At 42.3% G+C, this 72,089-nt stretch overlaps 2 protein-coding genes and 1 pseudogene across 14 annotated transcripts; 1 reads left to right on the top strand and 2 right to left on the bottom strand.

Annotated features, from left to right (window-relative positions):
- Positions 1-16,136: 16,136 nt before the first annotated feature.
- On the top strand, positions 16,137-55,244 carry ULP1D (UB-like protease 1D). Of its 13 annotated transcripts, none has more exons than XM_088986445.1 (16): positions 16,201-16,605; positions 16,838-16,896; positions 18,640-18,691; positions 32,871-32,965; positions 33,071-33,342; positions 33,517-33,603; positions 35,559-35,607; positions 43,424-43,506; positions 43,603-43,635; positions 43,756-43,851; positions 44,324-44,426; positions 44,913-45,010; positions 49,818-49,988; positions 51,625-51,739; positions 54,464-54,571; positions 54,662-55,244. In XM_088986445.1, the coding sequence occupies exons 3-16, from the start codon at positions 18,658-18,660 to the stop codon at positions 54,824-54,826; spliced, it is 1,509 nt and encodes a 502-aa protein (XP_088842571.1). In that variant the 5' UTR covers positions 16,201-16,605; positions 16,838-16,896; positions 18,640-18,657; the 3' UTR covers positions 54,827-55,244. The 13 variants fall into 13 exon arrangements, 11 of the variants coding, with proteins under 11 accessions (XP_088842566.1, XP_088842568.1, XP_088842564.1 ...); XM_088986444.1 differs by lacking the exon at positions 16,201-16,605 and adding an exon at positions 16,697-16,718; XM_088986438.1 differs by lacking the exon at positions 16,838-16,896 and having other exon boundaries at positions 16,185-16,605; positions 49,866-49,988.
- A 1,949-nt stretch (positions 55,245-57,193) lies between these two features.
- On the bottom strand, positions 57,194-57,744 carry LOC148853936 (putative enoyl-CoA hydratase 2, mitochondrial; annotated as a pseudogene).
- Positions 57,745-60,179: 2,435 nt separating this feature from the next.
- On the bottom strand, positions 60,180-67,278 carry LOC148853935 (serine/threonine-protein kinase 52-like). Its single transcript, XM_088985142.1, has 6 exons — positions 66,200-67,278; positions 64,499-64,620; positions 61,753-61,949; positions 61,469-61,643; positions 60,811-60,945; positions 60,180-60,721 (listed from the first exon to the last, which is right to left on the bottom strand). Exons 1-6 carry the CDS (start codon positions 66,453-66,455, stop codon positions 60,515-60,517), a joined length of 1,092 nt encoding a protein of 363 aa, XP_088841268.1. The 5' UTR covers positions 66,456-67,278; the 3' UTR covers positions 60,180-60,514.
- Between the last annotated feature and the right edge of the window lie 4,811 nt (positions 67,279-72,089).

Here is a 72,089-nt window from a genome sequence, read left to right as displayed (position 1 = left end):
CCAGACAGCGACATACCAGCAGTAGGTAGCTCGCTACTACAATGCCAGAGTAAAGCAACGAAGCTTCCGAGTCGGCGACCTGGTCCTTCGTAAGATTATGGTGCCCGAAACCGGCGTGGGCAAACTTGGACCAAATTGGGAAGGGCCCTATAAAGTAAAGAGTGCGCTCGGGGGGGCATACGAACTCGAAACCTTGGAAGGCAAATAAGTACCTCGAGCATGGAACATCGTGAACTTAAGGCGATACTACCTATAAACCGCCAAGCGAAGTGGACGAAATCAGGTCCTATGGGCCACGATGCAGAGCCGAGAGGAACCTCGACGTAAACAAGCAAAGAAAAGTCGGGCATATTATCAACTCGGCAAAAAATCAATTCGCTGCAAAAGCCTTCGCGGCAAAATAGGTCGCGGAAGTATAATAACCCGGACAAGAAAGTGGCATATTCAGTTCGACAAAGAATCAGTTCTTGGAAAAGGAACACGAGCAAAAAGATTATCTATTACGTTGCAAGAAACAGGAGTACATTGGCCATCAGAAGACACTTCAAAAAAAAAAGGATTATCTTTACATGCTCGGAGCTACTTCTTCACCATCAGAAGGCACTTCAACAACACCCGAAGGCCCTGCATCTCCTTCAGAGTCCGGCTCGCCATCGGCAGCATTGGCCATCTCCTGAGTTATACGCGAAGTGGATATGGCACTAACATCGAGGTCGGGGTACGTGTTCCAGATCATCCACCTGCTCAGTTTGAACCCCCTTCTGTAAGAATCCACCAATAGATCGTCAAAACGCGGAGAGGCAATGTAGTCTTCAACGGCCTTCTTTTTGGCGTCTTCAATGCCTTGGGAAAAATCAGTGTTCTCTCCCTGATGTCCTCCTGAAGATATTCGACTTGATGCAACAAATCCAATTTCAAGTCCGCCATGTGCTTGACAACTACCCCCATGGCCTCGGCGTCACGCTGAGACCTTGCCTTCCTGGCCATTGCGACGCGAGCAGCCTCTTCGGTAGCATAAATGGCCGCCTCAGCAGCTCGGGTATTCGCCTTTGCAGCACGGAAAGTGTTGAAGGAAGATTTGGCCCGACCTCTTTTTTATGAGACACGTGGCAGAAACGACAGCTAGGCAAAAGGGGTCAAGCCTAGGCGGGAACAAGGGGACACACTTCGCCGAACTAACCCACCTTGTAACAGCTCGGGATAGACTTCACCGAACTACCTTGTAACAGCTCGGGATACACTTCACCCAACTACCATGTAACAGCTCGGGATACACTTCGCCGAACTGACCCACCTTGTAACAGCTCGGGGTAGACTTCGTTGAACTGCCACCTTGTAACAGCTCGGGATACACTTCGCCGAACTGACCCGCCTTGTAATAGCTCGGGGTAGACTTCGCCGAACTGCCACCTTGTAACAGCTCGGGACACACTTCGCCGAACTGACCCACCTTGTAACAGCTCGGGATAGACTTCGCCGAACTTATCCACCTTGTAACAGTTCAGGATACCTCCGAGCTCAAGACCGCCTCGCTCAGCACTTCGCATCATCTTCTGGGCACCAAAGCCAAACAAGTCGTACCATGCCTGACAACAGGGAAGTCCGTGCCCGAGGGTGCCACGCCTGACTGACTTGGGATCTGACATTTGGCAGCGGCACTCTAAACGACCACCTGCCACCGCCACTGACGCCGCCATCTCCAGTTAGACGGTTAGGCAGTGACGGTTTTGTCTCGGCAGAAGGGACGACGGCCAAGTTGACAAGCGCAAGGGTAATCATACTCGATCTGACAAGGGCCTCGGGACGAGTACGCGAAGTGACTATAAGAGCCCCCTGCCCCCCGACAACGGAGGTATGCAAACTTTGCGCTATCAGGTATTACCTTGCTTTTGAAGGATTCTAACTTGAGCTTCGGAGCCTCGACACCGGGTTCCCCCCGGAGCTTTCCCATCTCTTCCGTTTCAGGATCCCTGCTACCCCATTCGGAAGCAAGGCAGCGGACAGCTAAGACCAGCCGGATCGCGCTCCATCAATTGGCGTCGTCTGTGGGAAAACGCTTCAAAAAGCCTCCCTCCAAACTTCGATACCCCCTTTCTTCTTCAAAAAACCCAACACTCATGGCCTCCTCCAGCAACACCGGACGCGGCACGGAGACAAACGCCACCGGGGAGCAACTTCAGGTCCCCGTAGTGTGCGTTGGACAGTTCACCATCCCCCTTTCGGCGGATGGGATCCCCATCCTGAACACGCCACAAGCAGTGGCACCCGTAAACTCTCCTACCACAAACGTCCCCTTTCCTATCCCCATTGAGACAACTTTCACTGAACCAACTGCCGTCCCCCTGGCAGCTAGCCAAGACCGATTGGAGGACTTGATGCAGTGCATGCGGGCAATGCAAGCCCAAATGCAGCAGTTCCAGCTTCACCAGCACCAAGTGCTGCACAACATCTCCCAGTATCACTATCAACAGCAGTTCCCCCAACTACCACTGAACCAACCACTACTTCCACCTCGCCACCCCGCTCCGAGTCCGGTCAAGGCCTCCCCGCAGGATGGGCGCCCCCGCCAAGCGAAGGCCTCCCGGCCCCAAAACCACCCCAACAACCAGGCCTCGTCCCCAGGCCGAAGAGAGAAAAATGTCATCCCCGCCTCGCAACCCGCGGGTGGGTCAGGAACCTCGCCCGCGAGGTCGGCACCCCGACGCTCCAAGCCCGAGCTCCCGCTCACCGAAAATCGATTCAGCGCCCTGGCGGCGGACTACCAGCATTCTGGGCCCATCGAGCTCGGTAACACGGAGGCCAGCAGCGCCAGCACAAGGCCCGCTCAACGGCGAAGGCGCTGGCAAAGTCGCCAAACCACCACCCGCGCCTTGTCGGAACTCAGAGGCAAATCCACGAGCTCGGACGAGGTAGGGGCTACCCCGGCTCTCTCCGTTCCTTCCCCCCTCGCATCGGAACTCCTGGCGGTCCCCTTACCCAGAGACTTCAAACTCCCACCTCTGGACAAGTACGACGGGTCCTTCGACCCAAACGACCACGTTGACGCCTTTCAGTCGCAAATGCACCTCGCTAGGGCTAGCGAATCGTGCATGTGCGTGGCCTCTACCACCACCCTCAGGGGGGTAGCCCGCACTTGGTACAGGAACTTGGCCCCCGGGTCGATAAAGTGCTGGGCCCAGTTCGTGCAAGTCTTCACCACACACTTCGTCACCAGCCGACGGTGCCCTAGAACAGAGGAAAGCATCTTCGGAGTGGTCCAAAGAGAAGGAGATTCTATTCGGGGCTACATCAAGCGGTTCAACGAGGCATGCTTGCAAATACCGTGGTTGGACCCTGCAGTGCAGCTCGTGGCGGCCAAAAGAGGGGTGACGCACAAAGAATTCAAATGGCACATGGTGGCCAACCAGCCGCGACCGTGGCCGAATTCCTCTAACTCGCGGATAAGTTCATGAGGACAGAGGAAGAGATCAACCAACGAACCGAAGGCGGGAACGAGAAAAGAAAGAGAGAAGGCAAGCTCTCCAACCTGGTGAGTAGAAAAAACCCAACCCGGGAGCCGAAGCCGAACCAGTCCTTCCGGGCCCCCCTCGCAGTTCGGACGGACTACACGCCGTTGAACACGAGGCGGACAGAGATCTTAATGACGATCAAAGATGCTTCGTACGTTAAGTGGCCACCTCTCCTGAAGGGAAATCCGAACGATAGAAACAAGAGTTTGTATTGTAGTTTCCATAGAGACCATGGTCATAGCACCGAATAGTGTAATAACCTCCGTGACGAAATAGAGAGACTCATCCGTCGCGGATACTTGAGAAATTTTGTACAGCACAACAATAACAATAAAGCAGGTCGGCAAGGGGAGCAAGAAAAGGATGCACCAGAGTCTAGCAACAGACCTCCCGAACCGTTGCAGAAGCAGCCTCCGGAAGAGAGGCCAGTTCGGGGAACCATCCATGTAATAGTGGGAGGATCCGTGGTAGCGGGGTGTAACTCGACAGCAGCCCGGACTTCAGTTCGCGAAGCGGCCCTCGAAGAAAGGAACCCCCCAAAGAGGCCAAAGACCGAAGAGCCAATCTTTTTCACGGAGGACGACGCGCGAGGAGTCCACTATCCCCATGATGACGCGCTTGCCATTAAGCTAAGGATCAGCGATTTCGAGGTCAGGCGCGTACTCGTAGATTCGGGCAGCTCAGCGGACATCCTCTTCAAATCGGCATTTGACCAGCTGCAGTTAAAGAGGAGCGAGCTGAAGCCCGCGAACACTCCCCTGGTATGTTTCAGCGGAGAGGAAGTTAGGCCCCTCGGGAAAATAACTGTCCCTGTGGAAGTCGGCACATGGCCTTGTGCGGTCAGACTCAACCATGATTTCCTGGTAGTCGCGACCCCCTCCCCATACAATGCCATAATAGGGCGACCGATCACGCATGTCCTACGGGCGACGGTCTCCACCTACTATTTGGCCATGAAGTTCCCTACGGACTTCGGTATAGGGGTAGCGCAGGGCGAACAGCTCAAGTCCCGCAAGTGCTACGTTGCCGCCCTAAAGGGAAAAACCAAGGCGGCCGAGGCCTCGAGCTGGAGCGGCCGGCGGAGCAAGGTGAGGAGTGAGCTTCGCCCACGGAGGAAATAGTCGCAATCCAGACTTCAGCTACGGACCCAGCTCGCACACTAAGCATCGGAGCTTCCATCGAAGACCCCCTACGAGCCGAACTGGTAAGTTTTTTACTTCAAATTTTAGATATTTTTGCCTGGTCCGCGATCGACATGCCCGGCATTAGCCCCAGACTGATAACTCACAAACTTAATACCGACCCTGTAGTCAGACCCGTTAGACAGAAGAAACGCAACTTAGCCCCAGAACGCTGGAGAGCGGTCGACAAGGAGGTTGAGAAGCTCCTCGCAGCAAACTTCATAAGGGAAGTCCACTACCCGAGCTTGGTGGCCAACCCGGTGTTGGTAAAAAAGGCAAGCGGCAAGTGGCGCATGTGCGTCAACTATACCGACATGAACCGAGCCTGCCCGAAAGATTGCTTCCCCCTCCCCAAAATTGACCGCCTAGTGGATGCGACCTCGGGAAACGAGTTGCTAAGCTTCCTGGACGCCTACTCGGGCTACAACCAAGTTAGGATGGACCCATCCGATGAGGAAAAAACCAGCTTCATAACCGAGTTCGGCCTGTATTGCTACAAAGTCATGCCCTTTGGACTAAAAATCGTCGGGGCCACTTTCCAAAGACTTGTAAATAAGCTATTTTGGCCCCTGATTGATACGAAGATAGAGTGCTATGTAGACGACATGATCGTCAAAACTCAGTTTTCACAAGAGTTAATACAAGGCTTAGATTCTGTTTTCCAAATCCTGCGTCACTTTAGCATGAAGTGGAATCCCAACAAGTGTGTCTTTGGCGTCAACTCGGGCAAGTTCCTAGGCTACATTGTCAATCGACGCGGTATTGAGGCCAACCCGGACAAAATAAAAGCCATTCTAGATATGAAACCACCTCGGAAAGTAAAAGAGGTTCAGAGGCTAAACGGCCGCATAGCCGCTCTAAGCCGCTTCTTATCTAAGTCAGCAGACCGCTGCCTACCCTTCTTCAAGGCAGTCAAAGGCAAAGGGTTCGAATGGACCCAGGACTGCTAGTTCGCGTTCGACGAACTAAAAGGTTACCTCACTAGTATACCAACCTTAGCCCGGCCTGAGGTGGGCGAGGTCTTACAACTGTACCTCTCGGTGAGCGACAAGACGGTCAGTTCGGTACTAATAAAGGAAACAGACCGGGTCCAATGACCCATATATTATGTCAGTAAAATTTTGTAGGGAGCAGAGGCAAGGTACCCGGAGATGGAAAAACTAGCATACGCCCTAGTAATAGCAGCTCGGAAACTCCGCCCGTACTTCCAGGCTCACACCGTCATCGTCCTAACTGACAAACCTCTTCGACAAGTTTTACTCAAACCCGAAGTCTCCAGTCGACTTACGAAATGGGCCATCGAACTCAGTGAGTACGACCTCCAGTACAAACCGAGAACCGCTATCAAGGCCCAAGCTTTGGTAGATTTTATCGCCGAGTGCACTTTCAGCCATGAAGCTCCACAGGTCGAGCCCGAGGTCCCCACTTGCGGCGAACCTGGAGCTCCTGAGCCCATAGAGTTCGAACCCCGTGAAGTAGCACCCAGTGTGGTCTCTCTCATGATCAGGCGAAGAGCGAATTGGGATGAGGAGCCCTGGATCCTTCACGTGGATGGTTCCTCGAACCGGCAAGACAGCGAAGCTGGAATAGTCTTGTGTGGCCCGAGCGGCACAAAAGTAGAGTACGCGCTACGCTTTGAGTTCGCGGCATCCAACAACGAGGCAGAGTACGAAGTGCTCTTCGCCGGGCTGGACCTAGCGCGAAAGGTTAAGGCAAAACACTTGGTCATCTACAGCGATTCTCAGCTCGTGGTAAACCAAGTTACCGGCGAATACGAAGCACGTGATCTCTCCATGACCGCATATTTGGCCAAAGTAAAAGAAGCCCTGCTCAACTTCCAGTCACACATCATCAGGCAAATCCCGAGGTCCGAAAACACTGAGGCCGACGCCCTGTCCCAGTTAGCCAGCACGAGTCACAACAATATGAGAACTGTGTACATAGAGGACTTACCTCGGCCTAGTATTCTCGGGGGGACAGAGGAGGTCTCTCCCATCTTAGAAGCAGAGCCGAGCTGGATCTATCCACTCGCGAGCTTCCTGATAGACGGAACCCTCCCTGTAGAACGCAATGCCGCCAAGAGGGTGCAGTGCTAGAAGGCCAAATATGTCATAATAGACGAACGGTTATACCGACGGTCGTACACGCTCCCCTATTTGTGGTGCCTGCGACCTACCGAAGCCGAGTTTGTACTCTGCGACACTCATGAAGGCCTATGCGGCGGACACTTGGGGGGCAGAGCACTCGCCCAAAAGGCACTTCGACAAAGATACTACTGGCCAACGATGAAGGTAGAAGCTGTCGAGCTCGTCAGAAAATGCGACAAGTGTCAGAAGCACGCTAACATCCACCATTAACCTGCCTCCGACCTCAAATACGTTGCCAGCCCGTGGTCCTTTGCACAATGGGGCATTGACCTCCTTGGGCCATTCCCACCAGCAACTGGCGGAAGAAAATTCTTAGTTGTTGCGGTAGATTATTTTACGAAGTGGATAGAAGCCGAACCTCTGGCAACTATTACGGCCCGAAACATACAGAACTTCTTTTGGAAGAACATAGTATGTCGGTTCGGATTACCTCGGGTTCTAATTTTCGACAACGGCAAGCAGTTCGAGGATATAAGGTTCCAAGAGTGGTGCCAGGACATGGGGATTCGGCAAAATTTCACGTCAGTCGCGCACCCACAGGCAAACGGTCAGACGGAAGTAATGAACAGAGCCATCCTGCACGAACTGAAAGCACGTCTGGATCGAGCTAAGGGATTGTGGGCCGAAGAGCTACCAAGTGTCTTATGGGCTCACCGAACAACCGAAAAAGCAGCCACGAGAGAAACCCCCTTCAACCTCACCTACGGCACTGAAGCGGTGATCTCGGCGGAAATCGGAATACCAACACTGTGATTAGAAACATACGACGATCGGACGAACGGAGACGAGTTACGCACCAACCTCGACCTATTGGACGAGGTAAGGGACCTTGCGCACATCCGAACAACGGCATACCAGCAGCAGGTAGCTCGCTACTACAATAGCAGAGTAAAGCGACGAAGCTTCCGAGTCAGCGACCTGGTCCTCCGGAAGATTATGGTGCCCGAACCCGGCGTCGGCAAGCTTGGACCTAATTGGGAAGGGCCCTATAAAGTAAAAACAGCGCTCGGGGGCGCATACGAACTCGAAACCTTGGAAGGCAAACGAGTACCCTGAACATGGAACATCGTGAACTTGAGGCGATACTACCTATAAACTACCAAGCGAAGTGGACAAAATCAGGCCATGTGCCACAAGGCAAGCCGTGGAACTTCAGCACATTATCAACTCGACAAAAAATCAGTTCGCGGCATAAAAGGCCACGGAAATTTAAAAAACCCGACAAAGAAACATCTCAGGGAAGATGAGCAAGGGGAAAAAGACTCCATTGCAAGAAACTGTACACTCGCAAAAAAAAAATTACATGCCCGGAGCCACTTCTTCGCCATCGGAAGGCACTTCAACAACACCCGAAAGCCCTGCCTCTCCTTCAGAGTCCGGCTCGCCATCGGCAGCATTGGCCATCTCTTGAGTTATGCGCGAAGTGGTTATGGCACTTACATCGAGGTCGGGGTATGTATTCTGGATCATCCACCGGCTCAACTTGAACCCCCTCCTGTTAGAGTCCACCATCAGATCGTCAAAACGCAGGGAGGCAATGTAGTCTTCAACTGCCTTCTTTTTGGCGTCTTCAATGCCTTGGGAAAAAATCTGTGTTCTCTCCCTAATGTCCTCCTGAAGATACTCGACTTGATGCTGCAAATCCAACTTCATGTCCGCCATGTGCTTGATAACTACCCCCATGGCCTCGGCATCACGCTGAGACCTCGCCTGTCTAGCCATCGCAACGCGAGCAGCCTTTTCAACAACGTAAGCAGCCGCCTCAGCAGCCCGGGTATTTGACTCTGCAGCACGGAAGGCTTCTTCAGCAGCATGAGCAGCAGCCTCAACAACTCGCGCCTGTCACGAGATCCTCTCCACTTGGGCTGCCAAGGCATGAATCGAAGAATTCACCTACCAAAAGAAACAAGTGAGCAAAAAGACAACAGAAGCAACAGAGTTAAATAAGAGAAAATCTTACTTACCACCATGGCATGTGTTACGGCGTGGCAAGCGACCTGATTCAAGGGAAGATCGGTCCACGCCGCGACCTCCTTGGGGAAAGTAGCGTCCCTACTCTTTTGAATAGCGTATTTCGGCATCAACATGCTCCTAAACTCCCCTTGAGCTCCCGAGCCTGAGGGCCTAGCCCGCGTATGAGCAGACCCGGAGTGAGGAGCACTTGAGTACGCAGGAGCGCCCGTATGAGTGGTTTCAGCGAAAGGCGCCCCGGCAGTCTCGTGCACCGGTGGAGTCACTTCGGGCTCCCTGGGCAGATCCTCTGTCGTATGGTCTGGGGCTTGGGGCTCCTCATCCAGGGGCAGCTCGTTACGAGTTCGCTTGGCGACCCGCTTCCTCCTCTTCATACCTTGGAACAAACGCCCGCCGCGAGTTCTCTCCGCATCCATCACACCTACAGAAACGAGTTCGACATCAAAAAAAAAAAGAAGCCGCATAGCCAGAAACCTACCCGAACTCAGGCTGATTGCAAAAAGCTTAGCCTCCGTTAAGTAGTGGTGGCACTTTAAGCCTTGCCATGTCCACTGCCGGAGACCCTTCACTGTCTCTTTATCAAGAGTTACGCCCAAGTCGGGAGCGGCCTCACCCCACCCGGTCTGAAAGGGCCATCCTTGTGCACTTCGCACGCCGAAGTAGTCCCGCTTCCACGCCGGGACCTTGTTAGGAAGATCGTGCAGAAGTTTAAAACCTTGGCAAGGAGTAAGGTAATACGCCCGTCTCCCCCCAGGAAGAGGACCCGCCTGTCTCTTGAGCATCAAGATAGAGGAGAATATCTCTAAGTCCAAGGGGAAGTTCTGCTCGCAAAAAAGGGATATTGTCCCCACCAGGTTCCGAATAGAGTTCGGATGAAGCTGGCCAATGGTAACACCGAAGTGGTTTATGACTTCGACGAGAAGGGGATGGAAAGGAAGTCGCAACCCTGCAGCGAGCTGCTCTCGAAAAATCATCTCGTCGGGACCGTGTTCCCAAGGAAAGCTACCCGAAGGAATGAAATATGTGTACCCCCCAAGAAGATTGTAGGACAGAAGTATGGATTGAAGCCCCTCAGGCATCATGGTCGAAGGACCAAACCTGTCTAGCATCCGACCTCGGCGGGAGGTAGGCGCCAAACTGCCCGAAGCAACTCGGCCCACTGGTTCATAGTCTTCAAGCTCCACCTCAGTATCACTGAGGCAGTCTGGGGACACGGCTCGGTTGGAAGAACCTACGTCGGCCCTACTCGAAGAATCGTCTGAACTATCAAAGCTAGACATTGGGGAAAAGATAGATTCAAGAAAGTACTCACCGAAAAGTATGAAAAACAAGCCAAAGAACCGTGAAGACTGTATAACCAGCCTTGACGCGAGCTGGAAGAGACTTAGACGCGAGTTGGAGGGTTGGACGCGAACTCGGTAGACAAAACCGCAGAAGTGACAAACCAACCGGGGTCCCCCACTATTTATAGCTACAGTAACCAAGAATCGACCGTGCAGACTGAAGACGATCTGACGGCCCACGTTCTTACCAACCGCACAACCCTTAAAGTCGAGACATGATTGGCGCACGTCTTTCCAAAAAAAGCAAAACGTCAGCACGTCTTTTTGAAACCGACGTTGCTTCGACACGTGTCTTTTCGAATCTGACGCGCCGCACGTCTCCCTGACAGTCGACGGCGCACATACAGCAGTGGCGTGCCTTTCTGAAATGACCCGCTGTCATGTTCCCGTGGCGCGAGTTGGTTTGAAATTTAAAATGCACGGTCACAACCACCAGCGTTCTTCAGTAAGCACGTTTCCAGCCTTCTCGAAAACTGAAAAAACCCTAGCAAAAGCGTCTCATACAGTGAAGGTTTGAAGGACGGGACAAATCTACAACCACCTCATGAAAACTCCCCGCACCATGACAAGGCCCTCAGCGCAAGGAGTGGGGGGCAATTGATGAAGGAAGATTTGGCCCGACCTCTTTATTATGAGACACGTGGCAGAAACGACAGCTCGGCAAAAGGGGTCAAGCCTAGGCGGGAACAAGGGGACACACTTCGCCGAACTAACCCACCTTGTAACAGCTCGGGATAGACTTCGCCGAACTACCTTGTAACATCTCGGGATACACTTCGCCGAACTACCTTGTAACAGCTCGGGATACACTTCGCTGAACTAACCCACCTTGTAACAGCTCGGGGTAGACTTCGCCGAACTGACACCTTGTAACAGCTCGGGATACACTTTGCCGAACTGACCCACCTTGTAATAGCTCGGGGTAGACTTCGCCGAACTGCCACCTTGTAACAGCTCGGGACACACTTTGCCGAACTGACCCACCTTGTAACAGCTCGGGATAGACTTCGCCGAACTGACCCACCTTGTAACAGTTCGGGATACCTCTGAGCTCAAGACCGCCTCGCTTAGCACTTCACATCATCTTCTGGGCACCAAAGCCAAACAAGTCGTACCATGCCTGACACCAGGGAAGTCCGTGCCCGAGGGCGCCACGCCTGACTGACTTGGGATCTGACGTTTGGCAGCAGCACTCTAAACGGCCACCTGCCACCGCCACTGACGCCGCCATCTCCAGTTAGACGGTTAGGCAGTGACGGTTCTGTCTCGGCAGAAGGGACGACGGCCGAGTTGACAAGCGCAAGGGTAATCATACCCGATCTGACAAGGGCCTCGGGACGAGTACGCGAAGTGACTATAAGAGCCCCCTGCCCCCCGACAACGGAGGTATGCAAACTTTGCGCTATCTGGTATTACCTTGCTTTTGAAGGATTCTAACTTGAGCTTCGGAGCCTCTACACCGGGTTCCCCCCAGAGCTTTCCCATCTCTTCCGTTTCAGGATCCCTGCTACCCCGTTCGGAAGCAAGGCAGCGGACAACTAAGACCAGCCGGATCGCGCTCCATCAGAAAGCTTTTTCAGCAGCATGAGCGGCAGCCTCAGCAGCTCGCGCCTGTCGCGAGCTCCTCTCCACTTGGGCCGCTAAGGCATGAATTGAAGAATTCACCTACCAAAAGAAACAAGTGAGCAATAACAGCAAAAGCGACAGAAAATGAAAAAGGCAGACGAAATCTAACTTACCACCATAGCATGTGTTACAGCGCGGCAGGCGATCTGATTCAAAGGAAGATCGGTCCACGCTGCGATCTCCTCAGGGAAAGTAGCCTCCCTACTCTTCTGAAGAGCGTAGTTCGGCATCAACACGCTCCTGAACTCCCCTTGAGCTCCCGAACCCGAGGGCCCAGCCCGCGTATGAGCGGACTCAGAGTGAGCAGGAGCACTTGAGTATGTAGGAGCGCCCGTATGAGTGGTCTCAACGTAAGGCGCCCCGACAGTTTCATGCATCGGTGGAGTCACCTCGGGCTCCCTGGGCAGATCCTCCAGCGTGTGGTCTGGAACTTGGGGCTCCTCATCCAGGGGTAGCTCGGTACGAGTTTGCTTGGCGACCCGCTTCCTCCTCTTCATACCTTGGAATAGACGCCCCCCAAGAGTTCTCTCCGCGTCCATCACACCTGCAAAAACGAGTTCGACATAAAAAAAATGAAGGAACAAAGCAAGCAAGAAACCGCATAGCTTGAAACCTACCCGAACTCAGGCTGGCCGCAATAAGCTTGGCCTCCGTTAAGTAGTGATGACACTTTAAACCTTGTCGTGCCCATTGCCGGAGGCCCTTCACCGTCTCTTTATCGAGAGTAACACCTGAATCAGGAGCGGCCTCACCCCACCCGGTCTGAAAGGGCCATCCTTGTGCACTTCGCACACCGAAGTAGTCCCGCTTCCACGCCGGGACCTTATTAGGAAGATCGTGCAGAAGCTTAAAGCCCTGACGAGGAGAAAGGTAATATGCCCGTCTTCCCCTAGGAAGAGAACCCGCCTGTCTCTTGAGCATCAAGATGGAGGCGAATATCTCTAAGTCTAAGGGGAAATTCTGCTCGCAAAAAAGGAAAACTGACCCCACCAGGTTCCGAATAGAGTTCGGATGAAGTTGGCCAATGGTGACACTGAAGTGGTTTATGACTTCGATGAGAAGGAGGTGGAAAGGAAGTCGCAACCCCGCAGCGAGCTGCTCTCGAAAAATCACGATCTCATCAGGACCGTGTTCCCAAGGAAAGTTACCCGAAGGAATAAAATATGTATACCCCCAGGAAGGTTGTAAGACATAAGTATAGATTGAAGCCCCTCAGGCGTCATGGTCGAGGGACCAAACCTGTCTAGCATCCAACCTCGGCGAGAGGTAGACGCAAAACTACCCGAAGCGGCTCGGCCTACTGGTTCATAGTCCTCGAGTTCCACCTCAGAATCACTGAGGCAGTCGGGGGATACGACTCGGTTTGTAGAACCTACGTCAGCCCTACTTGAGTCGTCTGAGCTATCAAAGCTAGACATTGAGGAAAAGAGGTGGATTCAGGAAGGTACTCACCAGAAGAAAGTTTTGAAGGCTCCGGAGACGGGAACAAGCCAAAAAGGACTTTGGAGGCTATGTAACCAGCCTAGACGCGAGCTGAAAAAAACTTGGACGTGAGCTGAAAAGTTGGACGCAAGCTCAGTAGGCAAACCGCAGAAGTGACAAATCGATTGGGGTCCCCCACTATTTATAGCTACAGTAACCAAGAACCGACCGTGCAGATCAAAGACGATCCGACGGCCCACATTTGCGCTGACCGCACATCCCATGAGGTCGAGACGTGATTGGCGCACGTCTTTCCGAAAAGAGCGAAACGTCAGCGCACGTCTTCTAAAAACCGACGTCGCACCGACTGCGTCGTACGTCTCCCTGACAACCGCCCGCGCACGTACAACAGTGGCACACTTTTTTTATGTTTGAATGACCCTCTGTCACGTCCCAGCGGCGCGGATTTTTGAAATTCAAAACGCGCGGTCACAACTATCAACATTTATGAGTAGTAGGCACGTTTCCCGCCTTCTCGAAAACCGAAGAACCCTGGCAAAAGCAACTCGCGCAATCAAGATTCGAAGGATGGGACAAATCCACCTACCACCTCGCGAAACTCCCCGCACCAGGGCAAGATCCTTGGCGCGAGGAGTGGGGGGCAATTGATGAAGGAAGATTTGGCCCGACCTCACAGTTATGCGACACGTGGCAAAATCAACAGCTCGGCAAAAAAGCAAGCCTAAGGCGTGAACACCAAGGGAACACCAGCGGACCGAACTCCCTACTGGGGGCCCGAACTCGCCCTTGGCCCAAAACAAGAAAGTAATCCGAACTGGCCAACCTTGTAACAGCTCGGGGTATACCTCGCCGAACTGGCCAACCTCGCAACAGCTTGGGATATACCTCGTCGAACTGGCCTTGTAACAGCTCGGGGTACACCTCGCCAAACTTGCCAACCTTGTAACAACTCGGGGTATACCTCGCCGAACTGGCCCACCTTGTAACAGTTCGGGATACACCTCGTCGAACTGACCTGCCCTATAGATACATCCGAACTCAAGACTTCGCCTCGCTCACCACCGCATCACCTTCTGGGCACCAAAACCAAACAAGTCATACCATGCCTGACACTATGGAAGTCCGTGCCCGAGGACGCCGCACCTGACTGACTTGGGATATGACGCTTGGCGGCCGCACTCTAAACGACCACCTGCCATCGCCACTGACACTGCCATCTCCAGTTAGAGAGACGGTTAGGTAGTGACGGTTCTGTCCCAGCAGAAAGGACGACGGCCAAATTGACAAGCGCAAGGATAATCATACCCGACCTGACAAGGGCCTCGGAGCGAGTGCGCGAAGTGATTATAAGAGCCCCTTGCCCCCCAACAAACAAGGTATGCAAACTTTGCGCTATCTGGTGTTATCTTGCTTTTGAAGGATTTTAACTTGAGCTTCGGAGCCGCTACAACGAGTTCCCCCCGGAGCTTTCTCATCTCCTCCATTTCAGGTTCCCTATTACCCAGTTCAGAAGCAAGGTCGTTGACAGCTAAGACCGGCCGGATCGCGCTTCATCAGTCTCTACTTAAAAATAGTACAGACATAAATATATAGTAAAAATACAGACAACATAATACAAAGTACCAAATTGTGCACCTTGCATGTATTTTTACTCCTTACAATCTCTCTCTCTTGGCTCGACGGTAAGCCAAACACTTTATAAAACTAAAAATTATATATATATAATTATTTTATTTGATATACAGAAAAATTATGAATTATAAAAACTAGTTATTGTAAATATTAAATAAGAACATTATATATAACAATTATATACAATTATTTTATGTATGTATATAAAAGCTCAATTAGTCAATTAGACTAGCAAGCCTCATGAACTGAGTTCGACTCAATTAGCAAATAAGCTTGTATATTGGGCTCGAGCTTAGCTCAAAGCTCAATTTAAACCAAACCAAGTCAAGCATTTCATGAGCTGAGCTCTAATATAACTCATGAAAAACTCAGCTCATGACCACTCCTACTCCTCATTAACTAAAACACGACCTTACACTATTATAATAGGTGTTTGTCATCGGTGCTAGGAACACTACACCGTTTTCTCATAAAAACAGTGTTGGGCATGTAGAGTTATAAACATTGTTTTTTGAAAAAACAAATTTTTTTTGAGCCGGTGTTGCCACATATGTTTTTTTTGTTCATAAGAAAGCAACACTAGTTTTATTTGGTACCAGTACTGGCAATGACATTTTCAACATAATCTATATTATCCCATGTTCAAGGTGATGTTATATTGATGCCACATCATTGCACCACTGGTAGCAATGCACCATTTTCTTAGAAAAAATATTGAATTTGGCATTGCTCCAGACCACACTTTCCCTATGCGATCTGAAACATATATATATATTTTTTCTATAAAAAATGGTACCAAACAAGAGGGTGTTGTTTAAAACATCGCTTTCTCTGATTTGGCGCCTACATGTGCCATTTTATGAGAAAACGGTATAATGGCAAGCATAGCCAAGAGTTATGTCCCATAATGAATTTCTCCTATTTGTTCCCACTCACCCCTCTTTTTCAATCGAATGGCAAAAAGCCAGCCCCTCTCACACTATGGAGCCCACGAGTGCATAGTCCACGTCAAATCTGGCTAGTACCACTAGGGGTGAGCATTATTCAGTTAAAACCAAAATATCAAATTGAAACAAAAGTCTGATTGAAATGAAATCAGAAACCAGATGATCATCTACGGCTACGCTACAATCTCTACAGCTTTGAAAGGTCCAATAGAAGAGAGAGTATCCACCGTCGATTGATTTTGTTTTACGATCTTATGGTATCGTAGTATACTGGCTCTTTGACTTGAGAGTGAGTATCGATTGGGGAAAAAAACAACGACACGAAAAAAACCATTCTTATTTCTTACCTTCTTTTTTAGTTTTTTTACCCTCTACCCCCATATATTTTTTTCTTCTCCACTAGAGAGAGAGAGAGAATCACCGGGAGTCATTCTGATTTCTTTGGCCTGATAATCATTCGGTGCGAGTTGTTTCCTCTCCCGTATTCTTCATCTCCTTTTTTTTTATGTTTCTGGAGAGGCATGGAGGGAGAGAATAAGCCATTGGACATCGACTGGAAAAAGGTTTTGCCGGTCGGAGACGACGACCCTCCGCCGGACCTGGTGGTGATCAGTGGGGAGTCACAAAACCAGAAGGACGAAGTCGAATCGATTCCCGATTATCAACTCAATGACAAGATTAAGAGAGCACAGAAAAACATCGGAGAACTCTCCTCCAAGCTCCCTGACAACGGCGCTAAGCTTCGAGCTAACCTAAAGCGCCTCGAAGAGGAGAGAGAGCGCAGGAGACTCCTCAGACTGAAAAAGGTCCTATTACGCTATCCTGTCCTTCTGCTATCCATCCCACTGCTTTTATGTGTCAGCCGAGTGAATTTGCTTTTTCTTCCTGTTCATGCAGTAACAATGACATGCGATGAAAAGTTAGTTTATGAGCTTTTGCATATTTCTCTGATGTTGCTTTCTTTTGCTGTATTTGTGGACTCGAAGAATCATTATGCATCGATTATATAATTATTTATTTCTCTCCTATGTGTTTTAGATCTCGAGTTTTGTAAATCCGCACGAAGAGCCAGTGCGACCAATTCCTGCATTTATTTGGTAAAGTCGTGCATTTGGTTACTCCACCTCAATCTGTCGTGACACGGGCAGTTTTAATATCAGAAGGCTTCATTAAAGTTTAAACTACTGATTTGTTTCTTTGGTTTATTTGGCGCAAAACGTCTGTTTGGTATACCTTAAGAGGGAGAACCAAGGAGGAATGCTGGATTGCTTGTTAGGTGTATTTGAACCCCCTCATTATTGTTTAATTTAAGATGTGAAGTCTTGACACCCGGTCTAAATCTCTGTTGCAATTAACTCTAGTTATAGTTTAGTGCAGATTTTTGCGTGGCATGATAATAATATTAGCAATCCCTTGAGATGTAGGCAGGTGTCTTAATCCCCATATTTGCTAACATTTTCTGATATCCTGTTACATATAAAATGTTTGAGACTGAGTTTGATGGCTGGTTGATGGTATGTAAAATGAACCATGTATGCTATTACTATCGTTGTATGAACAAAATGGATGCTTTAGGTAACCAGATCATTTTACCAAATTCTCTGGCACATTGGTTTTGGAGGTTAGACCATTTTAAATGAGCTTTGCATTTACTATTTTTGCAATGTTGTCAAGATGATATGCTTATAAAAAAAAGCAAAGAACTTGGTAATTTGTGTAAGAAACAAGCATCTCATATTCATGCAAAAAAACAAAGGACTAGGCATAACCAACTGAACAAGGCATATCATAAGATGGGCTGACAACCTTACCATATTTTATGCGAGTAATATATGATACATTATATAAAACATATATGAGCTCTAGCCAATTTTTAGGGCTCTCACTCCTATTCACTCTTCTTTTTGGCCTTTTTTATATTTTATTCTGCTCAAAATCATTTTTTCCCTAACTGTCATGCCCCCTCTATATATCACCTTTTTCTTTATATAAAGTAAGTTAATCATGAAATGTATAATTTTAACTTCAAGTTTACTAAGAAGTGCTTAACAAAAAGAAAAGTAAAAATTAAATACATAAAGGAAAACTTGATATGACCACTTTGATTGCCTATATACCTTATTATTACGCATTGCCTTATTATTTGGGTAACTTCCTTGGGTGCCTTGCCTAGGTGATGGGGTATAAAAGTAATTGCAGTGCTACAACTGTAGATGTTTAATGTATTTATCTAAAGTAAGAAAGAACAATAATGGAAAATAAGAGGAGAATAGAGTAATGGACAGGTGCCAACTGGCTCAGTTGATAAAGGTCTTTGGCTGGTTGTGGCAGAGGCTTGGGATCAAATCCTACTTTCACTAGGGTTGGGGGGTTATGGGTTTGGGGGATGGACTACCCCCTGCTGTGTAAATTCATGAAGTAAATAAAAAAGAGAGTGAGGGAGAGGGAGGGAGGTTTTTTTTATTGGGTTAATATTCTACTTAAAACAACTACTTGCACATAACTGAAGGAAGAAAATTTAGAAACTTACATCGTGTGATAGGAAAAAAATTTATAATGTTACGTGGCAATGGGAAGAACAAATGTTATTAGAGAGAGAAGGGATTTTCATCATGTACTTTGGGGAAACAGTAAGTAACTATACAATTCCATTATCAGCATCTTACTTTGTGAGCCATCTGGCCCATTTTACATCTCCTTTTTTTCTCCTTCATGTTGTTGCTTCAGAATGATATGTGTGTCTATGTTTATGTGCTTTAAATTCACGTGCATTTCCTTATAGACTTTACAACATGCCAACATTAGATGCTTACTGTAGTTCCTGGAATTACATTTGTCAGGATGCTGATGAGTGCAAAATGGTAATGCAGTTACAGAGCTCACGTTTATCTGGTGAGTCATTCTCTTTAGCTTGATGCTAGGACACACAATCTCTGTTTTATCTTATTTGGTCCTTTCTATTAATTATTTATATTGTCCCTTGTTTTTGTTGAGCTTAAAAGAAGTTACATTATTAGATGGGATTCTATTTACCTTTTTCAGACTGCATATGGGTCAGCTGCATCGATCTTGTTTTGCCATTCCAGTCTGTTCAGTGCCATATCCATTGTTAAATTATGGGTGCTTAAATCATTTCTTACTACTTTTGTCCAAGTATACTCAAATAGTTGAATTTTTATAATCATGATTCCAAAATCCAACCATGTGGAATCCCCTACAATTTGTATTATGATATTCTGATTATTCTGCCAAATCTACTGCCCAAGGTTCATGCTATATTTAGGACTTGATTCCAGAATCTGCATGTAGAATCTGAACAAAATGAATTGGGTTCTCACTAAGACCTGATATTTGATGGAATCTGGATTTTATAATGTTATTTGAAGAGTTAAAGTTTTATATTTATAATCACTAAAGTTTCAACTTTTAAGCCGCCTTCAGTTTTGCCATGCTTTTTCTTTGTCATGGAAAATGTCCTTGAAACTTCCATACATATCATTTTTTTTTTGAAAAGGTAAGGTAAATTTATCAAATCAAACTAATAAAAGTACAAAACAGAACCTGCCAACAACAAGGCAGGCCTGAGAAACCCCATTACAAGCTCCAAATTGACTGATTTCTCAGTAACTGAGTTACATTTATGTGTCTGATTTCTGGGGTGACTAAAACCCAAGAGATCAGTTTACCAACATCCATCTGAACTATTTCCTCGGGCCCTCGCACTCTTTGTTTAAAAGTTCTGTTATTTCTCTCAGACCAAATAGCTCAAATCACTGCTGCCGGGATGGAAATCCAAGCCAATTTCCCTCTTTTCTTCAAATTACTGAGCTTCCAACTACAGAGCAACTCCTTAACCGATTTAGGCATGACCCAACATATCCTCACAGCCTTCAAGAAGTGATACCACACCTGGGCAGCAAATGGGCAATGAATGCAGAGATGATCCGTAGACTCGAAATGATCATCACAAAGGACACAAGACTTATCTGGGATTTGCAATTCTCTTCTTTCAAGGTTGGTTCTGGACAAACATTTGTTTAAGGCCGTTGTCTTGACAAGGACATTAACTTTTGATGGGCAAACTGAATTCCAAACCTGCTCAGCAGGGAAGTCCCCCACTGCCACTCTACTACGGAGTCTACTGGCCATAGATTTTACTGAGAAAATACCCTCCTTTGGACCAGACCCAATTCCACTGATCATCCTAATTGTAGTCAATGTTTTGAACTTGCAAAGTTTCCGAAAGCCTTGTAGCTTGTTGAACTTCCCAATAAAAAAAGACCTCTTCTGAACTGAGGGACCCATGTCACCTCATTGCCCAAAACTGTGTATACTTCAGCCACCGAAGCATTCTGGTTGGAGGCACATTGGTAGATAAGAGGAAACTCTTCAGCCAAGGTATGGTTCAGACACCAGTGATCTTTCCAGAATTTGATCCTAACCCCTTTACTGACTTTAAGACTGATTCCCCCATCAAACAAGGGGAAAACCTTCATGATACTTTTCCATTAAAGAATATCCCCAGTTGGGAGGGGGGGTTCCATTGTTCTAGTTCTCCAGTTACCCCATTCAACCCAAATTTAGAAGCAATTAGGCTTCTCCACCAAGCTTCCTTTTTGGTGGCAAATCTTCAGATCCATTTACAAAGCAGTGCCGAATTTGTCACCTTAATCCTTCTCAAGCCTAGGTCCCCTTGCTCTTTAGGGAGGCAGATTTGGTTCCAGTTCACAAGGTGGATTTTCTTTTCTTCCTCCCAACCCCTCTATAAGAAGTTTTTTGTAGAGCCTCTTTTTGACAGTGTAGCCGGCCAGAGATAGGTGGAAGAGGAGAGAAGAGAAGAGAAGAGAAGAGAAGAGAAGAGAAAAGAAAAGAGAGAGTTTGCAATGCAACAGTACTGGCGGCGCCAGTGTTTATTTAATATATATAGGGCGACAGAAATAACAAGGGAAAAGACCCTTGTGCCCTTGAGTACAATAACAGACATAACATAAATAAAAAACACTTTAATTAGACAAACTAGCCCTAACAACTGCAACTAAGTTATTCTAACATTATTCCAACACTCCCCTCAAGTTGGAGCATAGATGTCAATCATGCCCAACTCGTCACACAAATCTTTGTGCCGCACATGATGAAGACCTTTGGTGAAGATATCTGCAAGTTGCTCTTCCGAGTTGACATATGGTGTGCACACTTCTCCACTTTCAAGTTTCTCTCTGATAAAATGTTTGTCCACTTCAATGTGTTTCGTCCTATCATGCAGAACTGGATTAGCAGCAAAATTGATGGCTGCTTTATTGTCATAGTAGAGTGAAGTAGGATTGTTTACTGCAAAACCCAGTTCACCTAACAGATTTCTTATCCACATGATTTCCGCAACCCCATGAGCCATCGCTCTATATTCTGCTTCAGCACTGGATCTAGCCACCACACTTTGTTTTTTGCTTCTCCATGTGACAAGGTTTCCTCCTACAAAGGCACAATAACCACTGGTGGACTTTCGGTCATTGATTGCTCCTGCCCAATCTGCATCAGTATATATTTCCAATTTTAAGTGATTGTGTTTCTGGAACAACAAACCAGCCCCAGGAAACTTCTTGAGATATCTCAAGATCCTCTCTGCAGCTTCAAAGTGAGTTGTCATCGGGCTGTGCATGAATTGACTAAGGACACCCACTGCATAGGCAATATCAGGCCTGGTCATAGACAAATACAGAAGTCTCCCCACAAGTCTCTGAAACATCTTTACATCTTTCAAAAACTCTCCCTGACTGTCTCCCAGATGGTGATTAGGTTCAATAGGTGAATCAGATGGTTTTACCCCCAACTTGCCTGTATCTTCTAGTACATACTTCCGTTGGGAAATAAAGATGCCCTTGTGAGAGCGGGCAACTTCAATTCCAAGGAAGTATCGTAAGGAGCCTAGATCCTTCACCTCAAATTTAGTGGCTAAGAATTTTTTTAGTCTCTGGATTTCAGCCTCCCAATCTCCTGTGATCACTATGTCATCCACATACACAATAAGAGCTGCAATTTTACCTTCACCTCTTTTTACAAACAAGGTATGATCTGATTGGCATTGTTTGAATCCCATTTGTTGGACTGCTACATGGAACTTACTAAACCAAGCCCGAGGTGATTGTTTCAATCCATATAGGGACTTTTTCAACCTGCACACCTTTTGTTCACTGCCTCTGGCACAGAACCCTGGGGGTTGGGTCATGTACACCTCCTCTTCCAAGTCACCATTCAAGAAGGCATTCTTGATGTCCAATTGGTGAAGATCCCAGTCAAGATTTGCTGCCAAGGAAAGGAGAATCCGGATGGAGTTCATCTTCGCTACAGGGGCAAAAGTCTCTGCATAGTCCACTCCATATACCTGTGTGAAGCCTCTTGCTACCAGTCTAGCCTTGTACCTTTCAATAGTTCCATAAGCTTTGTGTTTCACTGTGAACACTCACTTGCACCCCACTGGTTCCTTCCCTTCAGGAAGATCTACCAACTCCCACGTACCATTTTTATGTAAGGCATCAATTTCTTCCTGCATTGCATCTGTCCATTCAGGTTTTGACAAAGCTTCTGCCACGGTCTTAGGGATGGGAACACTGTCCACAGAGGAGAGGAAGGCACGGTACGAGGGTGAAACATGCTCATAGGACACAAAGTTAGAGATAAGATGATTAGCGGTACAAGATCTAACACCCTTTCTCTTAGCAATAGGAATATTAAGATCATTGGGGACATGTGAATCAACATTTAAAGGAGCAATGGGAGCAAGTGTACCTGGCTGATGAGACGGATTTGCCTCGAATGAATCCAATGATGTTGGTTGCATAGTGTCCGGCTCCACGACTCTTGAACTCTGCTGGCTCTTATGACGATGATGGAAAACCCGGAACGGAGGAGGATCGGGTAAAGGAGGTAGTTGAATATGAGTCGTCGCCTGTTTCTCCTCAACCCTACTCTCCCCCTGAGGAGAAACCGAGAAGTACGGTTGACTCTCAAAGAATGAGACATCAATGGAAACATAGTACTTACGGGCAATGGGATCATAGCAACGATACCCCTTTTGAGATGAGGGGTAACCAAGAAAAACACAAGGAATAGCCCGAGGCCTGTTTCTCCTCAACCCTACTCTCCCCCTGAGGAGAAACCGAGAAGTACGGTTGACTCTCAAAGAATGAGACATCAATGGAAACATAGTACTTACGGGCAATGGGATCATAGCAACGATACCCCTTTTGAGATGAGGGGTAACCAAGAAAAACACAAGGAATAGCCCGAGGGTCAAGTTTACCACGAGTAGGTGATAGGTTGTGGACAAAACAACGACACCCAAAGACACGCATCGGAATGGTGGACTACGGGGCTGTAGGGAACAGGAGCTGATGTGGGGCCTTATACTCTAGTAGCCGAGAGGGCATGCGATTGATGATATATGTCGCACACAATACTGCATCCATCCAGAACTGTTTCGGCACATTCATATGAATCAGCAAGCCACGAGCAACTTCGAGTAGATGACGATTTTTTCGTTCAGCCACACCATTTTGTTGGGGTGTCCTGGCACAAGAGCTTCGCTGAAGTGACCCACTCGAAGCAAAGAACTTCGTGAGATCACTATGGAAATATTCCTTTGCATTGTCCGACTGGAAAATATGAATTTCCGTTTGGAACTGAGTGAACACCATGCGTTGGAAATCTTTCACAATTTGTGGCACTTCATCTCGAGATCGCATAGGATAAACCCAAGTGTATCGAGAATAATCATCAATCAACGTAACAAAATACTTATAGCCAGCCACAGTAGGTAGAGTAACAGGGCCCCAAACATCAGAATAAACAATATGAATTGGAAATTCAAATCTTTTATTTCTTAAAGGTAAAGAGCTTCTACAATGCTTACTCAACTGACAAGTTTGACACTGTAATTGACTCACTGACAAGGACTCAATAATCTTTGGGAACATAAATTTTAACGACTCAAAAGAAAGATGACCTAAACGACTATGCCATAAATAGGCCTGACTCTCACTCGCCGAACTTGTGGACTCAGTCGCCACTAGACCAGCATTATTCTCCAACATGTAGAGACCATCCACCATGCTTCCTCTACCAATCGTCTTCCCCGAGGTCAAATCCTGAAACACACATGAAGACGGAAAAAAGGTGACTGAGCAGTTCAAAGAGTGAGTAATACTACTAATGGACAACAAATTAATAGGTAATTTCGGAACATGCAGGACATTTGGTAGAGTAAGGCCAAGTGGGAGAGATATGGTGCCTTGGCCAGCTATGGTAGAAAAGGAACCATTAGCCAGTCTTACCTTATCTCTCCCAGAGAGAAGGTTATATGTCTGGAACAAATTTGACTTACCGGTCATGTGATTTGAGGCTCCGGAGTCAATAATCCAAGGTGAATCAGTAGTATGAGATGACACATGGAAGGCTGTGGCATTATCTGATGTAGATGCAAATGAGGTAGGTGTAGGCCCATAATCCACCTGGCGGAGAGTCCTACCATACAATTCCAAATGTTCACGGAAGGAATTGATAATATCTTCCTTAGGGTCAGAACCGGGATGTCTCTCCTGAGTTACGGAAGGACTAGTCTCTGTCGATGCCAGATTAGCTGAGTTATACCTTCTTTGATTCTGCTGGCCTGGTTTCTTGCCCTGATCCGGTGCTGACTTCTTACCCAAATCCTGTGCCCATTTAGGTTTTCCATGGAGATCCCAACATGTATCTTTAGTGTGTCGTGTCTTCTGGCAGTGAGTGCACCAAAGCTTGCTTTTATTTTCTGTTTTTTTTCGAGTGTCACCCCTTTTAAAACCACCTCCGACATTTGTATCTGAATTTCTCCGGACCGCTAGGGCAACTGACTCCCCTTCTACACCATTCATCACACTTCTTCTGCTTTCTTCTGACTGCACCAAGGCATACACCTCCTGGACTGATGGCAAGTCTTTACTACCCAAGATCTGTACCCTGATGGACTCGTATGACTGATTCAGCCCTAGGAGAAAGGCAAACACACGTTGCTGTGATACAAGTGACTTATAGGCTTTTGCATCTTCATCACACTTCCAATTCACATTCTGATAGTGATCAAGTTCTTTCCATATTGATGTCAAATCAGAATAGTACATCGAGAGACTCCTCTCCCCCTGCTTGCAAGTAGAAGATTCTGCTTGTAGTTGATATATCTTGGCATAGTGTCTCTGTTCTGAATAAGTGGACTTCGCTTGTTCCCATATCTCACAAGCAGTTTCAGCCCACATAAAGGTCTTCCTTACTTGTGGCAGCATTGAAACCAAGAGCCAAGACATCACCATACTGTTCTCTTGGTCCCACCTATCATGCTCAACACTTCCATACTTCGGTTCCTTTACTCTCCCATTGATGTATCCTATTCGCCCCCTAGCAGTGATGTAGAGTTTTATCCCCCTAGACCACTCAAGGTAATTTAGACCATCAAAGGGAATGACAGACATGGGAAAGCTCATATCCATTCCCCCACTCACTCCATTGTGGCTCCCTGAGATTTCTGAAGTAGCAGAATTCTCAGTCGACATGGTCAAGCAGTTACTCAGTCCCACACACCAGATTTAGGACCCCTCCTTACTCCACAAAGCAATGCTCCACTCAGTTCACACCCACACACTAGGGTTTACCAACCAGATTGTGCACAAACCGTACCAAATTCTGGACAAAACTGAGGTAATAATCGGCAGTTTCAGACCTGCCTATCAGAATTCTAGAATGGCTAACAACCACTAATCAACAGGAGAGATCCTTCTTGCTTATAGTCAATTCAAACCATTGAGAAGACAGGTCAGCATTGACCTACAGTTGCCTTAACACATCAACAGGATCACACCATCCAAGACAACTAGGGTTACACAGGTTCGATAGCATTCAGCCGCCCCAGATTCATAGGGTTTTCACTTGGCCCATGATCAAGGAGAGTAAAGAGGAGAAAAATAGAGGAAGAACTGTACCAGTCGTAGCTATTCTGTAGTCCAGAATCAGATTTCCTTTCTGCTAGCCTGTTCCACTAATCAGTAGGGTTGATCGATCTTCTCTTGACATTAGGGTTGATCGGTCTGCTCTCTTTTAATCAGTATTCCTGCTCTGATACCATCTTGACAGTGTAGCCGGCCAGAGATAGGTGGAAGAGGAGAGAAGAGAAGAGAAGAGAAGAGAAGAGAAAAGAAAAGAGAGAGTTTGCAATGCAACAGTACTGGCGGCGCCAATGTTTATTTAATATATATAGGGCGACATAAATAACAAGGGAAAAGACCCTTGTGCCCCCGAGTACAATAACAGACATAACAGAAATAAAAAACGAAATAAAAAAACACTTTAATTAGACAAACAGGCCCTAACAACTGCAACTAAGTTATTCTAACATTATTCCAACACCTCTATTTTCCTAGCCACTTTATTTGGGATAGGAAAAAAAGGGAAAGAAAATAGGTAGGAAGGTTGGAGAGGGTACTATTGATAAAAAAAAAGGTTGGAGAGGGTACTTTTAGAAGGGTCACTCTACCTCCAAAGGTAAGGTACTTTGCCTTCCATGAGGACAAATTCTTTTCCAATCTTTCAATTATTGGATCCCAAATGGCAGAAGAGGAGCATTTAGCCCCCCATGGAAGGCCCAGATACTTCACTGGAAGCTGATCCACTTTATTAGCCATAATATTAGCACATTCTTCCAGGTTAGGGACCTCACCTACTGGGATATTCAACTTTTATTAAGGTTGACTTTCAAACCAGTTACTACTTCAAACCAGCCGAGGATCCTAAGAAGATTTTCCAGCTGTTCATGAGAGGCATCAATAAAGCATAAGGTATCATTTGCAAACTGAAGGATATTCACTTTTTCGCCCCTTGGGGAAATTGCAAACCCTTCCCACAACCCCGAGTCTGCTGCTTTTTGACTAAAGAGAGTTAGAATTTCAGCAATACAAATAAAGAGAAGGGGAGATAGGGGGTTTCCCTGCCTTAACCCTCTAAAACTGTCAAATAAGCTTGTTGATTGGCCGTTGATCAGAATGGAGAATTTGGGGGAGGATACACAAACTTTCATCCAATTTCTCCACTTTTGCCCAAAATTCATTTTTTCTAGAACTCTATTTAAACAACTCCAATTGACATGATCATAAGTTTTTTTCTATATCCAATTTATATACCAGACCTGGAATCCCCTCTCTTTTCCTAGAGTCTAACAATTCATTTGCAAATAAGCACTGAATTAGTCATTTGCCTACCCAACACAAAGGCACTTTGGTTTTTCGAGATCACACTATCCAACACCCTTTTCATCCTCTCAACTAAGACCTTGGCCAAAATCTTGTAAAAGCTGTTCAGAAGGCTAATTGGTCTAAAATCTTTTACATGCACAGCCCCTTCAATCTTAGGAATGAGAGTTATAAATACATTATTCAGACTCTTTTGAAGAGGGGCATTTGAGTGGAAGGTCTGAAAAGCATTAAGAATGTCTTGCTTCACAGAATCCCAACACTTGACATAAAACAAGTTGGAGAACCCATCAGGCCCAAGGGATTTCTCATTGTCCAAGTTGCTGATTGCCATCTTAATCTCTTCCTTAGAAAAAGGTTTTTCAATGAGATTTCTTTGATCCTCACTTAATCTTTTAAAAGGAGGAGTTATGGGAAAGGGTCTGCATTTCCAATTCTCCTTATAAAGATTTTTATAAAAAGAAGTTACAATTACCTTGATTTCTGCAACCGATTCACCCACCTTATCCATCCCAAATAAGCTTGCTGATTGTGGAAATTTTGTTTTTTGCATTTGCCAGCTTTAGGAAGCAATGAGTGTTCCTATCCCCAGCTTTCAGCCATTCTAATTTTGCTCTCTGTCTCCATTTTAGTTCTTCCTTGACTGCTAATTTGTCAAAAACTACCTATGCTTGAATTCTTTTCAATTTTAACTCTTCTGAAATTGGGCCTGCTTCCTCTGCTCTATCAATTTCATCAATAAGACCAAGACAAGCCTTCTTCTCTGTTTTTGCATTCAAATTATTTTCCATTTTCCAGATTTTCAACTTTTCTTTAACTGCTCCCAATTTTTTAGCTAAACAAAAGAGATGGACCCTTCCACCTGCACTTCACACCAGAAAGATCGTAATAACAACAAGAAATCAGCCTATTCAAACCATGTATTCTCGAACTTGAAAGGAGTTTTGATTTTGTTCCTATTTCCACATACCAGCTGAATTGGAGCGTGGTCTAAGACAGGTCTCGGTAGAATCACTTGCTTGAAATCAGGAAAGAGCTCATCCCAGTTTTCAGAAACCAGGAATCTATCAAGCATGACAAGAGTTGGATTATCCTGATTGTTGGTCCAAGTAAAACTTCCTCCCACTAGAAGTAGGTCTATGAGCTTCAAGTTGTTTACAAAATCAGCAAATAGACACATCCCCCTTGATCTCCTGCTTCTGATATTTTTTTCTTCAACTGACAGAGTGATATTGAAATCCCCACCAATTACCCACGGATGAGAAAAAGAGCCTCTCATTGCCTCTAATTCTTCCAAAAAAGAGTATCTAAGATTTGCTTCAGCAGGACCATACACATTGGTCACTTGAAAGATGCTTACATTAGCTAATTCCATAATGAGAGAGATGGAAAAAGAACCCACCCTGTATGAAATCAGTCTACACATAGTTGAGTCCCAAAGGGTGGCCAAGACCCCAATATTACCCCTTGCCGATTTTGCTCTCCATCTCACCTGATCCTCCCCCCAAATACTTTGAACAATTCTTGCTTCCAAAGATTCCAACTTAGTCTCCTGAAGCGTAAGAATCTGAACTTTTGCTTTTTTGACAACCTCACACACTATTAACCTCCTTCTTCCCGACCCCAACCCTCTAACGTTCCAAGATAAAATTTTCAAATCCATTAACAATTTTAAAAGATAGAAAGAAACCCAACCCCCTCCCTTTCTACTTCTTTCTTACTCTCACCCCCTTGTAGTTTCTCGCCCTGTCATTTAAGCTCCAGTTTAATCTCATCATTTCCCTGTTCTTTTTTGAAGTAGTGCCCCCTTTTTTACAACTAACTTTCCCCTTTCCATGAGAATTCTGTGCTTGATTCCCTCCAAAAATTTTGTTGTTTCTTCCTCCATCCCTTATAGCGGAACTCTCGAAAATTTCCCTAACCCCAGTAATTTTGAAGAAACCTAAGAGGAGGAGGGAGAAGCCTTAGAAAACTTATCTTCAATCGGAGAAGAAAGAGAACCAAATCTTCTCGGGGGTTGGCTAAGCCACTAGGGCCCAAGAAAAGCTTGGTTGCTGTTGGTTTGTTCCCACCGAGGTGGTTTGGGTTCATTTATGGATTTCCCAGTTTTTGTTTTCTTCATTAAGCCATTTCGGCTGGGAAGCTGAACGTAGTCATGCGGGTTTTGGGATTGGTTTTGCTCTAGAATGACCGAATGGGCTGGGGGTCTTCTACCGACCCATGTCTTCTCTCCTCTGAAGTTCTCAGGCTGGCCTCCACTACCTTCCCTCTTTGAAGCTCCTCTATGCATTCTTTAATTAAATTCTTTAATTGGTCCACCGACAACACTCCCCTCTCATGTGAAAAGTTCAAAAATTGAATCTCCCCCTCTTTTGGGCTTCTCGAGACACCATCTCTTCCATCCATTTGTTTGAAGATCCGACGGTTTGTATTCCCCATCTCTTCATCTTCTTCATCTTCTTCATCCTCCCTTTCACCGGACTCCAGCTGCTGGGATCTCTGCCTCTTCCCCTTAAATGGTGTGGGAAGGCTAGTCGTCACTTCTCTTTCGTTTTCTTTTGAAGACAAACTCTCCTCCACGTCTTCAATAATAAGGGTTTTTGAATCCTCTCTTTTTGCCCTTGCTTTCAGAGGGTTCCATCTTCTAGCCGACAGGAGAACCTCCGGCCAGATTCTAACCGTGAATGGATGTAGTTGGAATACCCCATCAGACTTGCAAGGCCTTTTTTCCCCTTCTCTTTTCAGGTGGCAGATAAAAAGGGAAAGGACAATGTGGAGAGGACTAAGGGCTGCAGTATGTTGGACACTTTGGGAAGAAAGAAACTCCAGGATATTCTTAGAAGCTCAGAGAGGAGCAGCAGATCTGAGGGCTATCATTCATATTTGGGGCGGTACAGTGGCTGAAATCTTTGGAGCTTTTCACAGATTACACTGTGGATGACATGTTGAGGAAGTGGGGTGAAATTGCAAATTGCACACAGACTAAGTCAGTAATGAGTGTGGCTTGAACCCCACTACCTAGTGGATTCGTGAAACTAAACTTTGATGGGTGTAGCAGGGGAAATCTGGGACAATCGGGGATTGGGGGTGTTTTTAGGGATGAAAATGGGGTCATTTCTGCTATGTTCTCAGGCCCAATTGGAGTGGGTGACTCCCTTAGAGCTGAGATATTTGCAATTATGGAAGGAGTATAGAAAGCTAAGGAGTTGAACATCAGGAAACTCTTAATTGAAGGGGATTCAGAGGTGGTGATAGGGTGGCTGATTAAAGATCACAATGGCTTATGGAAGTATAATAATGAGAGGAGGAAATTCAAGTGGCTGGTGCGGGAGATGGAAGTTAAGATTCTTTGGGTTAAAAGATCGGCTAATTTCCTAGCTGACGGTTTAGCTAAACAAGGGGCAGAAAGGGATTCACTTTTTTGGGCTGAGCTGTAACTATAGTGTGCTTTCCTTCTTTTTTTCTTTTCTTGTGGTTCTTTGTTGCTCTTGGAAGATAAGCGTGTTTGTCTTTGTATTGTAAATCTTCTTTTGATGAGTTAATGAAAGTGTTGTTGATAAAAAAAAAAAAAAGATTCTAACCGTGAATAGAACCTCCCCAGCAACAACTTCCACATTGTTGGGGATGTTTTCACCACCACGCACCTTCATCCTGACCCACTCACAGGTTTCAAGTTCCACCGGAGAATCGTTTGTTTCCAGAAATCCCCCACATCTATCCCCAATCGCCTTGACCACACTTGGACACCAGAGGATTAGGGGAAGGCCAAAAATCCTTACCCAGATTGGGTTGTCGTGGACAGAATCAGAGTCCGCTTCCGGGTAGAAGCATCCGGCACTTGCCCCCCACCAGTCCAGAAAAAGTTGATTTCTTCCCATCCACCACGGGCTGTTTCTAAGAATCCAGCCTGCATCATCCTTCGACGGAAGAATAAAGAGGAAAAGGTCATCTGCCATTTTCTTTACCTTCACACCTCCCACCTCCCACTTCCCTCCATACTCTTTTCACCCAGTCCCCTACTTCTCTCACCCCTACTCCCCACCGGAATCTCCCCACAAGGCAGCCTCTTAGGAATTCTCTTCTCGCATATACCCCTCTTTGGTCAGTAAACACGACCACGTTGTCATCACACTGCTTCAGCTCTGCTGCACCATACTCCGGCCACACACCAGCTGCTGCTGCTTTGCTATAGGTAAAATTTTTCCTCGTTCTTGCATCCGAACCTCCCCGAATATACCAGTTCTCTGACTCCTATCTCCTTCTCCCCACAGAGGTTTTCTTTGGAATTTCTTTTCGAAACATTTGGGTTCTCCACCGAATCAGCCTCCACACTTTCTCCGACCTTAAGCCACCATCATCTCCGACCTGTTTCTTTGAATAGCTTATTTGGAGTGTTTTACAAATAGCCGAATCTTCAATTCAACCCTCCGAAACGGGGTTTTATCAGTAACTGTGAGTTCTTTTTGGGAATGCGGATAAGATCTGCTGTTTCCATTTTCAGTAATCAACTTGCCCCTGCCTCTGAGCAAATTGGGAACACATTTACACAATGAATCAGCATTAACAGAATTACCAGCTACTGAAGAGCCTATGTTCTTTTTACCATTCTTCCGCATTGTCATTCTGTCAGGATTATCAGGAACATCAATTATCTGATCAACATCCAAATCCTCCATATTTTGCTTCTGTAAATTAAAAATCTAAAAAAAAGAGCACCAACTATCAATCAACATTGACAAAAATGGTTGAACATAGGGTTTTCTTTCTTGTTTTTGTTGTAGGAGTTCACTTTTTTCTTCGTTTAATCTTCACATCCCTCCTTGTTGTGGTTTTGGGTTTTTTGCTAGATTTGTTTTGTTTTTTTTTTTTTTTGCAATTTTCTACTTGTTTGATATCTTGTTTAAGTTTGTTTTCCTATTGTTACTGAGCAAGTTTTACTCTTGGGGGATTTTCCCATTCTTTTCTTTTCATTTTTCATAAAATTACTAAACTTGCTAAAAAAAAACCAAATTATGACTAGCTGAGTCTTAAAAGGTTCTTAGAGGGACTTAACCAGGGCAAAATAAAGTTTGCTCCTCCTGTCCAGTCATTAAATCTAGAATCCAACGGCTGTAACAAGAGACTAAACCCCTGAGGCTGTGTTAAGGAAGTCCGAATCTGCTCCTCACACTGACCTCACAGCACATCCCAGCTGCACATTGGGAACATCTCCTGTACTTGTATGCTCTGTTATTCATGGGGAAATGTTCCCAATGCACAGTGGGATGTGCTCTGGGGTTGGTGTGAGGAGTAAATCCTGATTTGTGTTGAGGTTAGAAATTCCTTTGAACTTTCACTCAACTTTCTGTTTCTCTCTTATTTTCTGTCAAACCAAACATAGCCTAAGGTTTGAATGGATTAGGGAGGAAAAATAGGGGAAATGCCTCTCCTCTCTTCCTTTCCCCTCTTGAACCGCATAATTACTCTGTCCTTTACATAAGGGTTAGTTAAGCCATTACTTGAAAAAAGTTACCCTTGCTCAAAAATAAGGGTTAAACTCAAACCATTAGAAATAGAAAAAAGTTAAACAGTTGATTTTTTTTTTCTTATGATATTGTTTTCTGTTTGGTTTTGCTAGTGTTTAATGGATGTTACATAGGGTTAGTTGTGTGATCCATGACCATGAAGTATGCATTCCTTAACATACATTTTAAGCAATCACCCCCAGTATTTAATTTATAAACTGTGTTTTAATGATGAGACGTGTTAGGGGACTTGTTTCTATGTATTCCTAACTTCTAATTTCTGATTTTTTTGGGGGTTTGTAGGTGCTGACAGTGGTTTGAGCCTAGATGCTCCATCATCTCAAGCATGTCCACAATCCTCATTTTCATCTTTATTTGTGGAAAAACTTGATGGAAAGGTATACATGGTTTGACTTTTTATTTGATGTGCATGGTTTGTTGGTGTTTGAATTGTGCAAATATGCTCATATTTTTTCGCTCTATTTCTTTTCTGGTGCCATCAGCCAGATGGTACTAGTCACACCACAGGTAAAGCGTTTGATAATGAGTTATCCATTTTGCACTGTGGAAACAAAAAAAATACAAGATCAAATGGACATTTCTCACATAAGGAAAAGAATGGATCGAGAATGTCTATAAGACAATCACCTTTTAGATGCTCTGGCAGTTACAATCTTGATAAAGAAAAGGTTGAACTCACCAATGGTGATAACAGGGGCATTGCTTCCGGTCCTTTTCTCCACAGCGAAAGTTTGTCCAGCCATCTCTCTAAAAAGTATGCATTTTGGATTTCTAGTGCAACTATCTTTTTCTATCTCTATGCTTGCATGGTGTTCCTGGTGTGACTGCAGATATTTGAACTGTACACCACCCTTTATTCAAGAAAATCTGTGTCAATAATTGTAATAAATATGCCCGAGCTTTACTTTCTGGTAATGTGTTTGTTCAGATTCTGTGCTCATGCATTATCCTTGTCAATGGTCTTTTGCTCTGCTCCTGAGGAATCCACAGGGTCCAATCTCATACAAGATTCTCAGTATGTTTTTATCCTTGTTGCAGTTTAAACTTGGATTATACCTGCTTGCCTTGGAGAAGCCTATAGACACAAGCAGATTCTTGTTAGTTGCAGGCATTCTCTTGAAACGTTTGCTTCTTTTGACTTTTGTGAACAATTTCACATGTCATTGCTATGTGAATTGCTTAGATGGTGAAAAAAAATGTTGTGTTTGCTCAAAATCTCAAATGATGGAAAAATGTTTCTTCTGACCTGTTTTTGGCATTCTAAAATATACATTCCTTCATAACTTGAAGCATGTGTGGGTGCTGGTGCCAAACCCAGTTATGGATTTTGTGGGCATGATTTTAAGAAACTTTATATGCAGTGAAGCCATTGCTAAGTTGGGCATTGGTGACTGGCGTGTTCCCATCAGAGAGCTGGTAGCCCAGGAATAAGAAGCCCCAAGGACTGGGTTCATCAAGACGAGACATGCAAAGGACAAATAACAGGAAAGGTACAATCCCACCCATCCTATGAAAAGAAAGAGTTATGACCTACAGTCGTCAAGCTTTCATGGACGGGAGCAATGAGTGAGCTGTCATCACTACCTTTCTAGGACTGGGTTCATCAAGATTTTTTTATACTTTTTAGAATTATGAAGCAACATTTTATGAAGAAAAGAAAGGAAGCACAATACAAATCACAATCCTACCCAAGTATAGTAAGAGACTATGCAAAGGACAATTGACACCGCAGGGAAGAAACAATCCCACTATATCTCCTTAAATAAAGAATTCTAAGAAACGAAAGACTTGTGACCTACACCTGTCAAGCTTTTGTGGACAGGAGCCATGGGTGAGCTGTAGACTCACCACTGCCTTTCTAGGGACTGCTACCCCCTGTGCTGATAGAGAGACTAAATGAGCAATAAAAAAACAAGTGGCCTGTTGATTCAATGGAAGGTAAAGTAAAGGGCCCAGATTATATTCAGGGATGAACAGTAAAGTGATAGAGAAGCACGATCAGTGGTGCTTCAATGAACCTGTTCAGGTAGGTTCTAAAATTAGTGGATTCCCTTACTGATGAGGTTAGATGGGAAATGCTTGGGTAGGGTTAATCTGTTCTGGGAATCCATAAGGAGATAACATTTGTACTTGGTATTGTTGACATATTGTGATGGTCATTGTTCTACATTGCTTGGTCTCCCAAAGTACACTGAAGTTTGGGGGTGTACTCTCTCTCTCTCTCTACTTTCATTCTAATAAACTCTCTTTATGTTACTGGTAGAAAATATTCACAGGATTTTTTTTCTGTGATGGTATATTGCTAAACTTGAATTTAAGTTCTTGATTGCTGGCATCATCAACTGTTTTGTTCTATCTTTTTAAATTAGCCACCCCCAATATTTGCTTTGTTCTATATACCGGTTTTCTAGATGATGGAAGAATGCCGAAAAGCATGACATATGGAGTTATGTGATCAGGGGTTTCAATAATCTGGAAGTGTCATAACCAGCCAGCATTAGCATTTAATTCAATTTTGCTTAAACATTTGGATTATTATTATTATTTTTTTGATTCTCAAAATAGAGATGATCATTTTAGGCCCTTTAATTTGCTAATTGCAATATATTTATTTATATGGGTATATTAGTGGCCTACCTGTATATATAGGTATCCTCTCATACATGTTTGACCATTGTTCCCATTCTTCCAGTGGACTGGGCCATAGTTATAGTTGCACCTTTCTTGTACAGAGTTCTAGCTTAGTTTTTTTCCCCTTCTTCTATATATCATTTGATTCATATGTAATGGCGTTTTTATAAAATATTTGTGATATCCATTTAGTTATATATCATTTGAACATGTAATTTCATGTCAGGGTCCATCTTTCTCATGGATTATGTAGAGTGTTTTGGTGCTATACTGCACTGGTTCATTCATTCTTAACCTGAATAGATGCTTTGTTATGCTAAAGTTGTAACTTTTTGCCAGGAGGAATGCTTCTCAAGTTCAGTCACCACTCAATTCAAGAACTAGAAAGGTAAACATCTTCCAAACATTGTTTTTTTTTTGATCAGCAAGATAAAATTTCTTTATTAATGTCTGAGATTAAATACAAGTGTTTTAGCTACTCAGTAACCCAGAATACATCAGAATACAGCTTGCCTCCAATGCTTAGGTTTGTTAGCTTCCTCTTTTACCACTAACAGATTACAACATTGCCCAAAATAAAATAGATCTATCAGCTCCCTGTTTTGCTAGGAAAATTGCCAACACATTCGCTGTCCTTCTAACCCAGCCAAAATTAGTGTTCAAGCTCTTTGCAAGAAAGTCAATTTCCCTAGATGCAAATCTGTATTTCCAAGGGGCTGAGTTGGTTTTCTTAGCCCAAGAAATAACCAATAAGGAGTCTCCTTCTACTTCCAGCTCTCTAATTCCTAGCTGTACTACTAGTTTTAGTCCTTGTAATAGAACCATTGTCTTAGCCTTAACCAAGTCTCTGAATCCAACTGGTCCCAAGAGCCACTACAACTCCTTGATGGTTTCTAAGGACTCCCCCTATACCTGCCCTTCCTGGATTGCCAAAGGAGCTGCCGTCAAAGTTTAACTTTAGTTTATTTGGCTTCGGAGGTTTCCATGCCAAAGGAGCCATTATCTTCCAAACATTGTTTCATTGATAAAACCATTTTATACCATTCTTATTGAATTTTCTGTGCCTGGTTTTGATATAGATATCATGCTTCTTCCATTTTTGGCCTACCAAAATTACTGCTTCTTCCATTTTGCCTTTATGCAATGGCTCATGTTGGTGTACTTCGGTTTTTTCAATGCAATACTACTAAACTTTTTTTTTTTTTTGGATCAATAACTCTGAAAAGATTTCATTACAATGATACTAAACATTTTCCTAACCACCCATGAAATGTGAACTTATTTTACAAGTCCATGAATCTAAGCTGGACCCCTCCCAGATCATTCAATTTATTTATTTATATTTTTAAGCTTGGTTGGTAAAAGGATTGAACAGAAGACTAGCAGCAGTTGTGTGGTCAGTCTGGATGGAAAGAAATAACAAAGTTTTTGAGAGCAAAGCTTTGCAGGAGGAGGAAATCCTAAAGAAGGTGGAGTTAATGTTATAATCATGAAATAAATGGAGAGGTGATTGGAGAATCATAGGAAACCTAGAGAAATGACAGGTACAGGTGAGAAGGACTTTACAAAAGTTGGAAGATGGAGGTTGGAGGCTTCAATTGAAGTGAAGAGTTTCAAGTTTGAAGAAGGTAAAGGTGTCTTGAAGATCAGAGAGAGTAACAGGTCGACAATATTGGCGATTATAGCATGGGTGAAAGGTTTTGTTGATGGTGCTATTAACTCATGTAAGGAGGAAGGCTGGAAAAACTCTATGTCAGTTCCTGGTAAGACCTTTGCAATTGAACTGAAAAGGAACAACAAAGGTTGGCTCATAACTGTGACTGAGTTTTTTGGTAGAAATGGAGAACAAATGGTCTGTGTACCGAAAGGAAAAAGGCAGAGAGGGTGGATGGCTTTTGTGAAGGAATTGCAAGCTTTCCTTGTTGCCTCGGCTAGAAAGAAGACAGAGGAAGTGAAGGCATCTAGTCAGAAGTCCAAGGGTTAAGGCAGGAAGACCTAGGAGGAGGGAGGTACGGTTGAGACTACTGGGAGTGTTAACACACAAGGCTCTGGGTCTCCTGGCTTGGTGGTTGTATGCTCTTAAAATCACCAGAGAATATGGGTAGGAGCAGGGACGGATGAATGGAAAAAAGAATGGTCTTAGTGGCTGATAAGGGAGTCAAAGACTGGAAGGAAGTATTGAATGCAGTTGCAGGGGAGTTAGGTATTGGCAATGAAGCAATATTAATCCCGTTTACAGAAAATAAGGCCGTTCTTGATGTAGGTGGCCAGGAGTTAAGCTTCAAAGCAGTGGCTGTGGACGGAGTCCTTATATAGGTCCAGAACCGGAGCCCAAGCTGTAATGAAGTTGCAGTCCAAGATGGGTGCACCCAACTGAAGCTTATTGGCCTTCCTTTCAACCTCTGGCGGGATATTAGGTACCCATAAGACATTCACTTGGTCAAATCTCCAAGCAAGTCCCATCTGCTCCAAGCTGGATAGGGAAGTTCTCTCTGGATTGGGAAGAACATTGGTGGAATTTAGATTCTAGAGTTCTTCCTAGATTGACCTCTGACAACTGGCCTATTGTGATCTGCAAGGAGCAGAGGAGTGGAGGACCTTCCACATTTAGGTTTGAAAATATATGGTTACTCCATCCTGGGTTCACTAAAAGAGTAAGGGAGTGGTGGAGTGAGTGTAACCTAGTGGTGCAATGGGAAGGGATGAGATTCCTTAAAAAATTACAATTTTTGAAAGCAAATATCAAGGAATGGAATCAATTGGAGTTTGGAAGGATTGAAGAAAGAAAGAGAACTTTGACCGACCAAATTGTGAACTTAGATGTGAAGGAAGAGAGGGGAGAGTTTGGAGAGGCAGGCAAGGAGCAAAGAAGAGGTTTCTTTCCAGCCATTAGGGGCAGTGGTTGGTTTCTTTCAAGCCATTAGGGGCATAAGACAAGGGGATCCCCTATCTCCCTTCTTGTTCACATTGATTGCTGATGTTTTGGGGAGATTGATTCACAGAGCTGACTCTAGGGGTCTCATTAGAGGATGAAAAGTTGGAAGGGAGGAAACCCCCCTCACCCACCTACAGTTTGCAGATGACACGATTTTGTTCTGTGAAGGAGGAAACTTGGGGTATATTAGGAACATGAGATTGGTGATACTACTTTTTGAACGAATGTCAAATTTGAAGGTGAACTTTGAGAAAAGTTGTGTAGTGGGTGTGAATTTGGAGGAGGGAGAAATTAGGGAGAGTGCAGAAGTGCTAGGGTGTGAGGTCTCAGGATGGCCATTGAAATACTTGGGATTGCCATTGGGTGACAATCAAAAGAGGGAGAGTTTCTGGAATCTGGTGGTGGAAAGATTTGAGAAGAGACTTGTATCTTGGAAAAAGAATTATCTTTCTCTTGGAGGTAGGACAACATTGATTAAGGCTACTAACAAATTTACCCATCTATTTCCTTTCAGTGTTCAAAATCCTAGTAAAGGTTGCTAACAGACTGTAAAAGATGATGAGAAACTTCCTTTGGGAGCCGGGAGAGGAGAAGAGAGACCATAGGGTAAGCTGGAAGGTGGTGACCGGGAGTAAAAACAATGGTGGTTTAGGGCTTGGGAACATTAGAGAAAGGAATTTGGCATTCCTGGGGAAATGGTTGTGGAGATTCCCACTAGAGAAGGAGAAACTATGGGCCAAAATAGTGGTAAGCATACATGGGCTGGAGATAAACGGATGGGATGCTGGAATCCGGGCTAGGACCACAAGCACTTTGCCTTGGAAAGCCATTCATGATTTATTTACTTGTTTTTTCCCCTTTTATTAGGTATGATTTGAACTCAGGTAACTCAATAAAATTTTGGGAACAAACTTGGGTGGGGAATGCACCTCTAAAGGACCGGTTTCCTTCCTTTTATGCCCTTTTTGGTTTTAAAAATGAGCCAGTTTCCTCTTTCTTGACCCCTTCTTCTTCCATTTATGGGTTTGGTTGGAATTTGGGTCTGAGAAGGGCTGTGAGAGACTCAGACCTGACAGTATTTCGAGTCTCCTCCTTCTTGATAATGTTTTCTTGGACCCTACTATGGATGATTCTAGAATCTGGATCCCCACCCCTACTAGTTCTTTCTCCTGTGCCTCCTTCTTTAAAGTCCTAATCCAACTCACCAATCTTGTAACTGCCCCTTTCCCTGTTAATGAGGTTTGGTGCAGGCCAATTCCTCCTAAGGTTGGTAGTTTTTGTTGGGAAGCCTTTTTGGAAAGAATCAACACTGGTGATCTGCTCCAAAAGAAGAGACCCAATACTTGTTTGTCCTCTCATTGGTGTGTTCTTTGTAAAGCTGATGGGGAGACCGGTTTTCATTTTCTGTTGTCTTGCCAATTTGCAAAGTCTATTTGGGAGTGAGCTTTCTCTCTTTTTGGGTGTACTTGGATTCCTCCATCAAATTTGCAAGGCCTTCTTGTTCCTTTTTTTAGGTGGTGTATGAAAAGGGGAAGGACTATGTGGAGAGGACTGAGGGCAGCAGTATGCTGGTCTTTATTTATTTTTGATAGATAACAGAAAGATTAAAAAGGAGGATACAACGGGAGGGAGGGGTAAAATCTCTTAACCCTCCCTAAAAGTTTATTTCATATTACAAAGCTGCCCAGAAAAGAAAAGCTCTTCCCACCCCTTGCTTAGCCAAAGAATCTGTCATGGGAATTAACACACCTTTTAGTCCACTGAAACAGAACTTCCATTTTTTGAGTCAAATGTTTAATTTTCTTTTTATCATTTAAGTATTTCCACAAACTGAAGTCTTCTTTCTGCAGCCACCTAATAACCAGGCTCAAGTCACCTTCCACCACCAGTTTTCTGATATTCAGCTGCTGTGCTATTTTAATTCCTTCTAACACTGCCAATATTTCAGCCCTAAGAGAATCCCCCAACCAATAGGCCCTGAATACATTGCAATAATTTGGCCTTCTTCATCCCTAAAGCTCCACCTAAACCTGAAGGACCTGGGTTTTCTTCGTTGCTTCCATCAAAGTTCAACTTAGTGTAACCCAAGGGTGGAGGAACCCAAACTGGAGAAGGGGTAGATTTCAGGGGAGCTAACCAAGCCATTTCTTTCCAGTTCTTAATGATATCTCCTGCTGTGTAATCTTCAAAAAGCTGCAAGGTCTTAACCCAACGAGCCACCCTAATGGAAATTATTTCAATGATAGCTTTCTTATTTATTTCTTTTTCAAGGAATATTCTTTGATTTCTTTCCTCCTACATTGTCCAACATATTGCTGCTCTTACACATCTCCACAGAAATTTACTTCAACAAGCTCTGCACACTTGGAGGAGAGGACCACCTGCAACCAAAGAGAGAACAAAACCAGCACCAGATTTCTGATACAAAAGGACAGGAAACCATTAAGTGATAGCAGCTCTCACCATTCTCCTTACATAGGATGCTGTCTTTATGGGAAGAAAGAAACTCCAGAATCTTCTCTGATGTAGAGAGAGGTGCTGAAGAGCTGAGGGCCCTGATCCACATAAGGGTTATTCAGTGGATGAAGTCCCTAGAGCTATTCACAGAATATACAGTGGATGACATGTCGAGGAAGTGGGGTGAGATTGCTAGCTGTACCCAGACTAAAGCAGGGATGAGTGTGCCTTGGACTCCTCCACCCATGGGTTTTATAAAACTAAACTTTGATGGAAGTAGCAAAGGGAACCCCAGACAATCAGGGATTGGGGGTGTCTTCAGGGATGAGAATGGGGTTGTTTCTGCCATGTTCTCAGGCCCAATTGGAGTGGGTGACTCTCTCAGAGCTGAGATCCACGCAGTTATGGAAAGTGTCCAGAAAGCTAGGGAGATGAGTATCAGAAAACTCATAATTGAAGGGACTTGAAGGTGGTGGTTGAGTGGCTGAACAAAGAAGATAGTGGTTTATGGAGTTATAGTAATTTTAAGAGGAAATTCAGATGGCTGGTTTGAGAAATGGAAGTTAAAATCAGTTGGGTAAAAAGATAAACTAATTCTTTTGCTGATGGGTTGGCTAAACAAGGGGTGGACAGGGATGTCATGTTCTGGGCACAGATGTAATTTAATTTTCTTCTTTTTCTGGTTTCTCTCTCTTGTTTCCTCTCTTGGGGCTCATGATGTAGTTGGAAGATAAGAAAGTTTGTCTTCCTCTCTGTAATTTATTGTGATATTTAATGAATTGTGTTATTGATAAAAAAAAAAATCCTAAAGAAGGTGGTAGGGGGAGTTTGTTCTTGGGCATTGGTGGATAAGGCTGTCATGCATGTACCTGTCCATTCTGCCTTAAATGGATATGGTCTCTTTTGAGTGTAAATGGGGAGCTTTCTTTTTCGTAAGGTTCTTTGTTTTTTGTTTTCTAGACATTGGGTGGTTCAATGTACAGTATCTCACTGTGTTTGGAGGGGTATATCCCTGTCAGTAGTTGAGCATGTGCTTTCTTTAACACCTTTTCCCTTATTTAAAAAAAAAGCTTGGATTATCCACAAGGAGGGAAGGATCAAAGAAATCTTGCCTATGATATTGAACTGATGAGCTGAAGCTGCACTTCTCTAGTACAAAACTCACTTTGTGCTTTCAGAAAATGTCCTTTTATTTATTTGTTTATTAAGCTCCTTGTGTGTAGCTTGTTGTTCTTCGTAGCGTGTTGGATTTATAGATTTTTGTAGGGAAGAATTTTTTCCTAGTTTCAGCTTCCTGTTCTCTATGGATTTTGTGTTGTTTAGTTCTTTATCTGCATTAATTATGTCATGTGGATTGGTTTTTTTTTTTTGACGAATAATAGTAAGTTTATTGATTCAGAAGCAACTTTAGAGTGAGTTCATACATCATCCCAATGAGAGGCACGAGCTGCAGCCCCTCCTTAAATCTTACAAGTAAACTAGGAAAGAAAAACAAGAATCACAACTGAGCCCAAAATAATTCTTCCCTATTTACCCCTTGCTTAGCTAACACATCTGACAAAGTATTTGCTGATCTCCCCACCCACTGTACAGTGACCAACATATTCCTTGTCAACCAACTAAATTTCTTCATTTCATTCTTGTATCACCACATAGCCTCTTCGGAAATTTTCAACCAACCCCACCACCACTTTGGAATCCCCCTCGATTATTAGGTGTTGTACCCCCAGCTGGTTTGCAAATTGCACCCCTTGTACAGCAGCTAAAAGTTCTGCCCTGATGGAGTTCCCAATTCCCAATGTCATGTGGATTGGTTAATGCATTTTTTTTTTTGGGGGGGTGCATTCTTATCCTCTTTATAATGCTCATGATTTATGGAGAAGAATGTATAGTTGCCATTACTCATTAGCTGGATGAGATTAAAGACATATTTAATGGGTCTTGCAGACTTTGTTACCAGATCAAAGAGTCATGATTCATCGCATCTAGGGTGAACTCTCATTTCACTTGGTCTAGAGATTGGCCAATTCAATTACTAACAATGTTGTGATGTAAAAAATCTAATAGAGCTTGCTCACAGAATGTTCTTTAAAACACTAGTCCTAAGAAAAAAAATGATAATTATGGTGATATCTCAATCACAAGGAGCATTTGACAGATTTTGGATGGGGTTACTAATTAGTAATTGCCAATAAGCTGATTGGTTCTAGAAAAAAAAGGAAGTAGGAGACCTGGGCTCTTATGCAAAATAGATGTGGTGATTGCCATCACTGTGTCGACTGGGGTTTTCTCGGCTATATTCTAAGGAAGATGAATTTCTTAAAAAATGGCTACATTGGATAATATGTCTTCAAAACCCTGGGATTTTCTTTTACCTTGAATGGGGTATCTGAAAGTTTCTTTTAATGCTCAAGAGGTATCTGACATGGTGATCATTCTCTTCCCTTCTGTTAATTTGTTGACAAAGGCTTGTAGCAATGTGACCATTAGAAGTAGTCGTGACTTGTGAGCATGACCTGTTTTCATGCCATCTTTTTGCAGTTTATGTGGATTTGGGTTTCTCCATTCAACTTCTCTAGATTAGATGATTTAGTTATTTAGTTGTGCTTGATTGGAACATGATGAGTTGGATTATGTGGGTCAATTTCTGTTCATTTGTATGTTTTGTGATTGTTTTATTTAAAGATATACTCTGGCATTAAAATTTCAGGTTAAAACTTTTAAATTTTTTGTCCCTATATTATTATCTCATTTATTTTCCATTAGGTTTGTCTCTTACGTACTGACTTAATCGATGTTTATTTTTATGAAGCATGGCCAGGCTCTTGTTCTTGTGGATGAAGAAGATTGTCTGCCCGTTGAGATGACAAAACAGGAAGATGGACTTGTTAGGAGGTGAAGTAGATCTTGCAATGCATATGCTTCTGTTTCTGTTTACAAAATATTTAAATGGATGCTGACAATTATGTTGACGTGTGAACAATTTTTCAGGTTGAAAGATAACAAAATATACTACCCATCAAGGTAGCCAAAAGTTTTTCTTCCATCCTTTTTTTCTTTCTAGAGGTGATGCAGGACAAGGTGTTCTTGCAATTGCTTAGGTTCTGACCTGCTTTTTATTATGCTTCTATACGTGACCTACAGAGATGATCCTGAATCTGTGGAACTTTGTCATTCAGACATTAAATGCCTTGATCCTGAAGCTTTTTTGTCATCAACTATTATGAATTTTTACATTCGGTAAGCATTTGCAATAGTATTCAGATTACTCTCCTTGTGTCTGTCAAATACAAAAGAAAAGAAATATTGTCATTATGCATTTATGCATATTATCTAGGACACTGATCAACCAAATGTTTGAAAGTTGTGGAACACATATTCTTAAACTATTTGCTGACATCAGAAGTACCATCTTTATCAGTTGCAATCTGAAATAGCATTCCTTTAATATTTGTTATGAGTGGAGAAATGATAAAAAAGAAACTTCCAACAGATAAATAGCTCTGCCCTCCATGAAGGTGTAAAAGAGACTTATCTTCATTTGTTATATTGATTTTTTCTCTTATCGTTTTTTCTGCCTTCATGACATTGTTGGAGATGTGGTTTAATTCCACAAGTTCATTAGCTGCTTTTATGGTCTTTGTTGGAAGATTTAGGCACACCATGTTATTGTGGATCCTATTTCTAATAACTTGCTTTTACACTTTGGTAGATATTTACAGAGGCCTGCATCCTTGACAAGTAGACCAAGAGGAGATTATCATATTTTTAACACATATTTTTACAAGAAGCTTAAGGATGCTGTATCGTGCAAGGTATTTTTCTTTTGGAATGTTTTCACAATGATGCTTCAATTTCAGTAAATTCAGTCTCAGTTCTGGTGTACAATTCAGCCAACTTGGTAGCTGACATAACTATGTACCTGAGTTGCTAAGGGCACAAGGTTGTTGTATTGCTGTCAAATTCATAGTAATGATTTGGATAGTCACCTAGATGCGATTCATTGATACAATCTGTGATAGAGGAACACTTGACATTTATTGGGCCAAGATAACTGTGTTATTCCCCTTCATGTAACTGAAATAGTTCATAATAAAAAATTGAATAGTTTTTTTTCATATACTTTATTCAACCCATGATCTTAAACAAATTACTAGGATACATGGTCCAGTGTCTAAATATATTCATTCAGAATCTTAAGGTTAGACTTACTATTTTGTTTCCAGAATTATACTAATTTACTTGAGAAGTTTTTTACAAGCAATATCTTACTTTAGCATCTCTTCTATTGCATTTTGTAGAAGAGTGAGAAGGATACTTTCTTTGCTAAGTTCAGGAGGTGGTGGAAGGGTGTCAATATTTTTCTTAAGGCATATATACTTTTGCCAATACATGAAAAGTAAGTTGATTTTGATTTTGGTATTCGTGAAATCCATTCTTATGAATTTATGTATCAGCTACCAATTGTGAAATGTTGTTTCTTTCTCATGCATTCTCTCTCTCTCTCTCTCTCTCTCTATTCTTATCTCTTCTTATTTATTAAGTGATGGATAGATGGCTAAAATATTTTAAAATTACCAATAAATCTGATGTAAGATGGGGTAGGAGTATACAGTGATGGGTCCTAACTCCTAAGACTGATTTGATTGTCCAGATTAAAAAAAAATTATAATGTGCAAAAGAAGCAAATAAAATGAACTATGTGCTAATTTCAAAAGAAAAAAAATCAAGAATCAAAGATGTCTAAAACCAATGAAAAGAATGTTGAACCAAGATAACATTGAAATAAACACGTAGGTTCTCCTGACATTAATGCCTAGATGTTTCCTTAGGAATTAGCACCTTCATAGTGCTTTTGTTTTAAATTGTGATCATTCTTGCCCCGGCCCGACCCAGCCCGGGCTTGGGCTCAATACTTAAAGCCTGGCCTGGCCTGCAATATATTATATATTTTTAAGTATATAATATATATAATATATTTTTATATATTATTATAATATATGTATTATGTTTTATATACACACAAATATTTTATTTTATATTAAATGTTTATTATTTTATATAAAATATAAAAGTTTTAAGTTTTATTTTAACATATAAATAAATATTTATGAATTGACACATGTCAGCACATGTGTCAAAACAACACTTGAGTCGATTCAAATATGAGAGTTGTCCTTCTAAGCAAGGCCTTCATTCTCATTCCCTAAGCAATGTGTGAATTGGGAAAACATTCAATGGCTGAACTAACTATTTAGTGTTGTTCCAAGTCCTCCATTGCTCAAGAATGGGAATGAAGGCCTTGCCTTCATCTATAAAAGGATAGGTAAGCCAAGCTGAACCAAACCTAGTGATTCAATGAGGCCCATGTCTTATTTTTTTGTGCCTTAAGCCCAAAGCCTAGCCAAACTCAATTTAATTTTGGCTTGTGTAATGTTTTTTTGTATGTATTACATGTTATTTAATTTAAAAAATTTAAATAGTTAATTTTTATTATTTGATGTCATGGACCCAAGGTCAATTACTCATTAGGCTTGGAAAGCACGTAGGCTTGGCCCGGCCCTATGTAAAGCTATGCCTTGGCTTGCAATCTAGGTTTGGGGTGTGGGCTAGGCCGGGCCAGGCCTAGCATAAAGCCTTTATCATTGGTGCTAAACTCGGCCCAGGCCATGATCATATATAGGTAACTAGACGGAATTTATTGTTTTGTGGAAAAAGAATTAAAATGTACAAGTGGGAGATGTGCCAAGCACCCCAACCTTGAGTTTTTTATATGTATACATATATGTATAAACATGTATTTTATCAATAAAAATGTATAATTATTTTTGAGACGTAACATGTGTATATATAAATATTATTTTATGTTTAATTTATATTTTTTAATTTGGTTTTTAATTTTTTATTTGTAAAAATGCTAAAAATTGCAATTTGAGGCCCAAAAAAGGGTTTTAGTGAAAATAGCGGGGGGCAAGGTGCCTTTGGTTCCTTGGGACGCATAAACTTGAAAAGTTACCCAAAAAAAAAGATCACCCCAGTTGGACATTAGAGTGCAAAGTTATGGCCTATCGGCTTCTGGAATTTTGCACATACATTGAATGTGCAACCCGCAACCCAGTGACTGGGTTGAACGGGTAAGTGAGAACTGCCTGGGTTGAACAGTTTTTGACCAGATCAACATTCTTTGATCAACTGGCGGGTTTCAGCAGAATTGGACCTGGAATCAAGGTCAGGTGACGGTTTGAACAGTTCAACCAGCTGGATCAGCGGCGGGTTGAAAACACTGGTTTTTAGGCTAGCAAATTCTACTCAACCCACAAGTTTTCAATCATACATTCATACACTTTGAACAATATCCCCAAAAAACAATTGATTTCTGGCCAATCCTTGTCTTGCTATTGAGTCAGCGATGCTGTTAGCTGATTTATTGTACTCTTCCTGCAGTGGTTCTATTCCTCCTTTGAGGTTTTTGGTTCTCTTTTAGTTGCTTGTAAAAATTTTCTAGTTTCCTCTACTTCCTTCTCTCTGTTTGCTTAATTTTTTTTTCTTTTTCTATAAGCATCAGTTAAAAGAAATAGGGCACCTCCTTACTGTCAAAAGTTATAGACCGCATGGTACAAAACGCCTACCCCCTTTTCCTCACCATATCAGTATTAGATGTTTCCCTTGTCATCTTTCCCTTGCCTAAGCAGGAGCCATCAAAGTTCAATTTTTTTTTTGCCTTGTGCCGATGCCTCCTATTCAGTATAAATTTGTCATCTTCTTAGAGAGTAGATTACAACTGTTTGCTGACCCATAGTGATCCCCTTCAGTTGCCAAATCCCAATGGGCAATTGTGACCACAATGATTTTCATTAAATGCTCCATATTTTTTTGATCAATATTAAATACTCCATATTTTGTTCTTTATTTAGAAGAACTCTAGCATTCTTTTCACCACATAAACTCCAAAAGACTGCGGCTCTGGTACAATGCCACAAAGAATGAGAAAATTTTCAATGGCTATGATCATAACCAAACAGAAGAGAATCCCTTAGACACACACTCACTCTCTCTCTCTCTCTCTCTCAGTATCATGTTTTTATGGATTGGAAGATTTAAACTAATATAATTAGTTACAATCCTTATCTGAATTTTTAAAATAAGTCAATTCCAGAACTAATACCTACCAATGTAAATTGAAAACAAATAAAATTCTAACTTACAGAGTTTGAATTGGCTAACTTGCTCAATTCATGTCCATTTGGGTACTTGGGCAAGCCATGAGAGAGATTAGATAGATATAAAGAGAGGTAGAGCCCACATTAAGATGGGCCAATTGCTCAGCAAATGTTTTTTTTTTTTTATAGGAAATGGTAACTTTCATTAGATAATTAAAAAGATTATAGGCTTACCACCCACAAAAAGGATGGAAAAAGAAAATCTAAAACTTACAAACAGGCCCAAAACAAAGGCTCCCTAGTAACTCCCCTAGCTAAAGTGTCAGCCATTCCATCTGCTGACCTTCTTAAGTGCACCCCAATCTCCCTTGCTAAGCTAATACTCTCTCTTAGCGGCTGTCTAAGAGACCACACTCCCAGGTTTCTAGTTTTTATCCTCCCTATTACCAGCTTGGAGTCTCCTTCCACTTCTAATTGCTGCATGCTCCATTTTTTCGCCAATTTCAAACCTTGAAGTAAGGCCATTACTTCTGCCCTTAATGAATCTCCCACCCCAATTGGGCCCGAGTGAAGGGCCAAGACTTTTCCTTCCTCATCTCTGTACACATCCCCAATTCTCGATGGACCTGGATTACCCAAGGAGCTTCCGTCAAAGTTTAGCTTCACCTTGAACTGAGGCGGTGGTACCCAACAATCTTGTACCACAGAGGAGGAAGACAAGGATATAGCTATAACACTCTAATTTCTAATCAAGTTCGCTGAGGAGAAATCCTTGAAGAGATGATGTTCTTTTGGCTATTACCCTAGCTAAACAAGGGGTATCTAGGGTCTAGGGAACAACTATTTTGGGCTTTATTGTATGTATGATGTTATCATGGTGGATAGGCTCTTGTGGGAGCTGGCATAAGCTATTTATTTTCTGAATTAATAATATTTTTTTTTTCTGTTACTAGAAAGGAGGAAAGTTTTGACACTTCAAATTTGAGCGAGCCGATTTAGAGTTGTGATTTCATACAACATCCAACGGAGAGGCGCGAGCTGCAGCCCCTCCTAGAAGCTTACAAGTAAACTAGGAAAAATATACAGGAATCACAGCTAAGCCCAAAATAATTCTTCCCTATTTACCCCTTGCTTTGTTAACACATTGGCCAAGGTATTTGCTGATCTCCCCAACCACTAAAGAAATCCACATATTCCTTGTCAACCAACTAAACTTCTTCATTTTGTTCTTGTAGCACCATATAGCATCTTCAGAATTTTTCAACCAGCCCACCTCCACCTTGGAATCCTCTTTAATTATCAGATGCTCTACCCCCAGCTGGTTTGCAAACTGCACCCCTTGTACAGCAGCTAATAATTCTGCCCTGATAGAGTCTCCGAATCCTAAAGGACCCGAATAAAGCAAGAAAATCTCTCCATTCTTGTGTAGGTTCATATTATTGAACTATGACTGAATATTTATCCCTTTTCCACTCACATCAAACTGTTTTAATTGGTGCAAGTTCTGGTAGGCAAGTCCTGCACCAATAGTATCTATATAGCTTGGGATCTTGCGTGTGGCAAGTGGCAGGATAGTTGGTGCCCAAACTGTCCTATATCCATGTGACAACTTCTGTCCAAATAACTTGTCACCTGTGGTAAAAGGCTACTTTTTGGGCAGAAAACCTTTGATTGATGGTTTCAACTTGCTATATGGTCCTCCACATGGTGGAAGGTGAGCGGAGGTGGATCATCCAGTAAGGAGGCATGGAGGATTGCCTCATATAGATTTTATTTCAAATCTCCTTATGGTAAGTCATTGTTCCTGGAAAATTGAATTGTCTTTTATGCCAAGGAGGCATTTTTTCAAGTGACTTATATACTTAATGAAAATAAGAATGAGCCAAAATCTTGAGGTACACCAATCTCCATGTAGAACCATGGGCTACCAGTTTAAGCATTGTGAAAGAGTTGGTTTTAAGGATTATGTGATGATCTTCCATTTGTTTGGACTTGAAATGTACTTAAGAATTGATAATTAGTATCTTTTTCTCATTTTATATGTAGACAAAGCTGCATTCTGTTCTTGATTTTCTCTGGTTTTGATGGCGGCAGTCTTCATTGGAGCCTGGTGATTATTTGTTTTCCAGACAAGGAAGATGAATCAGGGCCAATTATACTCCATTTGGATTCATTGGGATATCATATTAGTAGCCAGATATTTGAGAACATCAAAAGGTGAGATGACGGAAACCCTTTCCATCTAAGGTGGTTTTGTCTATTAGGTTCCTTGAACTCATGGGATTTTAGTATGGGCTTACAGTTAAATAGTTTTGTTTTCGGTTGATGCTACGTGCTTATTTATATCTAAGATTTGTCATTGATATGCTTGGCTTGCGCAACAAGTGTAGGATATTAAATCAGTTCGAGATCATAGATTAAGTAGTCTGGATGACTGTGTTCAAAATCTACCACAATGGTTTTGAAAATCTTTAGGTAAGGTCCACCCAAGGTATCGTATAGATATCTCCTTATTCACATCTCTGCTAAAGGCCTACTTTACCCAGATATGACAAGGAAATGGATGGATGCTATTGGTTATGAAATAGAAACTAAAAATTGAAGTATCTAACATGATGCTTTTCTTATTCTTTGTTTGAAAATGGTGGACCAATAAAATAATTCCACTGGCATTGATGTAGCTCATAAAGATGCTTTTCTTATTCATTTCTTTCCAAGTATACCGTCATAAAGTGAAAGGAAGTATTTCTTAGTTAATCACTTAATTTGATTTTTAATGCTACAAGCCCTGGAACCTTCATTGGATAGGCTCTGTTGTACTTAACGTCTTGACCTATCAAAGAGTAATTTGAGTACTAAAATCGTTTATCCTATATATTATCAGTGTTGCATGGACTCTCTAAATGGATGAAGAGTTTATTTGACATTAGTTGGATTCTGACGCTCCTTGGTTTTCTGAGGGGCACTTTTCTTTTTTTCTTCTAGCATAGTTGACATAAATGAACAACTAATTCACAAAGGCTTAGCATGTTTCCTTTGTTGTGAATTATCTGTTCATTTATGTCAAATATGCTAGAAGTAAAAAGAAAATATTATGTAGAAGTGCCCCTTGGAAAACCAAGGTGCGTCAGAATACAACTAATGTCAAATAAACTCTTCATCCATTTAGAGAGTCCATGCAACACTGTGATTGTATATAGGATAAGGAGTTCTAGTGCTTAAATTATTCTTTGATAGGTCAAGAAGTACAATGTTAGTCCATATGAATTCCATTCAACAGTAACAGTGCTGAAGGCGTGGTTTTATGGACTAATGTGTTGTGTAGAGAGGCATGGACAGCACAGGCAATTCATTAGCAGGTTGGTCCTTGGCTTGCCAGATGTTTTTGTAGGAGGTAAATCATGCCTGCAAAGTTTACAAACATTTATTGTCTTTGATTTACTTTGCTTTATGACTTGGCCATAATCTTGAATTTTGTGGGGGTTTAAGTACCAAATTATGTTACAGCAACAACTTTTTTCTGGGAAGTATTGTTTAGGGAAAAAATGATTTACTGTACTCTGTACATGTTATATTTGTATGAGTATTGGAATGATATGGGTTCATAAAGCATGCTTCCGAGCACAGGTATCTCTACTGTGTTGTGCTTTCTAAACAATAAAGTTCATGTATTGGTTAAGTTTTATGATGTGGATTTGGGGCAACAAATTCTTTTGTGCAGTAGTTATAATGTGACTTTTGAGCCTGCAAAAGGGTGTCCTCATAACTTTTATTGCCATGGGAAACCTATTTTCATTATAGCAGTACCTCATAGCCTATTGAATCTCAGCTGTAATTCTTTTCTGCATTGTAGCTTTTTACGAAAAGAATGGGAATACCTGCGTCAAGAAGCCACTTCATCAGATCCTCCTTTTTCAGACAGAATATGGCAGAACTTGCCCCGAAGAATAGATGACAAAATCATAACGGTAAACTTTTTGGAATATTTACCTTAGTTTATGACAATTTATGCTGTAAGTTCTGTTTTGCAAAATTGTTCTACCCTCCCTTTACCATCCTGTCTCCACTATGGTGTTAAAAGACATTTTGGCCCCCCACCCCCTCCAGTGGCATTTCTATGGGTACTATTTGCCACTCTGTTCTAGAGCCCATAATTCTCCTAAAGCAGTCTCTCTTCTCCATGGTCAGGTGAATGCCCCTGAGACTGCTTTTTGGGTGGTTGACAAATAGACTGTTACCATTTCAAAGAATTTAATGATGTTTAATGTTCTACATGCATTCCCTACATGTCTTGAGGAAAAGCAAAGCACTATCTGTGAATTGTAGGGGTTTCCCCTGCTTTGTACATCTTCTCATGTACCTCTTTTTCTCTTAATGAATCTTGGTTAACTTTTTCTCAAAAATTGTAAAGGAAAGTGAAGATGGAAGACCTTCCTGCCTCAAGCCCCTTGAGGATTCATGGAAGCCTCTGGGTGTAGGTTCTAATCCAGTTTACCCCTCCCAAGATTCAATATAGCTACTTCCAACTTTAGATAATGGCCCTGACAACTCTTTTTTCCATTCTCTACTCTCTATTCATTGAATAAGTTTTGGCCCCAAAGACCTTTCCATTTGTTTGAGTCAGAATAAGGATAACATTCATATTAAACATAATTAAAAGCATAAATGTCTATTTTTAGTTGAGCAACTCTAATACAATTTTGGGCATAGAGCTGGTATGGACGAGGGATTCAACAATCAACACATTATCTATCCAGTGGATCTCCTACTCAATGATGATCTCAACCAATCACAGGATTCCTCCACATGGCAGAAATAAATGGTCATTGTTAGAAGTTCCCTACATGACCTGATTAGAAACTCTTTTTTCATTTACATTTACGTGGGAATGAGTCTGTTTTATGCACCTGACCAATATGCCAAATGCCCTGGAACTGATTGATTATAACAAATCAGACTATTTAAACTTTGTCTGTAAAATCTTGCCAGTCAGGTCAATTAGTGAACTTTTTTGATAGGTTGTCATTTAGTGAGCTTACCTGAATGATTTGGGAATCTTCCATGTGGCCACTTAGTTTGGAGATCGAAGTAGCTGAATTTGATAGCTGTTTTACTGGCTATGGGACTGATCATTTTGTTCCATGCTAGCTAGCAATATTTGCAAATGAGAGATTGAGTGGTTTCTGCCCAATAACTGCTGTATACAAGAATGTCATCAAAGATATGAGGATAAAGTGCCTGAGGTAGGGGTGAAAGACATCATTCATTAGGCTCTGAAATGTGGAAGGTGCATTAGTCAGCCCAAATGGCATGATCACAAATTCATTGTGGCGATCATGGGAGTTGAAAATATGTTTTCTTTTTTGATAATTGAAATATTAAGGGAATTGGAAATCTGTCCTTTACTATAATTCTGTTAAGGGCCCTACAATCAACACAAAAGCGCCATGTGCCATCCTTTTTCATAAGGAGCACTGTTGAAGAGGTAGGTAAGGACTGAACCCTTTTGTCCATCTCTTGGAACTTTATTAATTCAAATAAGAGGATTGACACCAATCCAAGTTCGGATTTCCTCACAGAATGGTCCTCACACCCACCTTAAGCATCACTTGCAGCTGTGATTGGGAACATTTCCCCATGAATGAAAACATACAAGCACGGGAGATTTTCCTGATGTGCGCCTGCAGTGTGCTGTGAGGAAGAAATTTGAACTCAACCAATCTATCCCAAACTTAATTGCATAGTGTTCAAGGTGCCAAGGTGAAGCTAGGTAATAGGGAGCATGTTGTCGCCTAGTTGCTTAGGTGGGGTGCCTAGGTGGTGGAATTTTTTACATAGAAACCATGAATAATAGGATAGTTCCCTAGGTTCCATTAGCAACCAGCAACCATCTTTCATTGATACTTATCTATTAACTTTCATAAAAAAGTGTTAAGTTTTATATTAAAACATAGAAAATCAACATATTTATGAGAAGAAAAAGAAGAAAAGAAAACTCATAAAATATAGGGGCTGAGCCCCTATTTTTGTTTAGGAAAAGGAGAAAAAAGGGGGTAGAAGATGATGATGATGATGATGATCAAGATAAAGAATGTTTGATTGGACAGAATTTGAAGTTCTTCCTTGCTTATTGATGGTTCGAGTTTTGAAGTCTTTGAGGGTTCAAGACAGCATACACCAACATGTGTGTTGAATGATATCTATTTAATCTTGTAAACCTACAAAATTGAGAATGATATCTATTTAAGTATTATATTATCTGAAAACAAAGAATGTAAAAGTGTTTCATAGTGGCATGTACAAAATTGGTAGGTGATTAAGTGGAGCAACAATCCATGGGCGCCTTGTTGCCTAGGCGTCGCCTTAACAACTATGCTTGATTTTTGAACTCTATTTTGATGACAGTACTTTAGGGGAGGTCCTATGAAAAAGATAGCTCAACTCCAGGATGATATAAGAGCTTAACACCTCTCATTCTTATTACTTGTTAAGTTTCACACTTACACTCGTCTTTGTCATTTTTCTGTTCTCTTTGATGCTTTTTAAATTGGATTAAGAGTTTGAAAACGACTTACTTACCAATGTGTTCTTAGACTTCAGAAAAAGGAAAACACCAATGAGATGGTCACTAGTATTTGTTTTTCAGGGTACTTAGTTCCATTTAGCTATTTTCTAACTCCATGATCTTTCAGGTTCCCCAACAAAAAAATGACTATGATTGTGGCATCTTTGTACTTTTCTTCATGGAGCGTTTTATCAAAGAAGCTCCTGAAAGGCTTAGAAAAAAGGATTTAGCTATGGTATGCTGCTTTCCTTTGATTTATAATTCCAACCTATCAGGTCTGGTTTGTATGTTGTTTTCCCTTGGTTAATTTATTTTATTACTCAAGTTTGGCAAGCAGTGGTTCAAACCCGAAGAGGCATCTGGATTGAGAGAGAGAATCCGAAAGTTGCTTCTTGAAGAGTTTCAAAATGCTGATATAGAGGACTGTAGCAGGGAATCGTCACCTACATCGTCAGGGGACTCTGGTGGGAAGGACAGAACATTAAACTGATCATTGACGGATCCTTTGGAGCTATTATTTGCTCGCCACCAAAATTTACAGAATTTTGTGCCTGGTATGGGTTTTTGATTTTTCCATTTATCTCCGCAGAATGTACAGCCTGTACAAATTTAGACGCTGAGTTCCTCAGACGAATCCATTCATTGAATCAACTCTGGCCGGGGATCAACTTGTGTAAAAGAAATTAGTGGTTTAGCTGTGTATAGTCTTATAGTACATCTAGGCGTGAATCCTTACATGTTTTTGAAGGTGTTTCAGACATCTGTGAAGAGTGAAGCAGGGCTATATATTTGTACACAGTTAAAAGAACACATGGAGTGATGGAGTACATTCCATATGCCCTAATTTGATGTAGAAATACAGAAGAGTTTCAGAAAATGAAATTGTTGGTAATTGGGCCTTCGAACAATATCTACCGTACTGAAGTCCTCACATGTCCAATTGGTGGTTTATGTGTTTTGTTTTTTTGTTTTTTGTTTTTTTGTCTTTTTAGGCTTTTGAGTGAATTCTTTACGGTGGGTTCTTACCTCAACTCAACGACGATCACTGTATGATCACGTATTTGTTATTGCCGGCGTGTTGTTTATTTATTTATTTTTGGATTTCCACGGATTTTGAGACGTGGAAAGCTGAAAAGCAACTCTCGGTGAAAAACATAGTGCAAGGTAGAGCGGTGGTCGTTAAACCACTTGAATTGAATGGACTAGCTGTGCGACTTTGGGGCCGTTCGGGAAGGTTGAGTTTAAAATTCAGTTAAGCTGGTTCAGTTAGTTGCTTTGAAACACTACACACTCTCGACAAGTTAAATTCAAAGAGGTTGAAGCGGGCAACCCTTTAAATGACCGGCTGACAGACAATTTGAGCTCTTTGAATTCTTCATCCTACATAGCTTATGGGCTCTGTGTGGGGTCACCTCCTAAGGTATTCGTAGTAAACCAAAAATTATGGTACTAGAAATTCTCAGACCAGATTAAACCATTTTCGTATAGAAACTAGATATTGGACTGTTAATTACGGTTTGGTTGGGTTTTTAATTTTTTATTAGCTTGGGAGTTGGGACTAGTGAGTCATGTAACATGGTTAAATGTTGAATGAATATATATATATATATATATATATATATATATACTGCATATGTTTAGACATGCATATTATCTATTAGGGTTAATTACTTAAAGTATTCCTGAAGTTTTGAAAATTTGATTCTTGCCTTGCAGTTAAGTTAGATAAAAAGATGGGAAAATCTATGATGCAGGAAAGATGATGGTATGGAAAGAGTTTTGACCAATCAAAACTCACCCATGAATTTTGATAAATAACACATTATCTTTAACTATTCTTTAAATTTTTGAAACATGTCAATAGTCTGCATTTCTGCTACTCGCAAAACCTTTTAACGGGAAAGTGCTTTAAAGTAACTGTTTTTATTAAAAAATTAAGCAAAAAAAAAAAAAAAAGAAAAAGAAAAAAAGAAACCAGCCCTCCTCCATAGTTTTGAAACAGATCCATTTTAGAACCGAAGTTCATTGAGAGTGTTTCACCCATGGGATTTGCAATTCTCTCCTCTCTTCCACCAATTTCACTTGGATCTGCTCCTCAAACAATGCACCTTACACCAACCTCGCAGCCCCATCCCAGCATGTATGGGTAGCATATCCTCATGAATAACAACACAAAGTATGACAGGTATTTCCAATACATGCTAGGATGGGGCTGAGGTTGGTGTGAGGTGCATTCTTTGAGGAGCAGATCTGGATTCCCTAATTTCCTGCCTTCGTTACCAAAAAGGGCATTCATAACCAAAAAAGATTTGGTGGTGACCAATCTTTGTCAAACAAAGGCTCAAGGGGAAACAAGATGGGGTCAAAGTGCTTAATTTGTAGATGATTGAACGTATTCAATGAAGAAAATATATAAACAAGAAAAATAAAAGATCTAATGGTAATAAGACAACCATTTCAATTCATCAATTTTACCAAAGTTTTGAATTGCTTTTGATGGCTTCCTAAGGCTGTGTTTGATTTCGGTGGAAAAATCATCAATGTAAATGTTAATGGATGGAAAAGTCAGTGATCGGTTTAAAATTTGAATGGACAGTTGGAGTTTTATATGCGATAATCAATGTAAATGTACACCAATAAAATCGATGGAAAAGTCAGCCAATTAGATGGTTTACATTGATTTTCGAAGTAAACTTTACACTGGAAACATTGATTTGCTTTTACATTGGAAACAAACACGTGTAAATGTGAACCCACGGTGAAATTTTATATTGATTCACATTTACGCTAAAAACAAATGCAGCCTAAAGAATCTGTTTATTTAGATTGTTGGTTTGTGTTGTGGAAGAAAAACCAATCAGTGCGTGCATCTTTGCCTTCGACCAATAAATATAAGTTCTTTTGCAACTTACTTTGCCATTAATGTAGTAAGGCGTTGGGTTTCATTTGCAGGAGTGATAGCAAGTATTGTCTCTGGCATGCCAAATATTTCATCTTACCCACAAGTCCGAAGATCACAAAACAGCCATTTCTAAATATAAGAAGAATGTTGAACGCAAAGAATTAACAAAAAATTGAAGCTTTGATGGATTTCATCGTCTTGCATTCCTTGGGATCAGCATCTACATAGAACTGTATTGCATATCATCACAACTTTAGCAGAGGAATCCCTGCTCAAAGGTTCAAGAGGATGTCTGTAAACTTCTCAAGAAATCCTTCCATTAGCATTTTTAGCCCCTGGTATATCCAAGTTGACCTCAATAACTCCGGAGTCGGAAGTTCCATCTTTGCAAAATCAAAAGTAGATTGCAGAATAGGACTTCTGTAGCTTTGATTCTGCCATTAATAAGAACTCCCTCACACCGGGCTCACTTGTCGAGACTAACTCCCAGGACATGAATTCTCCATCAAAATATGAAAAATCCAAAGAAAGAAAGAAAATAATGGTATTATATGAACCAGCATAATACCCTGAAATCAGCAATCGGCCATGGTCGTTTCTACATTTAACGCACTATCTACGCACCATCCATTTGGAATGAATACAAATACAAATATAAATATGTAGAGAGCAAAAATACAATAGAGTGCAAAGCCTTATATTTTGTATGTATTTGCACTACATATTTGTATTTATATTCCTTCCAAATGGAGCCTTAGGCACTGATCCATTGTTAAATCAAATTTGGGGTTTGTTTTTGACAGGGGTAGGGTCAATGGTAACTGGTAAGGGCGAAATTAGATTTTCAACGAATTAAAAGTATCATATGATGTCATGTAAGCTAAATATGACGGCCAACCAACAAAAAGTTACGTGGCATTTGATAAATCTGAAAATTTAGATATGAAAAGTTAAAAAGATATTAAGTGTCTGAAATCTAAAAAGATGCATAATTGTTTTTCTATTTTTTAGAGAGTCCGAATCCATAAGTTTGTTTATGTTGGATGGACCCTTTACCATTTGAAATTTACTGATTTTACTATTTTACCCCTAGAACATTCTATTTGGAAATGTTGAATTCAATTTACATTATCTCATAAAAAAAAAAATTCAACCTCAAAATAATATTGAAACAATACAAATAAAAAATAAAAAATTATTAATTATTAATTAATAAATGAAACGATTAAAATTAAAAAAATGACTATAAAAACATTAAAATAATTAATAATTTATACAAATAAAAATTAAAATATTTTTTAAAAATTAATGAAATAATTAAAATTTACTAGTTAATAAAAATAATTAATAAATAACACAAGTAAATTTAATAATAATTAATTAATGTTTAATAAAAAATTGCAATGGAAGACAGAGAGAGAGAGAGAGCGAGAGAGAGAAGACAAGGGGAGAGAGAGAGAGAGCCGCTACTATAACTTGCAGCGGCGGTGGCAGTGGTGGGAAGAAAGGGGAGGGAGGGAGGGAGGGAGAGAGAGAGAGTCGCTACAACTTGCAATAGTGGTGGCGGGAAGACAGGGCGGAGAGAGAGAGAGAGAGAATCGCCACGGTGGTGGTTCTTCTCTCTCGCTCTTGCTCTCTTGCAGCGGCGATGGCAAAAGACAGGGCAGAGAGCAAGCGAAAGCGAGAGAGAAGAACCACAGTGGTGGGAATATAGGAGAGAGACAGAGAGAGTGCAGCGGTGGTGGTGGCGGTGGAGCTTCGTTAGTTCACAATGAGGGTTCGATTCGATTTACATGAAGGACAAAAATATATAATATTAATTTTTTTTAGGGTATTTATGTCTTTTACACACCTCAATTATGTCTGAACGCATTAGTGTAAGGCTATTGACTTAAAATTTCAAATCTAAAAAAAGATTTCAGATCGATTTTTAGATGCAACATCAAGTGAGTCTGGTGTTTGAAAAACAATTTTCAGACACCAAACCTCTGAAAAGTGTTATCGAATGAGGCCTTAGTCCATGCCATATTATGTGATACTTTAGGGGTCTTTAAGTAGGATTTAAATTAATAAGGGCACTTCAAGTCAAGGTTCAAAATATCGATATGTCCGATATGTCGATAGGGGCGTATCGGGCATTTTGATACTTTTTTTTTAATTTTTTTTTTCAAAATTGGTTCAGGGGAGCTAGTCTAGGATCCCTCCATCTCCTGAACCGATCAAACCCCCAATACACCCACTGTAGGGGCATATCGAAAGGGTCCCAGAACGATACGTATCGACCAATACGAGTCGATACGTAATGATAATTTGAACCTTGCATCAAGTAATTGTCAGAAAAGTTATGGTATACTTAGGGTTTGTTTTGTTCATAGTCAGTATCGGAATCAAAATCTTTCATAATTAAAATTGAAATCATAACCAAAATCTTTCAAAATTGAAATCGGAATGTTCTATTCCCGTAATTTGTTTGATTTAGACAAGAATGAGAATGAGAATTAGAATCAACAGGAATAAGATTTAGTTTTCAAAAGAGAGAGAAAATAGGCATTCCCTCGAGTAAAAGAATGCCAATCCAGCAGGAATGGGAATGAGATTCTGATTCCGCTCAACCAAACGATTGGAATTGAAATAACCCATTCTAATTCCGATTATAGACCCCTATTCCTGTGAACCAAACGGGCCCCAAGTGATTAACCCTATATGTTACTTATATTATTAATAATTCCATTTAATTCAGTTTATGGTTTGGTCTGATTTCTGAAACTTACAAGGCTGCATAGAGAATAAGATTACAGTTACAGCAGCTGAATTTGGTAACAGTACGGAGAATTTGGTCACACATAGCAGTGATCGTACATCTAACCGTCGTCAGTGTAAGCATCAGCTTATGATCAAACCCCAAACCACAAAAAGGTTGTAAATTACAAAATGGTGGTCGGACGTCAAAAATTAAATCATTAATAATTGAAAAATAGAGGCTGGTCTTTAATATAACAGGTGGGAGTGGGATAGCTTGTCCACCTAGAATTGGATTGGGTAAATCAAATACACAATTTAATAATAAGAACAGGCAAAAAGGAGTAAATGAAGGAAAAGCTTTACATCATCTTCCCGTCAGATGTGATGCTGCAGAGCTTCTCAGCCAGTAATATCATCGTGGTTTTTTCCAGCTGTGAACTCTCATCTTTCTGATCTTGAATGCAAATATAATATTCATAGTGCAATGCATCTCCTAGTCTTATTTGTTTCTCTGCTCTAAGGGGAGTAGTTTTTTCAAGGTCCCCTATACTTGCGGAAACACAGACAACCTTGAGATTGATCAAGAGGGATCATACCTCCACCTTTTGATGTGTCGATAGCCTCCAACATGGTCACCACTTCATCCATTTCTGGCCGCTTGTCAGGGTTTGCATCCCAGCATCGCTTCATTACATTGGCTAGAGAACTTGGGCAACAGCGGGGGATCTCTGGCCTCAGATTCTGCAGTTCAGGTACATTTTGGATTAGTTGTTAATTTTATGGTGCTCAACACTATCGACACTCCAGGGAAAAAACATATTTTTTTGTACCTGGCGGACAACAGCAGATGTCACTTCCGAGAAGCTAAGGTCGGGATATGGCATGTCACAGCAATATATTTCCCACAAGCAGATACCAAAACTGTACACATCACATCTCCTGTTGTATGGATTGCCATTGAGAACCTGCATCGGCCATCATTCATCTGAGTCGCTGGTGATTGAGTTGGGAACACATACTATATTTTATTAACAGGGTTCAATTCATTTCCTTGCTTTTAGTTTGTAGGAATTTTATTTTACTAGCAAAACTTCGGATGGATGATAGAGGTGTGTTTCAAAGAAATTTGACATATAAGAGGGCACTGCTCCAAGGATACACTATAGCCACACAATGGGAACATCTCAGTTGTCATTCATGGGTTGATGTTCCTGATACACAGCTATAGTGTCTTGTGGGTGGCAGATCCAAGAACTTCTCTAAGACATGGTATGGGTTTAAAGGTGACATGGAAGATGAATGAAATTGTTGGCAACACCAAAGTCTTGCCTATCTAATGGACAACCTGGATGATCCACATTATTGATCCAAGTTATCTAACCTTAAACAGGGATATGGTTGGTATAGCAAAAAGAGAAAAATTCAAAAAGAGAATAGCATGACATAGATTGGCAATGTAAACTCTCAAATTGTAAATTGACTGTGTACCTCAGGAGCCATGTAACCAAGGGTCCCTGTCTCACCCGTCATATCATTAGGGTTTTGAGCCTCAACACGAGCAACTCCAAAGTCAGCTATTTTTACAGTTCGTGTCTTATCTAGAAGCATGTTCTCTGTCTTCACATCTCTGTGAACAATCTTCTTGGAATGAAGGTAACTTAACCTATAAAATGAAGAAAACCTTGCTCATTCACAGTTCAATCATTAAATATTCATGAAATGTGTAATATCAAACTGACTATTTTATGATTAAAATAATGGCAGAGTCCCACCCTCGTGCGAGATCCAGGGCCAATTGGACAACAACTTTAAAAGCTAGCTTCTTTCTCCGGTTTTTTATAAGGTAAGATTTCAATGCACCTCCCGGAAGATATTCAACAACCACACAGCAAACATTACTTGACATGCCAATTTGACCATTATCTGTTTGTATATTAAGTTCTGATGTCCCCATTGTAGCTCCAATAAACTGCAGTGAGATCCATACAAATGTGAGGAGCAGCGCTTAAGAAACATCTCAAGACAAATCATGAGGATCATGGAAAATAGATATTGCCTATTCCGAACTATATAATCAAGGGCAGTATCACATGAACATTCTATGGAATCAGCTCCCTTATTCATGTAGAGAACAATAATAATAATGCAAAATCAACCCTCTGGACAAATAACGTAAATAATGTTGCAAAAACTGTAAGCTAACTTTAAAAGCTAGCTTCTTCGGTTTCTTATAAGGTAAGATTTCAATGCACCTCCTGGAAGATATTCAACAACAACACAGCAAACATTACTCGACATGCCAATTTGACCATTATCTGTTTGTATATTAAGCTCTGATGTCCCCATTGTAGCTCCTATAAACTGCAGTGAGATCCATACAAATGTGAGGAGCGGCGCCTAAGACACATCTCAAGACAAATCATGAGGATCATGGAAAACAGATATTGTCTATTCCGAACTATAATCAAGGGCAGTATCACATGAACATTCTGTGGAATCAGCTTCTTTATTCATGTGGAGAACAATAATAATAATGCAGAACCAATCTTCTGGACAAATACTGTAAATAATGTTGCAAAAAAATTTCTGTAGTACCAAAGATATGTGATGGAACTTAGTACAACATTTTTTGACAGTATTTGTCTTGACCTCCAAATTATCATTACTAAGTTTTATCACATATATTTGGTACTACAGATTTTTTTTTTTTTTTGCAACATTATTTACGGTATTTGTCCAGATGTCAAGACCTACCCAAAAACCAACATTAGGTTCCAATTCCATCACATGTCTTTTTATAATCCTATGTATATGTGTTATTACATGTGGAAGAGGTCAAGACCTATCCAAAAACCAAGATTTAACACACTTGCTTCAAATTCCAAATCCACTTATTAAATTGATAGAACAATCATAATCAACTTGAAAACTTAAATTTAGCACTATCCATAAGTTGCTATTTACGATACAAATCTAAGCTCAGCGAATATTTGAGTAATCATTTTCATGTTGACTAAATTTCATGTAGTTAGATATATTTTTTGTTGGCTTGAAGCAATATCTTATTTCTGGCTGTCTGATTTTTTTTTTCTTTTTTAACACCAAGGACTGCTTATCCAATATATACTCAATAATGGACTTTGTAGCAGCATATAACAGTGACTAAAAACAAATCTTATAAAAAGCCATGTGCCAGAATAGCTTGTGCCTTGTCCCAGGCATGTGCCTTTTGAAAATTTCCTTGCCTAGGTTCAAGTAGGGAACAAGCCTTAAAAATGCATCTAAGATATAAAAAAAAAAAAGCCTTAAAATGCACCTTGCCTGTGTGCCTAGGCACACCTTTTGAAATACTTGTCAGAGTCAAACTTCCAATACAAATGGGGCAGGCATGTCTGCATTTGGTAATTTGATTTTACAAACAGCCCTTTGTACTTTGCAATTTAATTAGATATCATTATGTTAAGGGTAATTTTTATAGCCAAAGTTTTGATTTTGGCTTCAAGGTACAGATCTTACACTATCCACAAGGGGAAACTAGTTCTCTTAACAGTGGTATGATATAAATTCCATGCTTAGCTCAGTGTTTTACTTAGCACATGAGGGAGAATGCAAATACAGATTACAAAAAAAAATAATGATGTGGGTTTACTCAGGCTTAATGCAAGTATGCAGATTCACTGACATGTTTTTTTGACAATCTAATTCTTGACTGGTAGATAGTTATGTTAAGGTATGCTCCCGGAAAATAATACGATAGAAATTTTTTGCATTCAGATTCTCACACTCTACAGACATGTATCTCACAGTGACCACAGACACATTTAGGCACCAGACTAACCGACAAGCTTAGCCCAGTTGGAATCTAATACAAGATTGCAAAATTAAGATGAAGAACACTGTGATCAAAACAAAGTTCAATTTATCTGCAAACTTGGCAGGATGTCTTAAGGAAAATTGTAAATAACATGGTATTTAAAATTTGTGCTTTACTGATAAAAAATTAAAATTTTGTCCTTTAACCAAATAATAGGCATCCCATTCCCATTATTCAATGAAAACCAATAACAACCCAATGTGAAAGTAGATTGTTGTAGATTAGACTTTTACCAAATCCATGAATTAACCAACACTAATCAGTGCAACCAAAATTTCCATTAAGCTTTTTTTTTTCTGATAAATAAATTTTCCATTAAGCATGAAGTGTTAAGAGAAAGAAAGGGAGGGAAAAAAAACCTTTTTCATCCTTGTTCTCCATCATCAATAGTTTATAAGTTAATAACATAATATGCAATAAATAACACAAGAGACATTTGGAGAGTAGCCGGTCTCTTTTGACCAAGATAAACCCAAGATAGGGAGTTAAAAAGTGCTTTTTTGATAATGAACCAATAAGAGAAGACTGGCAGAGTCCTTTTTGGTCCTTGGATCATTTATAAATTGCCAACAAGCCATGCAATAAATAGAAAACACACATTAAGAGAATAACTAGTCTCTTTTCACAAAGACAACTAATATTACCTTAGTTACATTAGGGTGATCAAGCTTATGCCAGACAGCAACTTCCTGGGTAAATGCTGCTCTTAGTGAGGCAATTTCAGCTTCTGATCTGTGGCCCTCTTCTCCCCAGTCAAGTAGTTTAACTGAAGATAGAAATGAGTAAATACTATGGTCAGTAAAACAAAATCACAATGTATCATTTAAAACCATGGGTTTTCCTATGATATCTGAATATTTGTATGTGCCTAGTGTAGAGTACACTTGGCAGCATTAATATTTTTAATAATGTAAAACCGTATGTTTTAATAAATAATACCATTAAAAGCTGTTTATGGTAGATGCTTAATTAAATTTTGCAAGACATAAGTGTTGAGAATGAAACCTATCCATATCCAGGATCTTAGGAAGATGTGAACCTTGGGAACAGGGAACCATATCCCCATTTCCCATGTAACGGTGTCCGGGCATAAGGGCATTATAGGAATTTTCATATCACTTAAAAAAGTAAGCTTGATGCTTTGGAGACATTTAATAAAGCTTGAATGATAAAGAGAATATTACTTGGGCCCTGCTCAAGGATGGCTTGCACAGGAATTTAACAAATAATAATTTCAAGTACATTGAGCTCAGGTTCAGGCTTGGGCCCCTTGAAATTTAACAAATTCCCAATCAAACCCGAACCAAGTTGCACCCCTACCATAAAGGCTCTTCCCCATACTAAAATTAGAATAGAATTAAAAAAAGAAAGAAAGAAATAGCAGATTCAAGTTCAACATGGTCGCTGCTTTCAAAGATTGCAGGTGGGACCTCTTGTTACCTGCTCCGTCTATATTAATCCATAACACCAGTTTTTAATTGTTTTAATAATTTTTTTTTATTGTTTCGTTAATATCAGTTTAATTTGCTTTTTGATCTATAATTTATTGGCATTGTGGAAGGAAACTAAACTACTAGAGCAACCAACTAGATGAGATCACATGAAAGTTTAGGAAAGGAAACTCAAAAAACCACGATTATCTTGGAAGGTATTCCAGTTGCCTGCCAATCCAACTCTATCTCGTAAAAAACAGGTATACAAAGACCAGAAACTAACTACTCCCATTGAAATCAACAGAAATTGGGTAATTTTCCAGAAGGAGAAAAATGCTCCACAAGGAGGAAAGAACTAAAACCAAGCCTAAAACGATGCTTCTCATAGAAGCTCAATCAACCAAATTTATGTCGAACAAGCCAAAGCAGAACCTAGTAAGGAATTCTGTACGAAGAGCACTTCATGGTTTTCAACCAGATCAGCCATTGAAAGAGCACTTCTTGGGAATTTGGTTAAACAACTAACTAGATATCGGAGAAGATACTAAATAAGAGAAATAACACACAAGAATAACGGAAAAAAATAAAAGAACGAAGTGGCATAAGTCCAAAAGTAAAGCCGAAAAGGAGGAAAGAAAAGATAAAGAACAATAGAAAGATAAATCCAAACGAATTGCCTAAAAGAGAGGGAATAAAGGAAGCAAATATGCGGGGAAGAGAAGCTCAAACAAAACTGTTGTAGGCATAAGGAAATTAACAGCTCTGTATGAAAAGAATCAAAATAGGCATAAAGATGTGAAGTTCAAAAAATAAGTTTTTTAGAATAAAAGTATCGGAAAAAGGTTTCAGAGCGGAAAACAAACTAACGAGAAACGAAGAGAAGGAAATAATTTACAGAAAAAGGTATCTCACCTGCGACGTCCTGGCCATCATAAACCCCTCTGTGAACGGTGCCGAAAGAACCACGAGCAATAGCAGTCTTTATTATAAGTTTGCAAGGATCGATCTCCCACTCTTCCCTGGTGACCCGCTCCTTCTGCCCTTCGTCCTTCTTCTTGTCCGCGGTCCATGCTCGAGCAGCTCGACTGAGATGCCTCTCGAGCTGTTCGTCCAGTCTCTTCAGATCAATTTGATCTGCCCTAACAAACCCATCACTGCTCTCCTTCATGTTTTTCTCTCTCTGTGTATAGTTACTCTACTACTAATCAATCAAAATAATAAAATCAGTCCTCCTTTAACTATATCTATCTCTGTTATTATTGCTGTTGCTGTAGAGCTGTAGTTGCCAAAAAAAAATTGAGATTTGAGAAAGAGGGACGGTGGGTTTTAGTCCTCCTCTCTTTATTTCTCTCTGTTCCACTGTTTCACTCCTCTTTTCTCTCCTCTCTCCCTATCATCCATGTGGGCACATGGATTGTCTGAACAAAACGTGTTTTTGTGACCCCCACCTCGGTCTATTCTTTCCCCCCTTTTCTTTCCTTGTTTAAAACAAAAACCTCTCTTCCAGTCTTCCACCTTCTCCAGTGTTTTTCTTATAAGATTAGGGTTCTTTCTCTCGTTTCTTTTCTCGGTAAAGGGGTTGAATGGTTGATCATTGATGGGTTCGCGGTCAATGTACTTTTACACAACGAATCTCCTTAAAAGCTGCTTTCCGTTGAAATTGGAAACATAATGGAAGTTGGAAAGCCTAGGATTGTGGGTATCTTTTTACTCGACAGAGCTTTGTGATAAAAAAATTGAGTTTTTCTCTTTCTATGGAAATAGAAACTGATTCTTAATTTTCTTTCTTCATCAGAAATATATACTCTAGGCCAGGCTTTTATGGTAAAGATGTCTTAATTTATTTATTCAATTCAACAAGATTCCATTCCGCTGCCTACAACCCATTTATAAACTTTCCCCCCAAAAATATCCCCGTATATAGGAATTTTTTTTTTCCCTTCGTCGAGGCTACACAACTGAACGGAGTACCCATCTCCTGTCCCTTAACACCAATCCTGCAATGCTGGTGACAGTAGGGTTTGATCTTATTACAACGAGTCGAAGATCGTGAACTCATGATAATTTAGGCATGCATAATCCGACCCGTCAATCTTTTTTCCTTTTTTTTCTTAATCCACGAATCGATTAGGGGTGCTTAACGAAAACTGAAAATTTGATCTGAATCAAGGAAACTGAATTGAAAATTTTGGTCGATCGAACTGATCAATATATATATATATATATATATATATATATATATATTTATAACATTTATTTATAATATATATTGATGAAGGAAGATTTGGCCCGACCTCACAGTTATGCGACACGTGGCAAAAGTAACAGTTCGGCACAAAAGCAAGCCTAAGGCGCGAGAAACAAGGGGAGAAACCAGCGGTCCGAACTCCCTACTAGGGGCCCGAACTCACCCTTGGCCCCAAACCAGAAAGTAATCCGAACTGGCCTACCTTGCAACAGTTCGGGACATACTTCGCCGAACTGGTCCGCCTTGCAACAGTTCGAGATACACCTCGCCGAACTGGCCTGCCTTGTAACAGTTCGGGATACACCTTTCTGAACTGGCCTACCTTGTAACAGTTCGGGATACATTTTTCCGAATTGGCCTGCCTTGTAACAGCTCGGGATACCCCTCGCCGAACTGACCTGCCCTATACATACCTCCGAACTCAAGACTTCACCTCGCTCACCACTCCACCACATCACCTTCAGGGCACCAAAACCAAACAAATCGTACTATGCCTGACATTGAGGAAGTTCGTACCCGAGGGCGCCGCACCTGACTGACTTGGGATCTGACGCTTGACGGTCGCATTTTAAACGGCCACCTGCCACCGCCTCCTGACACTGCCATCTCCCACTAGAGAGATGGTTAGGCAGTGGCGGTTCTGTCCCAACAGAAAGGACGACCGCCGAATTGACAGACGCAAGGGTAATCATACCCGACCTGACAAGGGCCTCGGAGCGAGTGCGCGAAGTGGTTATAAAAGGCCCCCTGCCCCCAACAAACAAGGTATGTGAACTTTGCGCTATCTGGTCTACACTTTGCCTTTGAGAGATTACTGACTTAGGCTTCGGAGTTATCACATCGGGTTCCCCCCGGAGTTCTCTCATCTTTCCCGTTTCAGGCTCCCCGACGCTCCAGCTCATAGGTGAATTCATTGACAGCTAAGACCAGCCGGATTGCGCTCCATCAATTGGCGCCGTCTGTGGGAATGCTTCTAAAAGCCTCCCTCTAAATCTCTTTTACCTACCCTTCTTTCAAAAACTCCAACACCGAAATGGCCTCCTCCAACAATGTCGGACGTGGAACCGAAACAACCGCTACTAGAGAACAACTTCATGTTCCGGCGGTGTGCATTGGGCAGTTCACCATCCCCTTTCAGTGGATGGGATCCCAAGTTTGAATGTGCCACAGGCGTTGGCACCTCTGAACACTCCCTCGCTGAACATTCCTCTTCCACTCCCCATCAAAACCAACTTCGCGGAACCAATTGTTGTCCCACTAGCAGCCCGCCAAAACCAGCTAGATGATCTGATGCAATGCATGCGGGCAATGTAGGCCCAAATGCAGCAACTCCAGCAGCACCAACTCCAGCAACACCAGGTGTTGCACCACCTCTCCCAACACCATTATCAACAACAGCTCCCTCAGCTACCCTTGAACCAACCACTGCTTCCCCCCCGGCACCCTATTTCAAAGCCGGTCAAGGCCTCCCCTCAAGGTGGACGACCTCACCAAGGAGAGACTTCCCGACCACAGAACCCCCCTAACAGTCAGAACTCATCCCCGGGCCAAAAGCAAAGAAAGATCACCCCCGCCTCGGCGCTCCAAGCCCGAGTTCCCACTCACGGAGAACCGCTTCAGCACCTTAGCAACAGGCCCGCATTCCGGGCCCATCGAGCTCGGCAACACGGAGGCAAGCAGCACCAGCACCAGGCCCACTCAAAGAAGGCGTTGGCGAAGTCGCTGAACTGCTACCCGCGTGCTACCCGAGCTCAGAGGCAAAGAAGAAACGAGCTCAAGCGAGGTAAAAACCGTCCCCATTCTCTCAGTTCCTTCCCCCCTTTCAGCAGAACTTCTGGTAGTCCCTTTGCCTAGAGATTTTAAACTCCCATCTCTGGACAAGTATGATGGGTCCTTTGACCCCAACGACCACGTCGACGCGTTCCAGTCGCAAATGCACCTCGCCAGGGCCAGCGAGTCGTGTATGTGCGTGGCCTTCACCACCACCTTCAGAGGGGTGGTCCGCACCTAGTACCGGAACCTTGCTTCCGGGTCAATAAGAAGCTGGACCCGGTTAGTGCAGATCTTCACTGCGCACTTCGTTACCATCAAGAGGTGCCCCAGAACCGAGGAAAGCATCTTCGGGGTAATCCAAAGAGAGAGAGAACCGATCCAGAGCTACATCAAGCGGTTCAATGAAGCATGCTTGCAGATCCCTCGGTTAGACCCCGTGGCACAGCTCGCCACGGCCAAAAGAGGGGTGACACACAAAGAATTCAAATGGCACATGGTGGCCAGCCAACCCGCAATCGTAGCCGACTTTCTCAAGCTCGCAGACAAGTTTATGAGAACAGAGGAAGAGATCAACCAGAGGGCCGAAGGCGGGGTTGAAAAAAGAAAAAGAGAAGGCGAGCCCTCCAACCCTGGCGACAGAAGAAGCTAGAACTGAGAGGCAAAGCCAGACCAGCCGTCCCGAGCTCCCTTAGCAGTTCGGACGGATTATACGGCGTTGAACACAAGGCGGACCGAGATCCTGATGACGATCAAGGATACCCCTTACGTAAAGCGGCCACCTCGCCTGAAGAGCAACCCCAACGAGAGGAACAAAAATTTATATTGTAGTTTTCATAAAGATCACGGTCATAACACCGAGCAATGTAATAATCTCCATGACGAGATAGAAGGACTCATTCGTCGCGGGTACTTAAGAAATTTTGTACAATATGACAATAGTAAAAAAGCAGGTCGGCAAGGGGAACACGGGAAGGATGTCCCCGAGCCGAGCAACAGACCGGCCGAAGCCTTGCAGCGACCTCCCCCAGAAGAAAGGCCAGTCCGGGGAACCATCCACGTGATAGTGGGCGGTTCGGTAGTGGCAGGATGCACTTCGGCAGCAGCAAGGACGTCAGTAGTGGTTCGGTAGTGGTTGACAAATAGACTGTTACCATTTCAAAGAATTTAATGATGTTTAATGTTCTACATGCATTCCCTACATGTCTTGAGGAAAAGCAAAGCACTATCTGTGAATTGTAGGGGTTTCCCCTGCTTTGTACATCTTCTCATGTACCTCTTTTTCTCTTAATGAATCTTGGTTAACTTTTTCTCAAAAATTGTAAAGGAAAGTGAAGATGGAAGACCTTCCTGCCTCAAGCCCCTTGAGGATTCATGGAAGCCTCTGGGTGTAGGTTCTAATCCAGTTTACCCCTCCCAAGATTCAATATAGCTACTTCCAACTTTAGATAATGGCCCTGACAACTCTTTTTTCCATTCTCTACTCTCTATTCATTGAATAAGTTTTGGCCCCAAAGACCTTTCCATTTGTTTGAGTCAGAATAAGGATAAAACCCGCTCACACTCCTCTGGTAGGCTTCAGCGGAGAAGAAGTCAGGCCCTTTGGGAAGATAACAATACCTGTGGAAATCGGCACATGGCCATGCGCGGTAAGACTCAACCACGATTTTCTGGTGGTTGCGACCCCCTCCTCATACAACGCCATAATAGGGCGACCAATTACGCATATTCTGCGTGCTGTGGTCTCCACCTATTATTTGGCAATGAAGTTCCCAACGGACTTCGGTGTGGGGGTAGCGTGGGGCGACCAACTTGAGTCCCGCAAATGCTATGTTGCCGCCCTAAAGAGAAAAACCAAGGCAGCCGACGACCTCGAACTGGAGCGGCCTGCGGAGCAGGGCGATGAACGAGCTTCGCCCACTGAGGAAACAGTCGCAGTCCTGACCTCAGCTACAGATCCGGCACGAACACTACAGATCAGTGCCTCCGTCAAGGAGCCTTTGCGAACTGAACTGGTAAGTTTTTTACTCCAAAATTTAGATATTTTTTCATGGTCTGCAGCAGATATGCCCGGTATTGACCCTGGCCTTATAACTCACAAGCTTAACACTGACCTTGTAGTCAGACCCATTAGACAGAAGAAACACAACTTAGCCCCAGAGCGCTGGAGGGCGGTCGACGAAGAAGTCAAAAAGCTCCTCGCAGCGGACTTCATAAGGGAAGTTCATTACCCGAGCTGGGTAACCAACCCAGTGCTGGTGAAAAAAGCCAACGGCAAGTGGCGCATGTGCGTTGACTACACTGACCTGAACCGAGCTTGCCCAAAAGACTGCTTCCCCTGCCCCAAATTGACCGCCTAGTGGACGCGACCTCGGGACATGAGCTGCTAAGCTTCCTGGACGCCTACTCAAGCTACAACCAGATCAAGATGGACCAGTCCGACCAAGAAAAAACCAGCTTCATTACCGAGTTCGGCCTATACTGTTACAAGGTCATGCCCTTCGGGCTAAAGAATGCCGGCACGACCTTTCAAAGACTTGTAAATAGACTTTTTCGACCTTTAATTGGCATGAAAATCGAATGTTATGTAGACGACATGGTCATCAAAACACAGTTTTTGCGAGAATTAATAAAAGACTTGGATTCTGTCTTTCAAATTCTGCGTCAGTATAACATGAGACTAAACCCAAACAAGTGTGTCTTCGGTGTCACCTCGGGTAAGTTTCTAGTATACATTGTCAACCGGCACGGTATTGAGGCCAACCCGGACAAAATAAAGGCCAT

This window comes from Nelumbo lutea, chromosome 4, assembly GCF_056320005.1.
Source record: "Nelumbo lutea isolate HS-2025 chromosome 4, American lotus-T2T, whole genome shotgun sequence".
NCBI lineage: Eukaryota > Viridiplantae > Streptophyta > Magnoliopsida > Proteales > Nelumbonaceae > Nelumbo > Nelumbo lutea.
Note: the sequence above shows the minus strand (reverse complement) of the source record. Positions and strands in the feature narration are given on the sequence as shown.

Bases quoted from the DNA above. Each gene is read 5' to 3' on its own strand.
- LOC148853935 (XM_088985142.1), bottom strand. From the start codon at position 66,455: ATGAAGGAGAGCAGTGATGGGTTTGTTAGGGCAGATCAAATTGATCTG. The intron at 64,621-66,199 runs GTGAGATACCTT...TTCTATCTTCAG, and splicing joins TGATGGCCAGGACGTCGCAG to TTAAACTACTTGACTGGGGA. The intron at 60,722-60,810 runs GTACAAAAAAAT...CCTGAACTGCAG, and splicing joins CATCTGCTGTTGTCCGCCAG to AATCTGAGGCCAGAGATCCC.
- ULP1D (XM_088986435.1), top strand. From the start codon at position 16,321: ATGGAGGGAGAGAATAAGCCATTGGACATCGACTGGAAAAAGGTTTTG. The intron at 16,606-18,639 runs GTCCTATTACGC...TACATTTGTCAG, and splicing joins GACTCCTCAGACTGAAAAAG to GATGCTGATGAGTGCAAAAT. The intron at 32,966-33,070 runs GTATACATGGTT...TGGTGCCATCAG, and splicing joins TGGAAAAACTTGATGGAAAG to CCAGATGGTACTAGTCACAC.